This window comes from Salarias fasciatus, chromosome 20 (genome assembly GCF_902148845.1).
Source record: "Salarias fasciatus chromosome 20, fSalaFa1.1, whole genome shotgun sequence".
Lineage (NCBI taxonomy): Eukaryota > Metazoa > Chordata > Actinopteri > Blenniiformes > Blenniidae > Salarias > Salarias fasciatus.
This window is the reverse complement of record NC_043764.1, coordinates 18,355,058-18,408,210: the sequence shown is the minus strand read 5'-3', so window position 1 is coordinate 18,408,210 and position 53,153 is coordinate 18,355,058. Positions and strand designations below refer to the sequence as shown.

At 43.6% G+C, this 53,153-nt stretch overlaps 5 protein-coding genes across 5 annotated transcripts; all 5 read left to right on the top strand.

Moving 5' to 3' along the window:
• Nucleotides 1–14,173: 14,173 nt before the first annotated feature.
• Nucleotides 14,174–17,697, top strand: LOC115408536 (cytosolic sulfotransferase 3-like). The gene is made up of 7 exons (XM_030119355.1): nt 14,174–14,557; nt 15,187–15,303; nt 15,496–15,602; nt 16,591–16,717; nt 16,823–16,920; nt 17,020–17,194; nt 17,268–17,697. Exons 1-7 carry the CDS (start codon nt 14,419–14,421, stop codon nt 17,378–17,380), a joined length of 876 nt encoding a protein of 291 aa, XP_029975215.1. The 5' UTR covers nt 14,174–14,418; the 3' UTR covers nt 17,381–17,697.
• Nucleotides 17,698–22,340: 4,643 nt separating this feature from the next.
• Nucleotides 22,341–28,369, top strand: LOC115408533 (cytosolic sulfotransferase 1-like). Its single transcript, XM_030119352.1, has 7 exons — nt 22,341–22,497; nt 26,097–26,213; nt 26,641–26,741; nt 27,584–27,710; nt 27,808–27,905; nt 28,009–28,183; nt 28,257–28,369. The coding sequence occupies exons 1-7, from the start codon at nt 22,350–22,352 to the stop codon at nt 28,367–28,369; spliced, it is 879 nt and encodes a 292-aa protein (XP_029975212.1). The 5' UTR covers nt 22,341–22,349.
• Nucleotides 28,370–30,868: 2,499 nt separating this feature from the next.
• On the top strand, nt 30,869–34,557 carry LOC115408535 (cytosolic sulfotransferase 1-like). Its single transcript, XM_030119354.1, has 7 exons — nt 30,869–31,010; nt 32,359–32,475; nt 32,753–32,853; nt 33,739–33,865; nt 33,966–34,063; nt 34,167–34,341; nt 34,416–34,557. The coding sequence occupies exons 1-7, from the start codon at nt 30,872–30,874 to the stop codon at nt 34,526–34,528; spliced, it is 870 nt and encodes a 289-aa protein (XP_029975214.1). The 5' UTR covers nt 30,869–30,871; the 3' UTR covers nt 34,529–34,557.
• A 2,949-nt stretch (nt 34,558–37,506) lies between these two features.
• Nucleotides 37,507–41,893, top strand: LOC115408523 (cytosolic sulfotransferase 3-like). The gene is made up of 8 exons (XM_030119335.1): nt 37,507–37,626; nt 38,954–39,092; nt 40,204–40,332; nt 40,500–40,600; nt 40,752–40,878; nt 40,971–41,068; nt 41,154–41,328; nt 41,403–41,893. The coding sequence occupies exons 2-8, from the start codon at nt 38,954–38,956 to the stop codon at nt 41,513–41,515; spliced, it is 882 nt and encodes a 293-aa protein (XP_029975195.1). The 5' UTR covers nt 37,507–37,626; the 3' UTR covers nt 41,516–41,893.
• A 2,954-nt stretch (nt 41,894–44,847) lies between these two features.
• LOC115408524 (cytosolic sulfotransferase 3-like) lies at nt 44,848–48,863 on the top strand. The gene is made up of 8 exons (XM_030119336.1): nt 44,848–44,953; nt 45,408–45,546; nt 46,308–46,436; nt 47,560–47,660; nt 47,760–47,886; nt 47,979–48,076; nt 48,162–48,336; nt 48,411–48,863. Exons 2-8 carry the CDS (start codon nt 45,408–45,410, stop codon nt 48,521–48,523), a joined length of 882 nt encoding a protein of 293 aa, XP_029975196.1. The 5' UTR covers nt 44,848–44,953; the 3' UTR covers nt 48,524–48,863.
• The last annotated feature ends 4,290 nt before the right edge of the window (nt 48,864–53,153 follow it).

Below are 53,153 nucleotides of genomic sequence, written 5' to 3'. Positions count from 1 at the left end.
ATTTCCACGGACTCTCAATGACCCATTACTTCACAGACAACTGGGAGAATGTTCAAAACGTTCAGGCCAGATCAGGTGATATTCTGATTGCCACATATCCTAAAGCAGGTCAGTCATGAAACCAGTTACTGCATGATGGTTTGTAAAAATATGTTGACATGGGTGAGTGGTTGAGATAAGCTCTTAGAGGTGTGGTTAGTGTGTGTGGATCTGTACTGTTATGCTGCACGTATGAGATTATTTATGTTTAGGTGGTCTGACCTAATAGTTAAGTACGCTCCGGAGTTCTTTAAAATAAATAATTTTTGTATATCCTATGGCTAATTAATGCTCTCTCAGGTCTACTTTAATTTCCCTAAATTATGAAGGTAACAACAACACCTTCTCATACACAATAACCACACAATAGTTGAACGTTCAACTATTTGCTAAAATAATGAAAAGTATTAGAAAAATAAAAGTAAAATAAATACAATCAGCCACAAATAAAATGCTGTCAGGCACTTAAATGTCTCTGCTGAGTTTTTACCATGAATGATACACTCCAACCAAAATAATTGAGTTCAATGACCACACAAAAACACTTTCAGTTTCCACATCCACCAAAATAAATCTACTGTCCTTAAACCGACACCAAGGAAATTTTCAACTGTAATAAAACATTTTAATATCTTTTGTGATGATACATCGATTTACAACTAGTTGAATGACCCCTCTGTCACGGCCTGAGGGCGTCAGTATTGCTTTCACTTGGACTAAGCAACTGTGAGGAGGGTGGTAGGAAACCTGCGCACTAAAAAACTCCAAATGTGCGGACTGCTTTACGGCATGCGTCACATCATGATATAACATCGTTTAGCCACCATTAGATTCACTACCTCATTGCTATCCGTCCTTCACACAGCCACTGGAAACAAATGTAGGCGAGTTCAGTCCGACAGCATGCCACCGGGAGCAGCATTTTACGACGTCACGCGCTAGTCCTCATGGGAACTGTAGTATTCGGTCAGGCAAAACACTACCACTTTTGTCCACCGGCGCCGCGGACAAAATCCTGCACAGCCAATCCTGTCCTGTTTTCTCTGACATCACGCCCTTGTGCAAGTTAAGCCCCTCCCACAAGAACGCGCGACGAACGCCCCTTTACCAATCACGGTTAGAGCCTCATGGGCTCTTCTGATTGGTCAAAGATACCTGTAGCTGTTCAGATTCCTTTTCAGCTCAGAACAGAGACAAATGGAAACGCTGCGCCCTCACGGTAGTGCAGTTATGCTACACTCCTAAAGGATCATCAATGGATACTCTAACATTTAATCCAAAGAAAACACAGAAAAATTAGCATTGACTAGCAAAATCCTGCCTACAGCACCTTCAAATGTCTCTGCTTAGTTTTTACCATGAATCAGGGCCGGCCCGGGCTTCAGAGGCGCCCTAGGCGAGCCCAAGACGAGCGGGGGGGGGGGGGGCGGGCGCTGAGGAGCGCTGCCAAACAATACCGATCAGTGCCAGACAGTGCCGAGGACGAGGAGCGCGGTGCGTTGGACCGCTGCACAGCGGGGCACACAGAACACAGAGCGTCGTGGCGCCCCTTGTACGACCGCGGCGCCCCCCTCGGGGCGTGGCGCCCTAGGCGGCCGCCTAGTTCGCCTATGCCTAGAGCCGGCCCTGCCATGAATGATACACTCCAACCAAAATAATTGAGTTCAATGACCACACAAAAACACTTTCAGTTTCCACCGCACACTAAAAAACTCCAAATGTGCGGACTGCTTTACGGCATGCGTCAAATCATGATATAACATTGTTTAGCCACCATTAGATTCACTACCTCATTGCTATCCGTCCTTCACACAGCCACTGGAAACAAATGAAGGCGAGTTCAGCCAGCGTCGCTTTCACTGGTCCCCGCTCCCTGACCTACGTCACCATAAAGACGCTCTCTGATAGGTTTGCTGCAAAAAAGCAACGTGTTAAAAGTTGGAATTTCCCAACTTCAGCCTCAGCCGCAAAATCGGGTCGCGCCGCGAAAACGTATCCAACGCGTCGTGTTTCGTCGCCGGTTGAACGCGCGTTCCCCATTGTTTTCAATTATATTTGGACGCAAAAACGCGGAAATCATTTGGCGTTGTGAACGCAGGTTAAGAGTCTTCACAGACTTAGGAACAAACACTCTTATTAACTATAAAAATCCAGGTCAGAGTAACTTGTTGTTTCTCTGCAGACATCTACATAAATCTTAAAAGTTCGTGTTTTACCAACTTTTATTCCTTTGCAACGCACACGCATCACCACGCCGTCCACTCCTCATTTCCTTCTCTCCCTTCTCTTCCTGTTTCACCTCCTGACTCCACCCATCTCACCTCTCAACTCCTTATACCGACACTAAGGGACTTTTCAACCTTAATAAAACATTTTAATATATTTTGTGATGATACATCGATACAACTAGTTGAATAATCCCATTCTTTGCCACATTAGATTCATTACCTCGTCGCTATCCGTCCTTCACACAGCCACTGGAAACAAATGTAGGCGAGTTCAGTCCGACAGCATGCCACCGGGAGCAGCATTTTACGACGTCACGCGCTAGTCCTCATGGGAACTGTAGTATTCGTTCAGGCAAAACACTACCGCTTTTGTCCACTGGCCCCGCCAAAATCAACAAAAACTGAAAGTTCCTTAGTGTTGCTTTAAATTATTCAAGAAAATAATAAAAACAAAACATAATCATGGACATTCAGTGGTCACTTTTATGAACATTTTAAATGACATTTTACACAAAACATGAACATTTTCATTGAAATACTAACCAAAATCATCTCTCTCTCTCTCTCTCTCTCTCTCTCTCTCTCTCTCTCTCTCTCTCTCTCTCTCTCTCTCTTTTTAAATAACCTAACTTCATCACTGATCAATACATTTGAACTCTTTCAACCAATAGGCTATTCAAGACATTTTTAACTTATTTAATGCACATTTTGGATCAAATGAACTAAAAATCCAAAGCGTTCATTGTTCATTGTTGTCCATACAGCACAGAATGTTCTTAAAACACCAGACCTCCTTAAAAGCATTTAAATCTTTGTTTTGTTTAAAAAACCGGTATTCGAGCCAGAGTCTGGATTTGACATTGACCTGCCACACTTCTTTGACGTCCTGTCCTTCTCTGCCCTCAACCTTGTTCCTCCTGCTGATGTAAATCGCCATCTTGGCTTCCCCTGAGATAAAATTGAGGAGCTGCCACTTGTTTTTTTTTTTTTTTTGTCTGTAGCCAGCTCCCATGATAAAAGTTCTCTCAGTAAAAGCAACACTAAAAAGACTAAAAACCGCCGTTAAAAGAGTGAAGAAGCCTGTGAGCCTCTTGTACTCGGTAAAAACGTGATAAATAGTCTCTCTCTGATGGCAGAAGGGGCATGTGTTTAACACAGCAGGGTTGAGGACAGAGATAAAAGCATTGGAGGTGATGGCACCGTGTAAAATCCTCCACTGGAGGTCTCCAGTCCGTTTTCTCAAGGGGGGCTTGTATAAAATCCTCCACTGCGGGCCGGGTCCAGGACCAGCCTGTCCCAGTCTCTGTGACCACACAGTGGGGGGCCTGTTGCTCAGTCCACCCTTGTGGATGCTCTTCACACAGTTCCTGTAGAATGTTTTTTTGTCTGCTTTGTGCAAAGAAAGTCTCTCAGGCTGTGTGGTCTTCAGGAGGGGGCCGGCCAGATCCCCCAGCTCCAGGCTCAGTAGGACCTCGGGGAAGGGGTCGTCAGCATCCGGGGAGAGTTCTCCTTGACTGTATCTCCTCAGCAGGCTCCTGTCTCTGGGCGTCAGCGCACTCCTCCACTTCTCCAGGAGCCCCTGGGACACCCGGATAGACTGCATCCCCAGCAGCGAGCCCAGAGCCTGGGCGTCGTTCAGGTCCGGCCCCACAGCATCCACAAGCTGACCCACGGTGAGGGTCCCAGACTGGATCAGCCTTCCGGTCAGGCCGGGGGTCGAAGTTCCGCTGATGTCCAGTCTGGCTCCGTGGATCAGGGGTTCTTTCAACAGCCAGTGCAGAGAGTCAGCTTTCAGGCACCTTCTGCATGAAAACAAGGCCCAGCATTTAAATAAACTCTGGTAAAATGGAGGCAGCCCCTTGAGATTTAGAAATTTGGGATCAGTCAAAAACAGAACATTATCCAACCCCAACTTATTGGCCCGCCTCAGGATGCAGCTGGCCACGCCTCTCCACACCAGATCCGCCGGTCCTGCGAGGTACCTCTGCAGGAACTGGAGTCTAAAAGTGGCGGTCCGGCTGGCCAAGTGGACCAGGCCCTGGCCCCCCTCCTCTCTGTCTAAAAACAGCACCCCCTGTGGCACCCAGTGCAGACCATCCCAGAAGAAATCGATCATTTTCTTTTGAATTTGAGCCAGGAGACCTGGAGGAGGGTCTGCACTGGTGAGCCGATGCCACAGCTGGGATGCAACCAAGTTACTTAAAACCAAGACTCTGCCCCGAAGTGACATTTTTGGGAGGAGCCACCTCCACCTGGAGAGCTTACTCTCCACCTTTTCCATGATGGTCTCCCAGTTCTTCTGAACAAAATGTTCTTTCCCAACATAGATTCCCAGGTACTTGAGGTCCTCCCTCCTCCATGTTAAATTTTGGGGAAGAACTGGGAGACCGCCATGCCACCTGCCGACAGCAAGGGCCTCGCTCTTCCCCCAGTTGACCCTTTCTGCGGATGCCACATTAAAATCATTAATAACATTAACTAAAATATCTACGTCCCCTTGATTCCTTATGAAAACAATAAGATCGTCTGCATACGCCGATAAAATCGTGCTTTCACTAAAACCCAGTAAAAGCAGACCCTGCAGACTGGAACATAGCTTAGAGAGGAGGGGCTCCAGGGAGAGCGCATAGAGCATCCCAGACAGAGCACAGCCCTGCCTGACACCTCTACACACCCTAAAAGGAGCACACAGACTGCCGTTGATCTTCAGCACACTCTCAATGTCCCTGTACAGCACCTGGATCTTAGCTATGAAACCAGCGCTGAACCCAAAACTTTCCATGACCCTCCAAAGGAAGCTGTGTTCAACTCAGTCAAAAGCCTTTTCCTGGTCTACTGAAACCAGACCAGCATGTATGTCCAAAGAACTAGAGACTTCCAAAACGTCCCGAATCAGGTGGACGTTGTCCACCATGGACCTGCCGGGGACACAGTAGGTCTGATCCCGGTGGATGACCTGCTCCATAGCCCTCCCCAGCCTGGAGGCCAAGACCTTGGACAGGAGTTTGTAATCCACACAGAGCAAGGATATGGGGCGCCAGTTCTTGATGTCCTGCAGGTTTCCCTTCTTGGGGAGCAGAGTGAGCACTGCTCTCCTGCAGGACACTGGCAAGGAACCAGAGGCCAGACACTCGTTGTGGACGTCCAGGACATCCCTACCCAGGATGTCCCAGAACGCCTTATAGAGCTCGGCGGTGAGCCCGTCGATCCCAGGAGACCTGCCCGTTGGCATTGCCTGCAGCGCTGCCCGCAGCTCCTGCATGTCCAGGCAGGCCTCCAGTTCTGTGTTGGTCTCCTCAGAGACACGAGGCAATCCCCTCAGGAACCCCTCCAGGAGCTCCTGCTCCTCCTTGAACTCACTCCTGTACAGGGAGGAGTAGAAGCCCACCGCCGTCCTCCGTATCTGGCATGGTTCGGTGATCTCCTCCCCCGTGTCTGAGAGCAGTGCGTGGATCACTCTCCCCTGTCCGGCCTTTTTCTCCAGGCTAAAGAAGAAGCCAGAGGGAGCATCCATCCCTGTGATGGTCTGGTACCGGGACCGAACCAGTGCGCCCTGCACTTTAACGTTCAGCAGGTCGGCTAAAGCCATTTTTTTTCCTTTTGAGGTTTTCAAAGTCACCTCGATTTCCTGTGGACTCACTTAAATGCTCCAGCTCCACTATCTCGGTCTCTAGATCCTTCATAGATCTGGTGATATCACTTGTGACATTGAGGGTGTGCTGCTGACACAGGAGTTTGATCTGCGTCTTACCGTGGTCCCACCACTGCCGAAGACTGCTAAAATCCCCCTTCCTCTGTCTAAAACCCTGCCAAAAAAACATTAAAGCCTCCCTAAAACTTCTATCAAAGGTTAAAACTGAGTTAAAATGCCAGTAAGCGCTCCCTGGCCTGACATCCCTGATAAAAAATACTGCTTAAAAGTAGACAATGATCAGTAAAACCAACAGGTAAAATATCACACCTCCTAAAATCATTAAAATGATGCTTAAAACAATAAATACGATCCAGCCTGGCTGAGGAGACCCTGCTCTCTCTACAGTGGGACCAGGTGTACTGCTGACAGTCAGGATGCATCCTTCTCCAAACGTCCACAACGCCCTGAGAGTGGACCAGCTGCTTTAAGACGTGCTGAGAGGCTGGATGAGGCTCTGCATGGTTGCGATCCAAAGTCGCGTCTTCCGTGCAGTTAAAATCCCCACCCACAAACAAAGAGTCCTCCGACCCACACCCACTTACCACCTCAGACAGTTTGAGGAAAAACTGCTTCCTTTCTGCACCGGCTGTTGGAGCATAAATGTTAATAAATACAAGTTTAAAATGGTGGAAATGAGCTTTAACTAAAAGTAGCCTCTCCTGTACACAATGCTGGACCTCCAGTGAGTCGGGGTTAAAAGCTCTGGAGAAGAGGATGCCCACTCCTCCACTGAGAGGAGTAAGGTGGCTTAAGATAGCCCCCCCCCACCCCCCACCCCCGCCACCCCATTCCCTCCTCCATTCAGCTTCAATGCTAAAATCACTATGAGTTCCCTGAAGGAACAGGACGTCGATCTTCTTAAGTGTGGCTGTCTCATAAACCAACTGTCTTTTCCTCAGATCTCTGGCTCCATTTATGTTTAAAACACCCAGCTTAAAAACATCCATGATAAATGAGATGTCTAAAACCAGGATAAGAACAAATAAATTAATTAAAAACCACTTGGCTGCCACCCTCATTTAATTGTTTTCTTGCTTTTGTTACCAGTTTCTTCAATCTATAACTCTCCTGATCAGTGATACCAGACTCCTGTCTGTTGCTCATATGGAGCCTGGCTGATAAAATAAAACCATTCAAATCAGGGAAATAATCCCCCACCTTCACCCTGTGCTGGTTCTTGGTCTGGTGTAAGAAAATTCTAATTTTGTCTGCGCTGTATGGTGACCTGTTTCTCTGTGAGCTGCTAAAAGAAATATCGCTGCCGTCTGACACACACTCACTGTCACTGTCTGACACTCGCCCCTCCACACAGCTTTTCTTTGCGTCTGCATTGTTGCCTTTTTTCTTTCTTTTACCTGGTTTTACCCTGTCCACTCTATCCTCCTCCATCTCTGCCTCCTCCACCTGTTCAGCCCAGGAGGCGCTCTTGCCTGCTTATCCTCCCTTCTCCTTTTCCACCTGTTCCTCCTCCACCTGTCCCTCCTCCAACTGCTCCTCCACCACTGTCTCACCCTGATCCCGCTCCACCTGTCCCTCCACCTCATCTTGCTTCTCCTCCCCTCCCTCACCCACTATTTTTTCCTGTTTTTTCTCTTTTTTTTCCCTCCACCTCCGTGGTTTTATTTAAAGTAGTGCCGGTGTCCCTCCACCCGGTAGACTCGCTCTCCTCTCCCCTGCTGTCGCCCGCTGCTTCACCCAGTGTATTTACACTACTCACCCCGTGCTCGGTGCTCTCCTGTGGGGCCACGACAGATCGCCTCCTCGGGAAGGTCCGAGGAGCCGCAGTCGGCCGCTCGGACTGAGCCGGGGCCGCCGCGTCCCCCGGGAGCCTGGAGCGCGGAGCCGCCGCCGGTGGGGGGACCCCCCAGGCGTTGGCCCGCGGCGCTGGGGCTGGAGCGGCCGCGGCGGCAGCGCTGGGTCCCGCGGAACCCGGCCCCGTCAGGCCCGCCTCCGCCGAGCCAGACCCAGCAGAGCCGGACTCCGCTGAACCAGATGGAGCAGATGCAGCCGGGCAGGCCCTGATGGTGTGTCCCTCCTGGCCACAGCCGAAAAACTTCATGCCAGCTGAGCTCGCGAAATCCACCTAATCATAATCATTTACTCTCACGTGGAATCGGAGGTTCAGCTCCTCACTCCGGTTATTGAGTATCATAAATACGTGTCTTCTGTGGCACACGGCGTTCTTCAGCAGCTGAGACTTACATCCAGACAGGATGACACCACCTTTCCAGATCTGGACAGCTCGCGGATCAGAAGCTCATCTGGCACGAATGGAGGGACGTTGGACAGGACGACCCGGACAGCAGGCTGAGACAGCGGCTGGACCGGGACGAACCTGTCCGCGACTCCACCACAGCGTTAGCCTGCTCCGCCTGGTCCAGGAAGATGACCTGTTCATCCTCGCGACCGACTTAACATTATCGTAGCCCACTTTCTCCCCCACAGCCAGGGCCACGTCCTCCACGCTGCAGGGGAACTGGGCCACAACCCGGACCCCGTGTTTGCGGGTGAGCTGTCTGAGGTTGGTCATGGCAGCAGCCAGACCCCCAAACAGACCGCAAAACCCACCAAGAAACCCAGAAACAATATAAACTAATAAATGTGCTTTGTGATTAATAAACTACAGTGAAAGTGAACATTAACAACTTAAACAAACAGAAAAAACAAGCAAAAACGTCACACGACGCACACCATGCTCTCACACACTCCAGCCGCCGCCCACTCCCAGCATGCACCGAGAGACAGAGAGAGAGAGAGAGAGAGGGGGGGGGGGGAGGGAAGGGAAAGAAAGGGAGGAGCTACAGCTTGAAATAAAATCTCATGAGGTAACTATATATGGTTTGTTACAACAGAGTAGATTGAAAAAAAGAACTGAACTGAACTGAACTGAAGGACTGTCAAAGAGAAATATTTTTTGGTCAGTATCTGCAGCTCAAAAAGCCAGAGAGAAATCAGCAGGAGTCTGAAGGTGACTGAACTCTGAAAAGGTATGTTTGATATTGCTCCACTCTAGAGCACTTTGCTTTTCTAGGAAAGACTTAACAGATTTTAATTTATGTCAATTGTTTCTAATTGTTGATGCCACAACAACTGTTGAGAATGTTTTATCAAAGGTTTGTGTAATGCACAGCAAAGTACTTTTAATTGTAACCATATGAGCCTTTAATTTCCATTTTGACCACACTTTGAGCTGTTTGTTTTTTTTTGCCACAGAAACTTACAGAAACTGTCCAGCAGGACATTTTATTTCATTCGCTGATTTCAGTATTTACTCTTCTTTTTAAATGTATTGTCACATGTGTTGTGGACCCTTGTAAAGTAGATCTCAATCCAGGTTTTTTCCTGGTTGAATTAGAAGTAAAAAAAAAACAAACAATAATACATGATTAACATTCTGCAGTTAATCCTTGTATATTTCAGATGTTTTCATCTAGTAAAGGCCATGTTGAGAATGTTTTATCAAAGGTTTGTGTAATGCACAGGAAAGTACTTTTATTGTAACCACATGAGCCTTTAATTTCCATTTTGACCACACTTTGAGCTGTTTTTTTTTTTTTTGTTTTTTTTTTTGTTTTTTTTTGCCATGGAAACTTATAGAAGCTGTCCAGCAGGACATTTTATGTCACTGGCTGATTTCAGTATTTACTCTTCTTTTTAAATGCATTGTGACATGTGTTGTGGACCCTTGTAAAATAGATCTCAATCCAGGTTTTTTCAAACAATACATGATTAACATTCTGCAGTTAATCCTTGTATATTTCAGATGTTTTCATCTAGTGAAGGCCATTCTTCCACGTCAGACCTTGGAAACAGTAATCTATGCTTGTATAACATGGTTCAATAATTGCTTGTGCACTTTGTCTTGGAGACATTCAGTCGTCCCACATTTCCAGCTGGTTGAGAAGGCTGCAGCTCAACTACTAACTGGAGCACATGAAAGGGAACGTAACTCCTGTTCTGACTTCCCTCCACTCCATAGAATTCATTTTGAGATTGGTTTATTTGTTGTTAAGTCTTCCAATGGTCTCACCCCGTCTCACCTTTCTGAGCCGCTTCACTCCTACACTCCTGCTCAGTCCCTGAGGTCAGCTGATCAGCTGCTGCTGGAGGTACCGAGGTCCAAACAGAAGCTCAGTTGCTGAAGTTATGGAATGAGCTACCACAGCGTGTCAGACAAGAGCCTCCATTGTCCATTTTGAAACTAACCTCAAGACCTGTTTTTATTCCTTGGTTTTTAACTCAGCTTGACACTCTGCTCCTGATTACCCTTCATGTTTTTAGATTTTTGTGTCTATTTTACTGTTTATTTTATTGAACTAATCTTTGACTTGGTTATACAAGCACCATGTTACTCACTCGAAAATAAAAAAAAAATGGCCACCATTTTTCATGAGGATGCCATTGCCAGAGTCGCCCGTGGCATAGGCAGTATAGGCAGGTGCTAAGGGCGTCCATTAGGGGGCGCCAGCACCGCCGCTCCGGCAGCACAAATGTGAAAAAAAGAAGGGTGAACTAGGCAGCCGCCTACGGCACAGCGTACAGTAGGGGGCGCATGCGAGGTGGGTGCTTGTCTTGGGCTCATCTGGGGCGCATAACAAGCCCGGGGCGGGGCTGACCATTGTAACTGGTTTTTGCCATGTTAGAGCTATATTTTCTTGAATAATCCCATTTCGATGGTCTCTACATCAAAATACAGATTTTTAAGTGTGTGAAATCCAACTGTGCATTTAAAAAATCAAAATGAATATTTTGATGATACAGTGGGGATTACACTTTGCTGATATAGCTACAGAGTAGGGCTGTAACGGTACACAAAAGCCACGGTACGGTACGTACCTCGGTGTAAGGGTCACGGTTCGGTACGTTTTTCGGTACAGTGGGGAAAAAGTAAAAAAAGCTCACAAATGTACCAGAACATTTTTCCCAAGCTTTCCCATGCTACACATTATTGGCCCAGTTTACATGGTGTTTTTTTCAATGTGATTGTAAACAATAGTATTAAACGCGAGTGTATTCATGTACAGCATACAAAGCATCCACGTTTACAAGGACCCTGTGACATGTGCACAAAGTCTCACGAGGAACTTGCAGGTCTTCCTCTCTGCAGCCACAGTCCTCAGCGCCAAGCAGAGAGTTTTTATCTGCTGATATCTGCTCAAATAATGTCCCAAAATCTCCATGATATGCTGCTGAAGGAGCGGCTGCTCCCCTGACCGCAGCACCGCCGTGCGGAGCAGCACGTCTCGGTGTGAGCTCTGCGCCGCATGCCGATGCCAATAATGACTGAAACATCTAGTCGTTCTGGCGAACGTCGGTTATCGACAGTTACAGTGAGTGTATACGTTTAAAGTCTTTTGTGAGTCTTACTTTAACAACTGCTGTAATCAGCATGTGTTTACACAGACCTCCGCTGTCATTCGTTAATACGGGAACCAGTTAATCCATAACACCAGCCGGCGAGCGCTCGTATTCTGCTATAGAGCTCTTTATACAACTCGCTGTTGCGCGATTTGGTTCCATCTCGCCTCTCCAATGTTTTTTATGTCGGGGTTTTGTATTAAAAAAGTGTTTTTCCACCACCGTGGCGTTCTCTGCTGGTTTTTTGACTGTGCTGCTTCCCGTTTACTGGCACTTCACACGTCACTCCGTATGAGGGAGCGCACACGGAACAAATTCTCTCCCGTTTAATCCGCTCCGCCACACGCTGCAGCTCTCATTCCGCTTGTACTTTCTTCTTTGTTTGTTCATGTTTGGACCTGCTTGTTCTACTTCTTCTTCTTCTGTGATAATGGTGGTTGCCGGCAGCTTTTAGGCTCATTACCGCCATCTAAGGTTGGATTTTTTTTTTTTTTTTACTCACTGGTGTTTTCGTCGTGTGATTGTGTGTGCCGAACCGTGACCCCCGTACCGTGACGGTACAGGACGAATACAAATACCGTTACACTCCTACTACAGAGTAATGTTAACTTTGATTCTGTGGTTTACAATGTTTAAAAAAAACTGACTTGTGCATTGAGTCAGCAAATGACTTGCTGTTGAACTACAGCTTCCATTGGTTCTTTTAACTGCATTGAACTAACAACTACTGAACCAATAGCATTTGCATCATCCTTGATGTATACTAAAGTATACAACAGACTAGTGAGTGCACCACTACAGAAGTCAGTGAACTGTATGTGACAGGCTACTGCCTGTTTGTGAGTTCAGCCACAGTGACGACAACAGCCTTGCCAGAGTTTTCATTCTTTATTTGAATCCCAAGTAAAAGCACACCACCTGGGAAGTCTCCCTCAGGCAGCAACCAAACGTACAAAAATCGTGCAGAGCATCATCCTTGATGTCTTCGTTAGTTCTTTCGTGAAATTCTCTCTGGGTTCTCTTCTCGATCTCTCTGGAGTGCTCATTGAAGCCCTGGGAGAGGGAGGAGGGGGAGATGACTGACTACTCACACCTGAGAGCAATTAGCCCTCCAACTCATCCCTTCTCCCTCTGCCATGTAACCAAGCTTGGCCACGCCCCAACACCACAATACAGTAACTACAGCTGCACCCCATGTTCAATCTCACAGCATACTGTCATCAGTGTGCTCTGGTTGTGCTTTCACATTGCTCTTATGAAATAATGCAAACAAATAGTCTGACCACAACATTTTGATGAATGGTCATGGATTTTGCCCTTTCACGTCAAACATCGTGATCAGACAGCTTCAGAAAATGCTCGTTTTGAGTCTCCCAATAACCGCCATCTTGAAAATGAGCAGCCATATTGGAATTCAGCTGACAACATTTAGTCTGTCCAGTCAGAATGCATTCTGTCAAGGTTCAGACTCAGATGTGGACAGAGACAGTAGATCAGCAGTGTCCAAAGAATGTTTTATTTACGGACAGGAAGCCCAACACAAAAAACCAGACCAATTCAGAACAGCAGGAAAATGCGTCAAAACTTCAAGGTGACAAAACAGGTCTCAAACGTTCTTCAAATGTAACTCAAGGCTCAGGCAGGTATTCCCTCTGACTCAAATACCCCTTTCCCACTGCAACTAGCGGGTCGACACGTGTCTGCGACCCGCTAACTATCATCTTTTTAGATGCCTTTCCCACTGCCTGCAGACCCGCGTCTCACCTCCTGCTGGCGAGCCGCCTCGTTGCGTTTTCCCGCACTGACGGTGTCCCACGTTGATGACATCATCAGCGCGACGGAGCAAAACGAAAGTAAACAATGCAGCAGAAAACGGTCCCTGTTACCTGTAGACGAATCTCCTCTTCCCAACGGATCAGGGGAAGCTCTCTGGTCTCGCTATCTTGCCATTGCTGGGTCATGTTGACGAAGGAAATCTCACGCTGTGTCCAGAAACAACAACTAGCGCGCTAACTTAGCCGCGCTGCGTCGACGTCATCATGTAAGTTCCCAGATGTGTCCCTCCCACTAAAAGCCGGTAGAAAGCTGACCTGGGAATTTACCGGGTCGATTGCAGGGTGAACGACCCGGGTCGAAATCCCGGGTCAAACCTTTTCCCACTGCCATGATTTAGCGGGTTTAAACGGGTTTTTTGGCCAGTGGGAAAGGGGTATAATAGAACACAAACTGACAAGCCGCGAGCTGAACTAACCAAGGACTGAGCAGAACTAACCAGCCCTAACCTAACAAAGACAGAAGGAACCAAGAATACTTATAACTGCACTGCTGCCCACCACTACAACCCGGCGAGGGACAGAGCTTGGTCCAAGACACTTTCACTTTCACTGTTCCAGAGTTAACGTGGAGCAGAAGAGGCCCAGGGCGTGGTCCAGGGCTTGGCACAGCAGGGTGATCTCTGAAGTTTGCAGAGGATAAGTGTGGAACAGAGCGCAGTAAGCAGCAACGCAGAATCAACTAACTGTGGGTTGTTTACGGTCCGACGCTGCACTGTGGTCTGAGCCAGGTTTTTGGAGAGAGAGATGAGTTGTTTGATGTTGACCACACCCCACTGTGGGTGAAAGCACTCAGGTGATCAGCTGCTCCCCTGCATCAGCCAACACCTCACACACCAGAAGCACACACCCATCTACAGAGAGAGAAAGGAGGAGGGACCAGAGACAAATGGGCCAGCCACTAGCTGGAGCCAGAGGTAGAGGGCGGGACACATTCATTTTGCTGTTTGGGTCATTAATACATTTCTGTTGGTTCAAGTTCTACTTTGAAAGTCAATTTTGTGCATTTAATGAGGCGGCCATATTGAAAACTGGAAGCCATCTTGGATTTTTAGCTTGATAATGTATTTTTCCAACAAAATACATCCTGAGCATCATTTATGCCAAATTTGGTGCTTGTATCAAAACGTGAAAGATTCTTAAGGAAAATTGTCTTAATCTGCATCAATAATTTATGTCCAGTAATTTAGTTCAGCTTGAGAAATAAAGTTTATTCATGGTGAGCTGAGTTTCATTCCACTTTGCTTGATATTTCTCTTTGAAAAAGATGGCTGAAGTTCATCGACCCGAGCTGTTTGATTTCCACGGAGTGTCACTGACTCAGTACTTCACAGAGAACTGGGAGAACGTTCAAAACTTTCAGGCCAGACCGGATGATATCCTCATCGCCACATATCCTAAAGCAGGTCAGTCCTGAAACCTGAGTCACTGCATGACATCTCATAGAAATGTGTTTGTACAGGTGAGAGGATGAGAAAATATACGTATGTAACTTTAACTTACAGTATGTAACTTCGTGTAACCAATTAAAATTCTGATTGACAGTATTGGGACATCTTTTGAGAGCCATTGCTTTTTTCTTTCTTTTTTAAAATTCTCTGAAGAGTTCAGACTTAGCTGAGTCATCAATTAAGTCAAAAGTTGGCGTTGAGGTGTGATTACACTATGTCACCGAGATTAAACAAAACACACCACTGCAGGTGTGTCTTGGATGATTAATGGGCTGTGAGATATGCTAGTTCATTTTAATGAAGAGTCAACTGAATGATTATTCCAACCGGTGTAAAATATTGATGGCTCAAAAAATGTGTGTCGAGCTGAAGAGATGATCTTCTCTCCTCGTCTTGCTTTCTGCAGGTGTGAATCTGTTGGATGTCAAACTTACGACTTGGTGCTGTTAAGTGAGAGTGTTAGGCTGAGTGCGTGACAGCAAATGTTTTCATTTTGGTAAAATCTCTCTCTCTCCTCTCTCTCTCTCCTCTCTCTCCTCTCTCCCTCTCTCTCTCTCTCTCTCTCTGTCTCTCTCTCTCTGTAGGCACTACATGGGTTTCCAACATCCTTGATTTGCTTTACTTTGGTCAGAGAGAGAAACCCATCCCGATTTATGAGAGAGTACCTTTCATGGATGTTTTTCACCCAGAAATCGGTGCAGGTTGGCGAACATAATAAACAGGTTTTATTCAAATAGTGAAGCCAAACTAACCTGACACAAGGCTTGTGTTCATTAAAAAAAAAAAAAAAACTCTATCTTTGCCATATCACGTTTCTTTTAGTTATCACAGTAAATCAAAATGTATTTCACCACAAAATGGGTTTTGTTGATGCTTTTTGTTTGTTCACTCAGGAACAGATTGGGCGGACAAGCTGCCCACCTCCCCTCGACTCATTAAAACTCATCTTCCTGTCCAGCTCGTGCCAAAGTCATTTTGGAACAAAAATGCAGGGTATGATGTTGTGTTGTGTGTGATGTTTGTTATATCTTGGTACAATCACAACATGCTGAGTTCACAGAAGACGCAGACTTTTTAAAGATAAAGTAAAATTGCAAGGTGATTTTGTTCTCCTTTTTCTTTCCAATGTCTCAGTGTCTCTTTCTTTGTGTTGTCACTTGCAAATACAACAACCACACTGAAACCATAGGTTCTCAGAGTGTGTTAGGATGTGCCTCTTTCACACAGCTTCATTGGAACTGAGTCCTTCACTCCCCCACTCTCATGCTGCATGTAGTAATTTATGGTTTGGTGCTGGATTTCTGGATCATATTCATTTTATAAAATATAATTACCAGAATATTTCAGACTCAGAGGCAATGTGAAAAACTCTTCCTGGCCTGGTCAAATGCATTTCATCTGAAATCTGGTAGAACTTCTGATATAATCTACAACTGCATGAAAGATATAGTCTCCTTTACAGCTATAAGAAATGCAGAGAAATGAATGAGTGTCTCAATATAATATATAATAGATGAAACTCTCCATTACCTTGACCCACATTTTCTTTTTTGTTTTTGCTGCTGCTTCACCCCCATGTAACTCTTTGCACCCATCAGACGAGACCTGAGCAGTGTATAATCACACATGCACAACTTAAAAAAAAACTTGTTAGACTCAAACATACGTCTTTGAACAGCAGAAGAAAAATGAAGAAAACTTACACACAAGAAAACATGCAAACTCCTCATAGAAAGGCTCCTGCTAGTCCTTAAACTGGGGAACTCTTGATGAGGTGAGACTGCTAACCAGACTGAACGGGTCAAGTCATTCTCAAATCCCTTTTATGCTGATTTCTGTGAACATCCTGTGTTGTGTCAGACAAACTATGTCCGGTCGAAGTTTTGTTCTGCTATAGACCTTCTTTTCTACTATTTCGATTAACTTTGATTGTTCATTGTGTTTTTCTTTCTTTTTTTTTTTTTTTTTTTTTGAAAAAAAAAATCTAGATAGTCTACGTTGCCCGCAATGCAAAAGACAATGTTGTGTCTTTCTTCCACTTTGATCGCATGAACATGGATCAACCAGAACCTGGAGATTGGAGCAGCTACCTTGAGAGATTCAAGCAAGGAAAGGGTATGTATTAAATATGAACATTAGGTTAATGTCACAAAGCATCACACTGATACTACATACTGCTAATACAGTAAAATACTTCAATGTATTATTCTGTGGTCTCAGTATTGTATGGATCCTGGTACGATCATGTGAGCAACTGGTGGAAGAAGAAACAGACTTATTCAAATTTGCACTACATGTTCTTTGAAGACATGGTTGAGGTAACTGAGCTGTTTGTTTTTCTATCCTTGTTTTGACTGGTTCCCTACATCCAACATGTTGTCATGAATCAATGACAACATTGAACCATGTGCTTTCAGGACACCGGACAAGAAATAGACAAACTCTGCTCCTTTCTTGGTTTGACTCCTTCAGTAGAGGAAAAGACGAGAATCGTAGGAGAAGTTCATTTTGACAAAATGAAGAACGACAAGATGGCTAACTACTCAACAATCTCTGTCTTTGATTTCAAAATTTCTCCCTTCATGAGAAAAGGTATGATTAATTACAATCAGGTACATGAAATTCAGCAGCACAAAGACCTGACTGAGTCTCTGTCGTTCTGCAGGAAAAGTGGGTGACTGGAAGAATCACTTCACTGTGGCTCAGAATGAAGAGTTTGATGAAGATTACAAGACAAAGATGAAGGATCCCACTCTCCAATTTCGTACTGAAATTTGAAAAGAACCAGAAGTTTAGATGTTCAATGACTGACAGCATGAGGCACTACATGAAACACAAATGAACACATGAAATCAAAAGACTTTTCATGTGTTATAAATAAAGTTTCTGATTTGACAGGATAGATTTACGTCACATCTTGATTGTGGGTGTGGATGATCTGTGATCCAATCCAGTCCCAGAAAGGAGGGCATCTGACACAAACACCAGGCAAATCCATGATGCAAGCTGCTGTGACGACTCCTGTATCTTGTTTGTATTGCTCTATGAGCACTTCTGTTTTATGGACTTCCTTTTGTCAAACAACACTTGGTCACCCCTGGACAAGAATAAACTGCCAAAGAAAGGCTGTGTCTGAGTCATGCAATTGAGTTTTCTGTATGATTCCTGACACTCTTGGTAATTTTCTCAGTGACAAAATGAGCGTGACAAGTGTGTCAGCATGTTGAAGCTGGTACACCATCAGCCCTGCAGCTTTGGGTGAAGAGCACAATAACTTCTATTACATTTTTAGGGACACTGCTATTGATTTCAGACAGCTCAAAAATTGTTTAAAGAGTCGTTAAATATGTGGGCAACGTTGACTTAATCCGTCATCCATCTTTAAGTGTCTGCACCACCTTATCCAATTACAGGGGCGCTGAAGCCAATCTTAGGTGATGATAGCCAACGATACATCCTGGAAAGACTGCTGGTCCATCAAACTCACACAGCTGCTCACAGTCACATGTATGGATATTTTATCTTTGGAGTGTGGAATGAATCACCAACTCAGACACAGAAAGAACATGGAAACTCCACACTGAACAGCCTGGTTGGATCCACAACTGAGAGAGCTAAACCACACCAGTTATCAACTATTCTGTTCATGCAGTATTTCCAGTAAGTGAACAGTTGCAGTGTCATCAATCTGACTGGTCAGGGAATGTGAAGAGGAAGAGAGGAGTGGCAGACTTTTTAGATTTCATCTGGAAGTGATACTCTTATGAAACAAAAGGGGAACAGATTAAAGTACTTGTTGCACGGAAGACTCTTGAATAATAGAAGAAAGAAATCTGATGCCAACAATGATGCTTTCAACCTTGCTATCACTGTGTGATATGATAACAGTTAATATTATTCATTTTGGTTGGCAATGTGTCTTCTGTTTCGTCACAACTCGACAAGAATATGCCAAATTCTTCGAGACTGAGCTTAATTCTTGCAATTACAGCGTCACGACTTCCTGGCTGGCAGGTGATGTGACAGATCGACATGTTCTCAACAGCTTTAACCACACACAAAAAAATTGTTGGGTTATTTTTGCAACCCAACGGCGGCGTTGAGACTGTTGGTTAGTGTAATTAGGTTGTTTTCATTAAATTGGGTCATCTAATAACCCAGATTGCTGGGTTATTGTAGTTGGCAGTTGAGTTATTTGCTGTTGGGTTGTAGTTTCCGTTATAATGTATTGGGTTATTTTGGACTACCCAACATGTTGGGTTGATGCTCGTGCATGCGCGACCACCAGTAGGTTACCCCCACTCATTCGACCCCCCACAACTGCCCCACAGAAGAAGAAGCCCTCAAATATCTTTGCAGTCAGAACCAACATGGTGGAATTCCTTGACCAGGCAAAAACACTGAAATCGTGCCCCTACGTCCTCCTGCTGGACAGCGGGATGCAGTGTTCTCTGGCGTTTTCTGTCATCTCGGGAGGACGGTTGAGGCCGAAACAGTTCTTTCAGTGGTGGGCACCTGTTTCAAAAGTTTTTTGGCAATTCCTCCAGACTGTGGTTTTTGAAATGGAGGAAACCATTTGGCCAGCAGTCGGCTTTCTCAGGAGCCAGCTCCAATCACTGGCCTGCAGTCAGGCCAGGACACCCAGTTTCTCCCGTAGATATAGTTCCTGCACATGTGTTTAGATAGTTTTAATGTTTTTGTTCTGAAAAGATTAAGTCATTGTTTCCCGTTGTAAAATACAATTACAAAAGTGTGTTCATTCAAATATTTTGTATTCTGTACCTTTTATATGTTGGTAATTATTCTTACAAAATGTTTTGAAATAGTTTATATTGTAGCAGCCGTGGGTTGGGCGCCGCAAGGCATCATGGGAGGGGATTGTTCGGGCCGTTTCAGGCCGTGTTTTGTGTTTAATCGTGTTTGTTTGTTTGTGCTCCCTTTAGTTATGGTTGTGTTTGGTGTTTGTTTTTTTGTGTTTTCTGTTGCCACTTTTCCGTTTTTTTTTGTGTTAAGTTTTGTTTACGTCCTGTCAGACCAGGAGTGAGAGGGGTCACCCGGGAGTGGCCTGGGGTTTCGTCAGTACCAGATAGCATAGTCGTTGTAACCGTTAAAGCTGTGGCATGATGAAGTCTAAAGGCTTGGTGTTGCTCTGCCTCAAATTGCCACTCCATTGTTCCAATATGCTTAGTTTCTAAAAACAATTCTGTAAATCACTGTCCAGTATTCATGACACATAGCTTGTTACTCAAAATATTTTTTAATTTGTGAATGTTGAATAAATAATTTTCTCAATTTTTTGTGTCAAAATATATTTAATCAATAAATAATGACCATAACAATATAATATAATTAATAATTAGAAATTAACAACCCAACTGATTGAGTAAAAACAACCCAACAACAGTGTAGTCAACTTGAGCCTGTGGTTGGGTTATTTGAACCCAAATAACCCAACTGTTGGTTTAAGGAAACAAATCTAACTTATTGGGTCAAAATAACGCAGCATGTGTTCTGTCCAACATTTAACCAGTGTTGGATTAAAAAATAACCCATATTGGGTTGTTTTCAACCCAACTTTTTTAGTGTGCAGTGCCCAAAGATCTCTTTCCTTCTTTTCTGTATTTACAACAAGTGTTTTGACAGTTTTAGACTCTTCAAAAAAGTATCTTTAGGTTTTTAACTGCATAGTTTCTTTTTCTATATCAAGGTGCAGAAACTGTCCAGTAAAACAATCTACACCCTAAAAAATAAATGGTAAAAAACAACCCAAATTGGTTTATTTTTTGACCCAACTTGGTCCAATATTGGACCAGCCCAACAGTAGTTATTTTTACCCAACAAAATGGTCTTTTTAACCCAACAGACGGGTTCACAAATTTAATCCAATCGCTGGGTCAGATCAATTTCAGCCCTGAGTTGATTCTACCGTATGACTGGGTTGAACACTGTGCTCATATTTAACCCAAATGGTGCATCAAATTAATGTCAGCCCTGGGTCAATTTTACCATATATACTGGCTGAATGTGCCCACATTCTGTCACGCCCTGTGACCCTGCGACTTCGTGGAGGTGCTGGGGTCCTGTTCTGTGTTTGTCTGCCCTCTTGTTCTCCTGCCTGGTCTGTCTCGTTACTCCCTAATGTGCCTCACCTGCCCTGCCATGTATTTAAGTCCCGTGCTCCTGGTGTGTCTTGTCGGCTCCTTGTGGGTCTGTCTGTGTGCCTCCATGTCCCTGCCTGCACCTCCGCTCCGTTTGCCTTTTTGTTCCTGAGTTCCCGATTTGCCTTGAGTTCTGGATTCCTTTATTTTGGACAATAAACACTTTTGTACCCCGCCTGGCTGCCTGTGCCTGGGTCCTTCCCCCCCCCGCACCTGTGACAAATTCTGGGTCAAATTAATTACAATTCTGGGTTAATTCAACTACACACATTGGTTTAATCTTCCAAAAAAAAAATGTTGATTCATCCATCCATTTTCTATGCCGTTTCTCCTTTGCAGGGTCCCAGCTGCTGCGGGCGAGGGGGTCGGGGTCACCCTGGACAGGTCGCCAGTCTGTCACAGGGCTAGCACATATAGACAAACAACCATGCACACTCACACCTAGGGGCAGTTTAAGGTGACCAATTAACCCGACATGCATGTTTTTGGTCCGTGGGAGGAAGCAGAGGGAACCCGTGCACACACTGGGAGAACATGCAAACTCCACACAGAAAGGCCCCGAGTCCCAGCCAGTACTTGAACCGAAGACCTTCTTGTTGTAAGGCGTTACCCACTGCGTCACCGTGCGGCCATGTTGATTCAAAGATAAATTCAATTAATACTAAATGCATCTCTGTAAACAGCTAATTTTCAAACCCTTTTAAAATCCAATCGATACTTTGTCATGCAAATGATACAATGCGCAATGACACACTTGTAAACAATGTTTAAAGTATTTATTTTGAATTTCTTCGGACACGTTGACAACCCAACAGTGGTCAAAACAACCCATGTGCTGAGTTTAAAAATCTATGTTGGGTCTGATGGACTGTCACCCAACACATGAGTTGCAATAAATGACTCCAAATGCATTATAATGGGCCCAAATTGGGTTACTGATTTCTTAATCCAGCGATTGGTTTAATAAAATAACCCAACATTTTTTAGTGTGTAAAGTCTGTTATGAGCTGATAATAATGTTTAGTTCAGTCCAGTCTGTTTAGTTGTTCATATATTCTGCATGTTTTCACTCTATTTTGCTGTTGTTTTCTTTTCATGGATTCATGCACTCGAGGAGTGCTGTTTGATTTCCATGGAGTCTCAATGACCCATTACTTCACAGACAACTGGTTCAAAACTTTCAGGCCAGACTGGGTGATATCCAGGTTGCCACATATCCTAAAGCAGGTCAGTCATGAAACCAGTTACTGCATGATGGTTTATGAAAATGTGTGTGCATGGGTGAGTGGTTGAGATAAGATATGTTGTATAAGTGTAAGATTATGCAACTTTGTGGGACCAAATAAAAAGTTGTTTTAAATGTTTTTGAAAAGCAAGAAGGTTTACAGTTTTATGTTGAATTTGACATGAGGTTAATGAATTCTCAGAGTTATCAGTTAAAAAAGCATAACATGCTCTACTGGACTAACAGAGAGAGAGGCGAGGAAAGAAAGGGAGGAGTCTGAGTTTGACATAAACTCTCGTAATGCATTTATGGTTCGTCACAACAACGTACATTGAACAACTGTCACTTTGTTTGATATTTCTCGATGAACAAGATGGATGCAATTCCTCGACCAGAGCTGTTTGACTTCCACGGAGTCTCAATGATCAACATTTTCACAGAGAACTGGGAGAACATTCAAAATTTTCAGGCCAGACCGGATGATATCCTCATCGCCACATATCCTAAAGCAGGTCAGTCCTGAAACCTGAGTCACTGCATGACATCTCATACAAAAAGTTTTTTTTTTTTTTTTTTTTTTAAATTCATTTATAGAGTAGTCCCTTGAGATGCGCCATCTCGTTTTCAAGGGGTTCCTCTGTAATAAATGACAATTAACATAAAAAGCATGGCATAACTAGAATTTGGCATTCAGAGAGCGCAGACCTCAGCCACAGGTGAAATCAGTGACCAACAACAATAAGAACACCATATATAAATATCAGTAAACAGATGTAAACAAACCCTGTCCAGTGTTTCCTGCAGGATAACAGTTTTGCCACGGAGGAATGTGTGGCGGTCCGGGGGGGGGACTGACGACGAGCGTTGCCAAGAGTTGCCGAACCGGGGGGGGGGGGGGGGGGGGGGCACAACTGCTAATTAGCTGCAAACGCGGCGCTACTTTTTTTTTTTTCCCTGTCCGTTGTCCAGGCGCTGCAGAATTTAGCGCGGGCAGGGCGCCCGGACTGAAAAGGTCTGGTGGAAACCCTGCCTGCCATCAATTTAATAGTACTGAGGCCCTCTGTTGGATAAATACAGTACTACACTGGTCAAATGAAAGTCGTCACGCTAACGTAACTCAGCAATAAAAAAACAACACAAGGACAGACATGCAGAGACGCATAACAAAGGAAACGAACAGTCCAACATATGGTGAAATCACTTACAGACGAAGCTCTGATCAAGTTTTGAAGAGAAGCCAACTTGTGGCGATTTTTTCGTGCTGCTGCGCGACTGTTCCGTCTGTGAAACAGGTCCGACTAGGAACTAAAACTAAAGTTCTGCTGGACGGTACACCCTATCGGTCAATGATAAAGAATCCTTTAAAAAATTCATGATGATCCGGATCATCACCAAAATTTAATCAATTCTAAGTTAGCCCAAGACCCACCTTTCCACAAAGTTTCATTGCAATCCGTCCATTACTTTTTCCGTGATCTTGCTAACAAACCAACCAACCAACCAACCAACCAACCAACAACCGACATGATAACATAGGTAGGTAATAGGAGGTAATAAAGGGCAAAACATAATACAATGCATTAGTAAGAAAAACTAAACAGAACTAAAAATACAAAACACAATAATGATCATAACACAACCACACACACACACACAAACACACACACACACACACACACACACACACACACACACACACACACACACACACACACACACACACACACACACACACACACACCTGTCGTGAATCAGCCAACTCCCCTGCCACTATCTGAAAAGGAAAACCGAAAAGCAACATAATTAATGGTTTTTTACTTCATTTTAATTTGAAAATTGACCGGATTCTCTCATATTTTCCGTTCCCGACTTCCTGTGTGGTGCGATCTGCTCTGTCCAGCTTTACAAGTGGTGGTCCATGGCGCGCGCGGCTCGCGGAGAAAATAGAGAGGAGCGGAGCGGCCGCGGTCCACGGCGCGAGTTGCTGCGCATGCGGCGCTGTCCCGCACCTCTTGTATGAACTGTCGAATAGGTTAACAGGGGCGCCGATCTGACAGTCGGTGCGCGGCGCTTCTCACTTCCGCGTCGAAAGCGGTGCGTCTTGTGTGAACCAGGCGTTTGTCACCCCCTGTCGGCGGGCCCGCCCAACCATGTGAAAGACTCCCTATCTCTCAATGACAAAGAATCCTTTAAAAAATTCCTGGATCCAGACAGTGATCCGGATCATCACCAAAATTTAATCAATTCTAAGTTCGCCCAAGACCCACCTTTCCACAAAGTTTCATTGCAATCCGTCAATTACTTTTTCCGTGATCTTGCTAACAATCCAACCAACCAACCAACCAACAAACCAACCAACAAACCAACCAACAAACCAACAAGCCGACATGATTACATAACCTCCTGGTGGAGGTAATAAACTGTAACCAATAGGGGTGTAACGATACACAAAAATCTCGGTTCGATACGTACCTCGGTTCTGAGGTCACAGTTCGGTTCGGTTTCGATACAGTAGGGAACAAAATGCAAAACCTAAATGTTCTTGTTGTTGTCCATGCTTCCCATGTCCGCTTGTCTGTGTCCGCTTTGCGGCACATCACCGATGCGAACGCTCTTCTCTCCTGCTACATTTGGGCTCAGCTGTGTACGTTCCATGCAGGCGCACTGATCCACGCATCCTCAAGAAGCTTTTCTGGCTCTCTAGACTGTTTATCTGCTCCTTTATTTCAGATTATTTATAGGAAATGAGGCACATACATTGTCAGTACGTTATCATTTAGTATCAGAGTTTATTTAGCCTTTTTTTTTTCTGTTTCTGAATCTCGGGGCGGCGCCCGAGCGATTAGATACTTACACTCAGGGTGCGAACTATGGGGGGGCCAGGGGGGTCTCAGCCCCCTTTGATGAGACATGAGCCCCCCTGAAAACATGATTTGTGAAATTTTGGGGGGGCCCTAAATATTGGAAAAATGCTGTTTCCCCCATGTAATTCCTTTAATTTATTATTATTGATTTTGTATGATCATAATCGTGGATTATATGCAGAATTAGGCCAATTTTAGTGGATGATTTGCGCATCACTATTTCACTTTAATAAAGATGCCGACCTTCATGCAGTACTTGTCCTCACCATTGAAGCGTGGGGGCGCTATGCCTTAAGCGTCACTTAAAGCAGACATATTCCCTCCGAGGCACGCGCATCCCCCCCAATAAGTGAGCCCCCCCGACCACCGCGGTGTAGTTCGCACACTGCTTTTTCTTCTGTGACAGACCTTCTCCTCCCTCCTGACAGAGTCTGCTCTCTCCGTCCACCAGCTTTTCTCTGAGTTTCTTCAGACAGAGTTGCAGCCTGTTCACTTCACAGACTCACTTTTCAAAGTTAGCGTCTGTCATGGTTTGTGACGTCCGTGGACAGAAATTCATGACATTACGTCCCAGGGACCAATGCACCACGCGGACATGTGAAGCATGGACGAAGCTGCTAGCAGTAGCAATCATGGCTGCAGGTGTAGCTGCACATGCTAGCGGCAGAACGTAAACACACACAACATCCGGCCTGTGAGCCGGGGGAAAAAAAAAACAAACTCTGGCCCGTGAACTCACCCGTGCACAGTCCTGTACCGAACCGAACGGCCCGTACCGAAACGGTTCAATACAAATACATGTATTGTTACACCCCTAGTAACCAATGACACTGTCTTCTCTGAGAAGGAGCAAGCCCTGACAGCTGCTCATACAGCTCACAGTGGTGGGTCAGATAACAACAACATCTAAAGTGTGTAAATAGGTTTGAGTCATGTTTAAATACACAATATCTGCATAGTCCAACATGGGAAGCAGGAATTGCGTAACTAATCTTTTCCTAAGTTGAAGAGATGACCTTCCCTCCTTGTCTTGCTCTCTGCAGATGTGAACCTGTTGGGTGTCACACATACGACTTTGCGACTTTGTGCTGTTAAGTGCTGCAATACAGTAGCTTCATGTATTGATTTTGTGAAAGTAAATATTTTTCATTTTGGTTAATGTTGAATTCTTGAAAATGTTGCATTTAAGCCTAACCTGAAATGATCTCTCTCTCTCTCCCTCTCTCTCTCTCTCTCTCTCTCTCTAGGCACTACATGGGTTTCCAACATCCTTGATTTACTTTACTTTGGTCAGAGAGAGAAACCCATCCCGATTTATGAGAGAGTCCCTTTCCTGGAGATTTTTCATCCAGCAATCGGTTCAGGTTGACGAACATAATAAACAGGTTTTATACAAAGTTGTATTGGTATAATAATAACAACAATAATTATGATATTGATGATGATGATAATAATAATAATAATAATAAAACTTTGCTGAAAGCGCAATGGGCTATATGCACAGCTCCATTACTTCCTGAAGTTCAGACAGCACCTTTATTTCCTGTGTTTCATGATAGGATGAACTGATTAATCCAGGTGTGTCTGGCCATTTAATGAGGTCAGACACACCTGGATTAATCAGTTCATCCTATCATGAAACACAGGAAATAAAGGTGCTGTCTGAACTTCAGGAAGTAATGGAGCTGTGCATATAGCCCATTCACTTTTTTTTAATCACAGTAAAACCTTTGTTTTACATCAAAGAAAAGTAAGTGTGTTTTGTTGATGCTTCTTTATTTCTTCACACAGGAGTAGATTTGGCGGACAAGCTGCCCACCTCCCCTCGACTCATTAAAACTCATCTTCCTGTCCAGTTTGTGCCAAAGTCCTTTTGGGAGCAAAAATCCAGGGTATGATGTTTTGTGTGTTGTTTGTATCTCAGTAAGATCACAACATGCTAAGTTCACAGATCACTGATTTTTTAAGATAAAGTCGAATCCCAACAGGATGTTCTCCTTCACCTGGTGCCCTATCTCCTGGTGGGGGCCTCCTGGTTGGTGCCTTCCCTCTGGTGGCCTCTGTGCTGGGGGTGTGGCCCTGCCTGGGACCCCCTTGGGTCCATACATGCCCAGTGGACAAACCACAAACACACTCATACTCTCTGTCTTTGCTGTGTTTCATCTCCTCTCTGACACTGCTCATCAGAGCGGTCCTCGTCATCACCTGAAATGACGATAGCAAGCAAGCAAGGTTAATGTGTTCTCTGGCAAATGCCAACCGCCCTGCATGGTGTTGGACTCTAAGTACAAGCCTCATGTGGATGTTGGGCCCTCATACCAACCTCAGGCAGTCTGTTTCTGATAGTTTGAGCAGAAACATGTATATTGGTGGCCTACTGGAAGTCAATTTTCAGAGCTCTAACAGTGTTCCTCCTGTAATTCCTTGCCCAAAGGAGGAGGTGGCAGTCCTGCTGCTGGGTTGCTGCTGTCCTTCAGCCCCCTCCACGTCTCCTGGTGTACTGGTATCGCCCCCTTGCTCTGAATGCTGTGCTGACAGATCGAGCAAACTTTCCTGTCACAGCCTGCATTGATGTGCCATGCTGGTGGAGCTACACAACCTGAGCAACTGGCGTGGGTTGAAGACGCCACCTCATTTGCAGGCCCTCTGTGCTTTTCACACTGTGAATGTTTGTTGATGGTTAATGTGGGGGTTTTTGTGTGTGTGTGTGTGTGTGTGTTTTCTGTTTATCTAGATAATCTATGTTGCCCGGAATGCAAAAGACAATGTTGTGTCTTATTTCCATTTTGATCGCATGAACAACATTCAGCCAGAGCCTGGAGATTGGAGCAGCTACCTTCAGAGATTCAAGCAAGGAAAGAGTATGTATATATGAACATGAGGTTAATGTCACAAAGCATCATATTGTTATTACACACTGCTTACTCACAACTTCAATGTATTATTCTGTGGTGTCAGTGGTGTTTGGATCCTGGTACGATCATGTGAGCAACTGGTGGAAGAAGAAACAGACTTATTCAAATCTGCACTACATGTTCTTTGAAGACATGGTTGAGGTAACTCAGTTGTTTGTTTTTCAATCCTTGATTTGACTGGTTCCCTACATCCAACATGTACCTTGTTGTGAAGTTATGGCAACATTGAACCATGTGCTTTCAGGACACCGGACGAGAAATAGACAAACTCTGCTCCTTTCTTGGTTTGACTCCTTCAGTTGAGGAAAAGAAAAAAATTGTAGGGGAGGTTCATTTTGACAAAATGAAGAAGGATGAGATGGCTAACTACTCAACAGTCCCTGTGTTGAATTTTAAAATTTCTCCCTTCATGAGAAAAGGTATGATTAATTACAATCAGGTACATGAAATTCACCAGCACAAAGCTCTGACTGAGTCTCTGTGGTTCTGCAGGAAAAGTCGGTGACTGGAAGAATCACTTCACTGTGGCTCAGAATGAAGAGTTTGATGAAGACTACAAGACAAAGATGAAGGATCCCACTCTCCAACTTCGCTCTAAAATTTGAAAGGAACCAGATGTGTAGATGTTGAATGATTGACAGCATGAGGCACTCCTGAGTGCAGACATGCAGAATCAAGATCTTGCTTATTTGTCAGAATCAGAGCTGCGCAGCATGAAACACAAATGAACTTGAAATCAAAGGACTTTTCATGTATTATAGTGAATGTTTTTGATTTGAAAGTATAGATTTATGTCACATCTTGATTTTGAGTGTGGTGGATCTGGATTCCAGTCCAGTCCCAGAAAGGAGGGCATCTGACACAAACATCAGCCAAATCCATGATGCAAGTTGCTGTGACGACTCCTTGTATTCATGTTGTCTTTTCTGAAAAAAAAAGAAACAAAAGAACTACTACAGTGTTTGTTGACACTTGCTTTGATTGATGACACTTTTGACCATTTCTTCGGCATTGAAAATGTTGATGTAGAAGTTAAATTTGAGCTTTTCCAGCTCTCTTGTCTTCCAGTCGCATGTTTTCTTTTTGTCTATGGCTGCTGATCTACTTTTATTCCTGTAGCTGGTTTTATGTTTTCAGCAATCTTGCCTTTTTCTCCCCCTCATGTCTTGCTGTTCCTCTGTGCTCTCTCACCTTGATTCGTCTGAAATGCTGCGAGCTGTGCCTTATTAAATCCCCACTCCCAGCATGCACCATCCTCAGTCTTGTTAATTTGCCTCTTCATGTGTCATGTTTACTGCTCCCAAGTGTTTGTCACTTGTCATGCAGTTATTTCACCTTCCTGTCATTATTTACCTCAATCTTACAAAAACTCTTACCTGTTTAGGTGGATCTTGTTTGTCTTATTGTTTTCGTCCTTCAGTTTGATGGGCTCCCTTTTGTGTCCTGAAACCTGATGATTTTCTTGCTTGTAGCCCCCAAGGACCCTTGCCCCAGCACTGCGTGAGGGTAATCGCTGACCCTAAGTTGGGTCCCAGTTAGGTGGGATTGTCTCCAGTGTGCTGCTGCTCAGTACAGGATAAAGTTCTGTACATGATGGATAGATATATTTTATGATAATTTTGAGCCACAGTTATTGAAATACACATCCAATAAGTCATTTCTTTCATGCTCGGGTAGTTAAACTCACTGATAGTCAATTTTACCACATATACTGGCTGAATGTGTCCAAATTCTGGGTCAAATTAACTACAATTCTGTGTTAATTCAACTACACACATTGGTTTAATCTTCCAAAAAAAAATGTTGATTCATCCATCCATTTTCTATACCGTTTCTCCTTCGCAGGGTCCCAGCTGCTGCGGGCGAGGGGGGCGGGGTCACCCTGGAGAGGTCACCAGTCTGTCACAGGGCTAACGCATATAGACAAACAACCATGCACACTCACACCTAGGGGCAGTTTAAGGTGACCAATTAACCCGACATGCATGTTTTTGGTCCGTGGGAGGAAGCAGAGGGAACCCGTGCACACACTGGGAGAACATGCAAACTCCACACAGAAAGGTCCCGAGCCCCAGCCAGTACTTGAACCCAAGACCTTCTTGCTGTGAGGCAAGAGCACTACCCACTGCGTCACCGTGCGGCCATGTTGATTCAAAGATAAATTCAATTAATACTAAATGCATATCTTGTAAACAGCTAATTTTCAAACCCTTTTAAAATTCAATCGGTACTTTGTCATGCAAATGATACAATGCGCAATGACACACTTGTAAACAATGTTTAAAGTATTTATTTTGAATTTCTTCGGACGCGTTGACAACCCAATAGTGGTCAAAACCCATGTGCTGAGTTTAAAAATCTATGTTGGGTCTGATGGACTGTCACCCAACACATAAGTTGCAATAAATGACTCCAAATGCATTATAATGGGCCCAAATTGGGTTACCGATTTCTTAACCCAGCGATTGGTTTAATAAAATAACCCAACATTTTTTAGTGTGTAAAGTCTGTTATGTGCTGATAATAATGTTTAGTTCAGTCCAGTCTGTTTAGTTGTTCATATATTCTGCATGTTTTTACTCTATTTTGCTGTTGTTTTCTTTTCATGGATTCGTGCACTCGAGGAGTGCTGTTTGATTTCCATGGAGTCTCAATGACCCATTACTTCACAGACAACTGGTTCAAAACTTTCAGGCCAGACTGGATGATATCCAGGTTGCCACATATCCTAAAGCAGGTCAGTCATGAAACCAGTTACTGCATGATGGTTTATGAAAATGTGTGTGCATGGGTGAGTGGTTGAGATAAGATATGTTGTATAAGTGTAAGATTATGCAACTTTGTGGGACCAAATAAAAAGTTGTTTAAAAATGTTTTTGAAAAGCTAGAAGGTTTACAGTTTTATGTTGAATTTGACATGAGGTTAATGAATTCTCAGAGTTATCAGTTAAAAAAGCATAACATGCTCTACTGGACTAACAGAGAGAGAGGCGAGGAAAGAAAGGGAGGAGTTAGTTTGATATAAACTCTCGTAATGCATTTATGGTTCGTCCCAACAACGTAGACTGGACGACTGTCACTTTGTTTGATATTTCTCGGTGAAGAAGATGGATGCAATTCTTCGACCGAAGCTGTTTGACTTCCATGGAGTCTCAATGACCAAGTTTTTCACAGAGAACTGGGAGAACATTCAAAACTTTCAGGCCAGACCGGATGATATCCTCATCGCCACATATCCTAAAGCAGGTCAGTCCTGAAACCCGAGTCACTGCATGACATCTCATACAACAAGTGTGGGATTATGTAACTTTGTGGAATCAATAAAAAATCTGTTGTACTGTGTTGGGACACTTTTTGGGAAAGCTGGTTATGTTTTCTTTTTTAAAGTCAGAATAGTTCAGACTTGGTTTTAAATGATCAAGTATGGTGAAAGGTGAGAATAAGGTGTGGTTCCTCTATGATTAAGCAAAACGCACCACTGCAGTGGTGTGCCTTGGATGATTAATGGGCTGTAAGATATGCTGGATCCGTTTAATGAAGAGTCAACCGAATGATTATTTCAACCGGTGTAAAAAATTAATGGCTCACAAAATGCTTGTTGAGTTGAAGAGATGATCTTCTCCCCTTGTCTTGCTTTCTGCATATGTTACGGGTACCGGGCTGCGGCTCCCTCGGACAGTTATATGTTGGTGAAACAATAAAGTAGAAACGATGACACGGGAGCCGTGGCTTCTCCTTCGCCGGATCAAGCAGCTATATTTATTAAACATGTCATGCTATTTACTGATCAATCACATCGTCCATTTTCATAGGTAACCAGCAAATCACTGTTTCTTTTTATCTCTGAAGACATATTCACAATTTCACAAAACATGTGTTTCTCTTACCCCATGTCTTTTGCAAAATATAAACAAATCTGTCACATCTTTACAAGTCATTCTTCCAAAATCTACACCAAATAATATCATGGCAACACATGCACTTGATATACATCTCACTAAATACTGTAAAGTATACTCATGGACTTGTGCAAAACAGAATCATGTAAATAGAGACAACTTTCAAACTTTTTAACCAAATCATCTTTAAAACAACATGAATTTACTTCTTTTTAATGAGCATTTTATTATTTAACCTCTTTTTAACAGTTTCTTCAAAATGCACACCAACCAAACTTAATGAAATCATGTCATGGAGCCAATTAAATCACAAAAGCATTCTTTCACCAACAGAAATGAGTCGTGCTGCCCATACAAAGAAATATAAAGATATCTTTTAACAACAGGCAAACTCAAATAAACACAAAAATACATTCTCAAAAGTGGGCACACAGTGGTGGGCATTACAAATATGTGAATCTGTTGACTGTCAAACATGGGGCTTTGTGCTGTTAAGTGAGAGTGTTAATTGCAATACAGTAGCTTTGTGTACTGATTTTGTAAGAGCAAGTATTTTTCATTTCGGTTAATGTTGAATTCTAGAAAATGTTGGATTTAACAGCCTGACCTGAAATGATCTCTCTCTCTCTCTCTCTCTCTCTCTCTCTCTCTCTCTCTCTCTCTCTCTCTCTCTCTCTCTCTCTCTCTCTCACTAGGCACTACATGGGTTTCCAACATCTTGGATTTACTTTACTTTGGTCAGAGAGAGAAACCCATCCCGATTTATGAGAGAGTCCCTTTCCTGGAGATTTTTCATTCGGCAATGGGTTCAGGTTGACGAACATAACAAACAGGTTTTATACAAAGTTGTATTGGTATAACAACAACAACAACAACAACAACAATAATAATAATAATAATAATAATAATAATAATAATAATAATAATTATTATTATTATTATTATTATTATTATTATTATTATTATTATTATTATTATAAAACTTTGCAGAAATCACAATCCACGTTTTATAAATCACAGTAAAACCTTTGTTTTACATCAAAGAAAAGTAAGTGTGTTTTGTTGATGCTTCTTTATTTCTTCACACAGGAGTAGATTTGGCGGACAAGCTGCCCACCTCCCCTCGACTCATTAAAACTCATCTTCCTGTCCAGTTTGTGCCAAAGTCATTTTGGGAGCAAAAATCCAGGGTATGATGTTTTGTGTGTTGTTTGTATCTCAGTAAGATCACAACATGCTAAGTTCACAGATCACTGATTTTTTTTTAAGATAAAGCCGAATCCCAACAGGATGTTCTCCTTCACCTGATGCCCCTTCTCCTAAGTACAAGCCTCATGTGGATGTTGGGCCCTCATACCAACCTCAGGCAGTCTGTTTCTGATAGTTTGAGCAGAAACATGTATATTGGTGGCCTGCTGGACATCATTTTGCAGAGCTCTAACAGTGTTCCACCTGTAATTCCTTGCCCAAAGGAGGAGGTAGCAGTCCTGCTGCTGGGTTGCTGCTGTCCTTCAGTCCCCTCCACGTCTCCTGGTGTACTGGTATCTCCCCCTGGCTCTGGATGCTGTGCTGACAGACCTAGCAAACTTTCCTGTCACAGCCTGCATTGATGTGCCATGCTGGTGGAGCTACACAACCTGAGCAATCGGCGTGGGTTGAAGATGCCACCTCATGTAAAAGTGATCAAAACATCAACCAGAAAGGATGAGGGCCTGCAGAACCACTCCTTTATAGGGGTCGTCTTGCTAATTCCTTGTCTGTTCCATTCGCACGACAGCAGATGAAATGATTCACATTGCTTCCTAACTTCACAGGCTGACTTTACAGAAGTGTGACTGACTTGGAGTTACATTGTGTAGTTCAAGTGTTGTCCTTATTTTTTGAGCAGTGTATAATCACACACATGCACTTTTATTTACTAATGAGGATTTCTGTCTAAATCCTCTGGTGTTTTTGACAAACCACGTCCAGTTTAGGTTTTGTTCTATTTGCAGGCCCTCTGTGCTTTTCACACTGTGAAAGTTTGTTGATGGTTAATGTGGGGGATCTTTTTTGTGTGTTTTCTTTTTATCTAGATAGTCTACGTTGCCCGCAATGCAAAAGACAATGTTGTGTCTTATTTCCACTTTGATCGCATGAACAAGATTGAGCCAGAGCCTGGAGATTGGAGCAGCTACCTTCAGAGATTCAAGCAAGGAGAGAGTATGTATTACATATGAACATGAGGTTAATGTCACAAAGCGTCACGTTGATATTACACACTGCTTACTCGCGACTTTGATGTATCATTCTGTGGTGTCAGTGGTGTTTGGATCCTGGTACGATCATGTGAGCAACTGGTGGAAGAAGAAACAGACTTATTCAAATCTGCACTACATGTTCTTTGAAGACATGGTTGAGGTAACTGAGCTGTTTGTTTTTCTATCCTTGATTTGACTGGTTCCCTACATCCAACATGTTCCTTGTTCTGAAGTAGTGACAACATTGAACCATGTGCTTTCAGGACACCGGACGAGAAATAGACAAACTCTGCTCCTTTCTTGGTTTGACTCCTTCAGTCGAGGAAAAGACGAGAATCGTAGGAGAAGTTCATTTTGACAAAATGAAGAAGGATGACATGGCTAACTACTCAACAGTCCCTGTCTTGAATTTTAAAATTTCTCCCTTCATGAGAAAAGGTATGATTGGCTAAAACTGGATACAATGAAAATTACCAGCACAACAACCTGACTGAGTCTCTGTGGTTCTGCAGGAAAAGTGGGCGACTGGAAGAATCACTTCACTGTGGCTCAGAATGAAGAGTTTGATGAAGACTACAAGACAAAGATGAAGGATCCCACTCTCCAATTTCGCTCTAAAATTTGAAAGGAACCAGATGTGTAGATGTTGAATGATTGACAGCATGAGGCACTGCTGAGTGGAGAGATGCAGAATCAAGATCTTGCTTATTTGTCAGAATCAGAGCTGCGCAGCATGAAACACAAATGAACACATGAAATCAAAGGACTTTTCATGTATTATAGTGAATGTTTTTGATTTGAAAGTATAGATTTATGTCACATCTTGATTTTTGAGTGTGGCTGATTTGAGTTCCAGTCCAGTCCCAGAAAGGAGGGCATCTGACACAAACATCAGCCAAATCCATGATGCAAGTTGCTGTGACGACTCCTTGTATTCATGTTGTTGTCTTTTCTGGAAAAAAAAAGAAAGAAACAAAAGAACTACTACAGTGTTTGTTGACACTTGCTTTGATTGATGACACTATTGACAATTTCTTCGGCATTGAAAATGTTGATGTAGAAGTTAATTTGAGCTTTTCCAGCTCTCTTGTCTTCCAGTCGCATGTTTTCTTTTTGTCTATGGCTGCTGATCTACTTTTATTCCTGTAGCTGGTTTTATGTTTTCAGCAATCTAGCCTTTTTCTCCCCCTCGTGTCTTGCTGTTCCTCTGTGCTCTCTCATCTTGATTCGTCTGAATCAGAAGAATCAGAATCAGAATCAGAATAGCCTTTATTGTCATTGCAACAAGTTACCGAAGTTACAAGTTACAACGAAATTACTTGGGTTTTAAAGACGCCCAGGCAGCCAATTACGGCGCTCCGTCTTGAAAAAGAAACTGAGTTAAAGAAACTCAGACAGAAATTGGGGGAGGGCGGGAGGGTGATGGTAAAAAAAAAAGATACATCAGTTCAGATCACGGTTCCAAAAGGGAGTCGTGATTAGAAGTGAGAGACCAAAAAAAAGCCAACCTGCGCACAAACATTGCAAAAACACGTGAGACAAGTTGCTATCAGACCAACGGATCAGCGGTCGCAGCTATAACATCAGCGCAACACGTCATCACCACTAGTCGTCAGCAGAAATGTGTGGTGGAGACGTTGAGAGTGGGGGAGGGAGTGTGTGTGGCATGTATGTGGCATTTCAGTTCATCAGTCCGTGTATGTGTGTGTGTGGTTTGGCCCGCCTCCCCTTTGCGCTCCAACTCAGATGGTAGTTGCTGGGATGGCCTTGAACGAAGCAGTCCAAAGGTGATCTTGGGTTGCAGCTGAGAGTGAGAGAGGGAAGATAGAGAGAGCAATCAATGTGTCCTCCCTTGGACGTCTTTTGTGGTGGCGATCTTCTTAATCCTCCAGAGGATCAGGTCGCAGCACAAGCCAATCAGCAGCAGGGCGATCATCATATATCCGAAAAGGTAAACATCCACAATGTCCTTGACGGACAGGGGTGCCAGGCATGTGACACCCCTCCACTTCTCTCGGGCGTCCATCACATGCCCAGCATGCCGAGTCCCGTCCAGACAGGCAGGATCCCCCGCTCCTGTGCTCTTTGTTGGAAAACTCGTATCAATTGCGTAGAGAGACCAGCTGATCAATTCCATGGTTGATATTTGGTTTGTTCGAAACACCAAGTCAAGTGATTCCTCCAGTAAAACAGACGAGACAGAGAGCAGCAAGCGGAGACAATAGGGGGGGGAGAAGCAAGTAGGGAGCGACAGAAAAAGCGTCCGCCTCCTCCGAGAGCCAGCAAAGACATGTTTACTGCTCCCAAGTGTTTGTCACTTATCATGCAGGTATTTCACCCTCCTGTCATTATTTACCTCAATCTTACAAAAACTCTTACCTGTTTTGTTGGATCTTGTTTGTCTTATTGTTTTCGTCCTTCAGTTTGATGGGCTCCCTTTTGTGTCCTGAAACCTGATCACCTCTGAACCAATGGCGTGTGACCAAAATCACAAAACATACATTGTGAATCTCAGTACTCACAATAAAACTTGCAAATGAGAAATAAAAAAGAAATCATCAACTAAGTTAAACTCTTCAAATCAATTTTCAGGGGCGACAGTAGCTCAGTTGGTCTTATAACCGGAATGTTGGCGGTTCGATCCCCGCTTCCTCAGGCGTAAAACTGGCGTCCTTGGGCAAGACACTTCACCCACCTTGCCTAGTATGAAAGTTGTGAGAGTGAATGGTTGGTGGTGGTCGGAGGGGCCGATGGCGCAGATTGGCAGCCTTGCTTCCGTCAGTCTGCCCCAGGGCAGCTGTGGCTACAGTAGTAGCTTACCACCACCAAGTATGGTGTGAAAGGGTTGATGTGATATTGCAGTGTGAAGTGCTTTGGGCTCTGTCAAGCAGGGTAAAAAGCACTATACAAGTGTAGTCCATTTACCAATTTTCAGTTTCTTTGCTATTAATGCAGATCATGTGACTCAAACCTTCATCGCCGTTATTTCATGAGACAGAACATGGGTTCACATACTGGGTGGGCTTAATTGTTTGGAGTTTGCATGTTCTCCCCATGTAAGAAGTTACTCCATATTCGTTCCGCAGTCCAAAAACATGCATGTGAGGGTAATCGCTGACCCTAAGTTGGGTCCCAGTTAGGTGGGATTGGCTCCAGTGTGCTGCTGCTCAGTACAGGATAAAGTTCTATAGATGATGGATAGATATATTTTATGATAATTTTGAGCCACAGTTATTGAAATACACATCCAATAAGTCATTCCCTTCATGTTCTGGTAGTTAAATTCACTGATAGACATCAACTAATCACAGCACATCCTTTATTTTCTAGTATTTATGATTGGTTGCATGATAAACTTTGAAGGCAATGTTGGTTGTATAATGACATCAAATTCAATAACTCAATAACAGAAAAGTGGGTTCCCAGGGGTTATCAGGCCAGAGGGGATCTCAGTTCAGTTCACCCTGGGAAAGGTGCCAATTCTGGCTGAGCAAATATACAGAAAGAAAGTACACACACACACACACACACACACACACACACACACACACGCACAAACGGTCCGGAAATGTGAAAAGGGAGGGAGGAGCAGCAGAGCTTTGAGATTTCATCGGGAAGTGAGCCTCTGTTATGTAACAGGAGGGGAAACAGAGGAGAACAGAAGAAAGTATTTGCTGGACGGGAGAAGCTTGAACGGGAAAGGACAGAAATCTGCAGCCAACAGTGAGTGTTTGAACCTTGATATCACACTGCTGATGAGTTATTTTTTTTCAGCAATCTTTGCATACTTTGTTTAGTTTATCCTGGCATGCAGAGTGAATGTGTTTAGTGAGCAAATAACACAAAAGATCAACATGTTTTCAACAGCCTCAACCAGTGCCTGAAGATCTCTGTCCTTCTTTTCTGTATCAGAACAAGTCAGTGTTTTGACAGTTTGACTCTTCTAAAAAGTATCTTTGTGTTTTTAACCCCTTAGTTTTTTTCTCCCTATCAAAGTGCAGAAACTGTCCAGTAAAACAAGTTGATGTCTCTGTTGAGAGATGATAATGTTTAGTTCAGTCTGTTTCCCACTGATAACGCTCTGTGACAGGCTGCTGCCTGTCGGTGGGTTCGCTCGAAGGGAGGACACCAGCCTGGTCAAGGAATACATAACTGTTCATTCAAACCCAAAATCCAAAAATCCAAAACACAAAATCCACACAGCCTGGGGAGCCTCCCCAGCCTCCCTCCAGTTGGTCAGCAAAAGTCCGTCCGCCCGCCCGGCAGCCCGCAGACCATCCGTCTGCTGTCCGTGCTCCTTGTCTGTTCAGGCTCAGCCTGGGCTATAAAACTTTGTCTGTCGTGGATTCTTATAAGAGTTCTCCTGGAGCAGCTTTAAAAGCCCTGGGAGAGGGAGGAGAGGAGATGACTAACTCACACCTGAGAACAATTACATGCTCTCCTCTTTCCAGCTTGCTCCAACTCCTCCCCTCTCCCTCCGCCATGCCTCCCATCCTGGCCACGCCTCGCTACCACGTAGTTGTTAATCTGAATCTTGAATCTATTTTGTTGTTGTTCTCTTTTCATTCGATGGAATCACGTACTTGAGGAGTGCTGTTTGATTTCCACCCACTACTTCACAGATATGATCTCACACAGTTGATATGTACAGTATATTATTATAAGCAATCTTTGTGTACTTTAATTCGCTCTTTTGTTTATCCTTGAATGAGTGAATGTGTGCAGTCAGCAAATGGCACAGAAGATGAACTTGTTCTCACCATTTTAAACCAGTTTCTGAAGAGCTCTGTTCCTTTCTCTATTCAGGACAAGTCAATGATTTAACTATTGTAGACTCTTCAAAAAAGCATCTTTGTGTTTTTAACCCCATAGTTTCTTTCTCCTTATCAAGGTGCAGAAACCATCCAGTAAAACAATTCCCGGTAGATGTCTCTGTTTAGAGCTGACAATAATGTTTAATTCAGTCCAGTCTGCTTCCTACTTGTAATAGTTGTTCATATATTCTGTATGTTTTAATCTATTATTTTTGCTGTTGTTTTCTTTTCATAAGATGGATTCGTGCACTCGAGGAGTGCTGTTTGATTTCCATGGAGTTTCAATGACCCATTACTTCACAGACAACTGGGAGAACGTTCAAAACTTTCAGGCCAGACCGGATGATATCCTGATTGCTACATATCCTAAAGCAGGTCAGTCATGAAGCCAGTTACTGCATGACGGTTTATAAAGGTAATGGTGCAAGGGTGAGCGGTTGAGATAAGCTCTTTATAACGTGGTTTTAGTGTGTGTAGATCTGTATTGCTATGCTGATTATGTAACTTTGTAGGAACACATGAAAAATGGGTTTATACAGTTTTAGAGTTTAGGGTAGTGTTCAAATCTTTTACACTTGAGCCGTCTGAAAGGTTTGCCTGGAAGTAAATGGTGTATGACTCATGTTAGTCTTTTGTTTGTTTTTTAATTAATTGACCACAGGTCATAAACCTGAAACACAATAATATAAATAAACCATCAAAATATATTCTTTGAATGTCACCATTATTCACAAAAAGAGGGCTTGCCATGCCAACTTAATCAACACAGTGGCTTAAATCACTCAAATGCTACATTTTCCAGAATGCTTTGTGCCTACTGGGCATTAGCAGTTCGAGCCCCGCAGCCACGAGTCGACGTGTAAACTCAGTCTCACATGCTGCTCACTAAAGTGGATAAACACCAAGTACTGCAGCACGACACTGCAATGGACTAATGCAGTTCACCTTGTCTCTGAGCTTTCATAACAATTACGTTTTGACAGCTGTCAGCATTGCTAGCAGAATGCTAAACACCGTTCACGTTGCTGAACGCCCACAACTCCCAGGTTTTAATCTATTTCCAGTTGCGAAGCTCAAACGGCGACCAACACTGACACAGTGAGGCGCACGTTGAAGCACACAAAAAACCACAAACAGTGTTCTTAGGTCATATTAGCATCTGCTAGCTACCAACGGGTTGTGTGCTCCTGATGGTGCAGATGAAATAATCCCTTTCTCAATAAAAATAACCCATACACACGCACATAACATTACAAATGCCTCCAGGCAGGTAGAAAGCATGTGAACATCCAAAGAACTTAAAATCACTTGTCTCTATTTTAATTCAATACATATAAAATTATTTGGACTCATTATTTTCTTAGTGACCCAAAGTCTCAGCAGGAAGAATGAGATTACTGATATATCAGAGTTATGAGATCACAGAATGAATTCCAGAGCTGATGGAAGCAACTCTGTTTAACCACGTCTTTCTGTCACTCTTCAGGAACCACCTGGGTCTCTTATATCCTTGACCTGCTCTACTTTGGTCAAACATGGCAAGACCGCCAGTCAACCGTCCCGATCTTTGACAGAGTGCCTTTCTTGGAGATCACTTTCCCAGCTCTGGGTTCAGGTTGACAGACATCATTAGCACATATCACACTTGTATAAAGGTCTTCAATTAAATATTTGCTGAAATGCTACAATCATTGAATTTATAGATAATGCCAAGTATAAGGCAATGCCTTTTTTTCATATAATGAAGAACTTTGCTAACTGCATCTTTACTTGTTCACACAGGAAAAGACCTGGCGGACAACCTGCCCACCTCTCCTCGACTCATTAAAACTCATTTTCCTGTGCAGTTTGTGCCAAAGTCCTTTTTCGAGCAGAACTGCAGGGTAGTATTCATTTCTGTACATACCTCCTGTTTTTCTCTGCTCAATATTATATAATATAACCTGCTTCTGAACCTGTCAGGGTTTACATGGACCTTCGGAGCCCCTGGACCTCTCTTTCTGACACCCATTGTGTCCTTCTTCTCCTCTGCAGATTGTCTATGTTGCCCGTAATGCAAAAGACAATGTGGTGTCTTTCTTCCATTTTGACCGCATGAACAGGATCGAACCAGAGCCTGGAGACTGGAACAGCTACCTCAAGAGATTCATGCAGGGAAAAAGTGGGTTTGGAAAACTATCATGGTGCCATTGTAACAAGAGAGCAGCTGTTTCTGCCACACTTCTCAAGTCCATCTGTCTTCTGTGGTCTCAGTGGTGTTTGGATCCTGGTACGATCATGTGAGCAACTGGTGGAAGAAGAAACAGACTTACTCAAATCTGCACTACATGTTCTTTGAAGACATGGTTGAGGTAACTGAGCTGTTTGTAGGGATTTCACCAGTAAGGTAGCCTTTCTGGTTGTATTGCTGTGACGATCATCTGTCTTTGTTTTCAGGACACTGGACGAGAAATAGACAAACTTTGCTCCTTTCTTGGTTTGACTCCTTCAGCTGAAGAGAAGGAAAGAGTGACAGGAGGAGTTCAGTTTGATAACATGAAGAAGGACGGGATGGCCAACTATTCTACAAACATAGTGATGGATTTCAAAGTGTCTCCCTTCATGAGAAAAGGTATGATTGGCTAAAAGTGGATGCAATGTAACTCACCAGCATGAAGCTCTGACTGAGTCTCTGTGGTTCTGCAGGAAAAGTGGGCGACTGGAAGAATCACTTCACTGTGGATCAGAATGAAGAGTTTGATGAAGACTACAAGACAAAGATGAAGGATCCCACTCTCCAGTTTCGCACAGAAATTTGAACAACCTTGTGTTTGTATCTGTAAAGATGATCTCCATGAGGTTTACCAAGCTAATGAATCAAAAATGAAACACTTATAATGTGGACTTGGTTCGAGGGTCACATTTTTTACAAACAACAATTGAAGGTGTAAGTTGTCTAACGATCTTGCGAGTTGCCAGTATAGGTGAGTTTAGACAGTTTAGGAACCTCAGCAGCAGTGCACAGCGCAGACTTAAAATATGGAATTCAGTACTGCAGATTTGGCAACCTCGGGAACTCACCGATGATTGGCTCTGGAACCAGGAAGTAGTGACGGTCTAGCGCCGCCCACCAAAGCTGTTCCAGCTCTCAGTTTGAAAGAAAAAAAAAAACCTAACCAAGACATTGTTGATGGAGATAGCAGATTGTTTAATGGGAATGTTTTGTTTTTTTGTTTTGTTTTTTTTTAACAGCTGACAAATGAAAACACTTTTAATATTTTTATCGTAAATATCTTACTCATTTCACCCTTAATTGTTGGTTTGACAAAAAAGCTCAGTCATTTTAGACACATTCAAACCTGACATACGTATGTCGTGGTTGTGTGATTAGTTACAGTATTAGAAAATTGATTTTAAAGTGAAAAATATCAAATGTTGATTGATTTAGAAACAATCATTAAACGGATGAGTCTTCTCAAGAAAAAGTAACTATAAGTTTGATATATCTTATTCAGTGAAACCCTTGGGAAATATTCGCCCCCTTCATAGTGAAGACTTTTTGCTGCTGCAATTTTATCCTGGTGATGAGCTGCACCTGGTTTCCTCCAAACATGAAGCATTCAGGTCAAACACTTCAACCTTTCTTATCAGTACAGAGAACTTTGCTTCTCAGCGTCCAAGAGTCCCTCACGTGCATTTTGGTGAACTCCAGTCTCGCCGCCATGGGCCTTTTTCTGAAGTCGACTAACTTCACCACAGCAGGACTCCAGTTAAGCTGTAGAAATATCTCAAAGATAATCAGTGAAATAGGATTTAATTTCTTAAGTTTTTATCTTGAATAAATTTTCAAACATCTAAAAAAACTTTTTTTCAAGTTGCCTTTGTGGGTTTTGTGTGTGCAGAATATTGAAGGGGGAAAAAAAAATAATTTAACACAGTTTAGAATCAGCCTGTAACTGAAACTATGGAAAAAGTGGAGTGTTGTCAATACTTTCCAAATATAATTTATCGTTCTTCACAGGTGATCATTTACCAGCATGTTCAAACAAACTGCTGAACTAACATGACCTCTCATCACACATGGCGGCAGGATGGTAAGAACAGCAGTAGCTGGAAGCAACAGTCAAAGATGTTACATGGAATAGTCTAGATCAGAGTAACAAGTGAGGATCAGGTGGTACAGGTCAGCTTTGCACTCAGGTGATTCAGCAGCGAGAGCAGCAGCAGCAGTGCCAGCAGGTCCCGTCATGGTGGCAGCACCCCTTGCGGTAACCTTCACCATCAAGCCACCTGAGCCTTTCGACTTTGCAAGACCACTAGAACGGGAAACGTGGATCAGACGTTTTGAGCGTTTTTGACTATCAAGTAACCTGAACAGCTCCTCGGATGCAAATGAAGTAAACACACTGATTTATTGCATGGGAGATGAGGCTGATGATGTGCTAAGAGGACTCAAACTGACAATTGTGGTGCGTCAGAAATACAGTGCCGTTAAAACAGCTTTTGATGGATGTTTTGTTCCAAGAAAAAATGTGATTTATGAACGGGCAAAGTTCAACAAGAGAGTGCAACAGCCATCTGAACCAGTGGATGCATTAATAACAGCTTTCTATGCATTGGCAGAAGAAAACAGTGAGTATGGTGCACTTCATGAGGACCTTCTGAGAGATAGGCTTGTAGTGGGTCGTAAAGATTTGTCACAGTCAGAAAGAATGCAGCTTGACAAAGATCTCGTCCTCGCTGAAGCTACCACAATGGCAAGACAATCTGAAGAAATAAAATGAAAGTAAACTGACTTAAGATGTAGAGCGAAACAGCAGTGGATACAGTTCATGCCAGAAAATCCAAACCAAATAAGCTCAGACACAAAGAAGGAAAAAAAAAATTCAACTACCCAAAGCTTCAGCAGACAAGACAGGATGGTAAAACATGTTCCAGATGTGGCAAATCGCCAGCACATGTGGCAGTACGGTGCTCAGCTAAAAATCCAGAATGCCGTAACTGTGGAGAACGTGGACACGATGGGAGGGTCTGGAGGTCCAACCCTATTGTGAATGAGGTCGCTGACAACGCAGATGGACTTATTCTGGGGTAAATGGATTCAGGAGAAGAACCATGGCTGTCAGACAAACATCTGAGAGGAAATAAAGTGACTTTCAAGCAAGATTCTGGGGCAGACGTCACAGTGATTTCTGAAGAAACCTTTGAGAAATTCAAAAACAAAAATGAACAGTTGGACAGGGCTGAGAAACCACTGTATCTATCTGTGTTAGATTCTACCACAGAGACAAGAACATACAGTGACAGAAGCACGACTGAATCTGTCAGAAACCTTGAGTGGCTTTACTGAGAACAACAACTTCTGTAAGACTGAATCTGATCGCCAGAGTTTGTGCTATTGACCAAGAGACGGTGAGTAAAGTGCACCCCAAGTTATGTGGGCCATTGTCTGTGAGTTAAGACAAAAACATTTTTCATAAACTAAGTTAATCAATTTTCAGTTTCTTTAGTATTAACGCAGATCATGTGAGTCAAAACTTCATCACCGTTATTTCACTTATTGTGGTATCATAAGACAGGACATGGGTTCAAATACTGGGTGGGCTTTATTGTTTGAATTTGCATGTTCTCCCCATGTAAGAAGGTACTCCATATATCCTTCCACAGTCCAAAAACATGCATGTGAGGTTAATCGGTGACCCTAAGTTCGGTCCCAGTGAGGTGGTATTGGCTTCAGGATAAACTGCTGTAGATGATATTGAAATACACATCTAATAAGTCATTTCTTTCAGGGTCTGGTAGATCAATTCACTCACAGACATCAACTAATCAAAATATAACCTTCATTTTTTACAAACTTCAACCTTCATGATTGGTCACATGACAAACTATGAAGGCGATGCTGGTGGTACAATGACATCAAATGCAATAACTCAATAACAGAAAAGTGGGTTCCCAGGGGTTATCAGGCCAGAGGGGATCTCAGCTGAGTTCACTCTGGGAAAGATGCCAATTCTGGCTGAGCAAATACACAGAAAGTACACACACACGTGCACACACACACACGCACACACACACACACGCACACACAAATGGTCAGAAATGTGAAAAGGGAGGGAGGAGCAGCAGATCTTTTACATTTCAACAGAAAGTGAGCCTCTGTTGTGTAACAGGAGGGGACACAGAGGAGAACAGAAGAAAGTATTTGCTGGACGGGAGAAGCTTGAACGGGAAAAGACAGAAATCTGCAGCCAACAGTGAGTGTTTGAACCTTGATATCACACTGTGTGATATGATCTCATACTGTTGATATGATTATTTTTGTTGGCAATCTTTGTGTACTTTCATTCACTCTTTTGTTCATCCTGGCATGCAGAGTGCATGTGTGTAGTTATAGCAAATGGCACAGAAGATCAACATGTTCTCAACAGCTTTAACCAGTACCTGAAGATCTCTGTTCCTTTCTCTGAAAATCTGTGAAAATCAGTGATTTAACTATTGAAGATTTTTCAAAAAGTATGTTTCTGTTTTTAATCCTGTAGTTTCTTTCTCCTTATCAAGGTACAGAAACCATCCAGTAAAGCGATTTGATGTCTCTGTTATGAGCTGATAATGTTTAGTTCAGTCTAGTCTACTTCCTACTTATAATAGTTGTTCATATATTCTGCATGTTTTCAATCTATTTTGCTGTTGTTGTTTTCTTTTCATTAGATGGATTCGTGCATTCGAGGAGTGCTGTTTGATTTCCATGGAGTCTCAATGACCCATTACTTCACAGACAACTGGGAGAACGTTCAAAACTTTCAAGCCAGACCGGATGACATCCTGATTGCTACATATCCTAAAGCAGGTCAGTCGTGAAGCCAGTTACTGCATGATGGTTGATAAAGGTGCATGGGTGAGAGGTTGAGAGATGCTCTTTATAACATGGTCTTAGTGTGTGTAGATCTGTACTGCTATAAATGAGATTATGTAACTTTGTAGGAACAGATGAAAACTTGGTTTTTACAGTTTTACAGTTTTGGGAAGAATTTGTGGATGACATGACGTTATTAAAGGTGTAATATAGGATGTTCTATTTTCTTTGAGTTCCAGGTGGATCATCAAAATAACTGTTTGTCAATCATTCTGACGAGCTGCTTTCGTAAGTCCGTTCTACGTGCTCGCTCCCAATAAGGTTCTCCCTTTTGCGCATGCGCATTCAGAGTGTTTATGTAGCCGGTGAGCTTCGGTTTCAGCTCGTAAAGCTAGTACTCAGCTAGTACCAATGGCGAGTCTGACATAATGAAACTGTAACTGTTTCAGACAATAAGCTTTATGAGCGAGGCCGATCGCAGAAACTGTAAACAGAGTCGTGCACACCTGGAGAAGATGAGGTTGCGCTCGCACACTTCCACCATTAATAGGCGTTTCCTGGTAGAAGCAGGAGAGCAGGGCGGATGGTCTGGCGCATGTGCATTTTTCAAAAAGTGAGTAACAGACGTTTGGCTTTGTCTTTTCGAGAAAATCCTATATTACACCTTTAATATATCAGAGTTATGAGATGACAGAATGCATTCCAGAACTAATGGAAGCAACTCTGTCTCATCATGTCCTTCTATCACTCTTCAGGAACCACCTGGACCTCTTATATCCTTGACCTGCTCTACTTTGGTCAAACATGGCAAGAGCGTCAGGCAACAGTCCCGATCTTCGACAGAGTGCCTTTCTTGGAGATCACTTGGCCATCAATGGGTTCAGGTTGACAGACATCATTAGCACATACGAGGGGGTTCCCAAAAGAAACCGGAATTTGGTCAGAAAACAATAATAATAATGAGTTCCGACTTCTGGCCATCAGATGTGCTGCAGGTAAGCCTCATGCACATCTGTGAGAAATCTGAGCTCCGAGAGCTACACTGACGCCTGTCAGGCGCTATTTATAGGAACAGAGTGCAGCTGCGGTCTGCGATTTTTTCCAAAATGGCGACACTGACTGGGAAGCCAGAGCAGCGCGTAAACATTAAATTCTGCTTTTTGCTGGGAAAAAAACAGCAGCAGAAACACTCACCTTGTTGCAGCAAGCCTACAAGGATGATGCTCTGGGGAAGAATCAGGTCCATGAGTGGTTCGGGCGGTTTAAAAAGGGCCAGATGTCCGCGCATCAGGTCCGCTCAGCCGTGAAAACAATGCTGAGCTGCTTTTCAGCTGTCCAGGGTATCGTCCACAGCGAGTTTGTCCCTCCAGGTCAGACTGTAAATCAGGACTACTACATCGAAGTCCTCAGACTGCTCCGTGAGGATGTGAGGAGGAAGCGGCCCACGTAGTGGCGGACTGGAGCCCGGTTGATCCACCACGACAGTGCGCCAGCGGACACGGTGCTGCGCATCACGCAGTTTCTGGCGGAGAATGAGATGAATCTCTTCTCCCATCCGCCTTATTCACCAGATGTAGCCTCGAGTGACTTTTTCTTGTTCCCCAAGTTTAAGAAAGAGCTGAAGGGACAGCGGCTTGCAGATGTGGAGGAGGTGACAGAAAAATCGCAGCCGGCAAAAAATGGCACTATTACGCGCGGGTCTGACGACGCATTCGTGAAGTGGGAGACACGGCTGGAGCGCTGTATTAATGTGGATGGAGATTATTTTGAAGGCGACAGTGATGTTTTATTTTGAAATGTCAGAAATAAAAAGTTACCGTCAAATTCCGGATTCTTTTGGGTACACCCTCGTATCATACTTGTATAAAAGTCTTTAACTAAATGCTTGCTGAAATGCTAATGCTCCCAGTGCTCATTGATTTTATAGATAATGCAAGGCATAAGGCAATCCATTTCTTTTTATATGATGAAGAACTTTGCTAACTTCATATTTACTGTTTCACACAGGAAAAGACGTGGCGGACAACCTGCCCACCTCTCCTCGACTTATTAAAACTCATTTTCCTGTGCAGTTTGTGCCAAAGTCCTTTTTTGAGCAGAACTGCAGGGTAGTATTCACCTCTGTACATACCTCCTGTTTTTCTTGACCCTCGGAGCCCCTGGAGCTCTCTTTCTGACACCCATTGTGTCCTTCTTCTCCTCTGCAGATTGTCTATGTTGCCCGTAATGCAAAAGACAATGTGGTGTCTTTCTTCCATTTTGACCGCATGAACAGGATCGAACCAGAGCCTGGAGACTGGAACAGCTACCTCAAGAGATTCATGCAGGGAAAAAGTGGGTTTGAAAAACTATCATGGTGCCATTGTAACAAGAGAGCAGATGTTTCTGCCACACTTCTCAAGTCCATCTGTCTTCTGTGGTCTCAGTGGTGTTTGGATCCTGGTACGATCATGTGAGCAACTGGTGGAAGAAGAAACAGACTTACTCAAATCTGCACTACATGTTCTTTGAAGACATGGTTGAGGTAACTGAGCTGTTTGTAGGGATTTCACCAGTAAGGTAGCCTTTCTGGTTGTATTGCTGTGACGATCATCTGTCTTTGTTTTCAGGACACTGGACGAGAAATAGACAAACTTTGCTCCTTTCTTGGTTTGACTCCTTCAGCTGAAGAGAAGGAAAGAGTGACAGGAGGAGTTCAGTTTGATAACATGAAGAAGGACGGGATGGCCAACTATTCTACAAACATAGTGATGGATTTCAAAGTGTCTCCCTTCATGAGAAAAGGTATGATTGGCTAAAAGTGGATGCAATGTAACTCACCAGCATGAAGCTCTGACTGAGTCTCTGTGGTTCTGCAGGAAAAGTGGGCGACTGGAAGAATCACTTCACTGTGGCTCAGAATGAAGAGTTTGATGAAGACTACAAGACAAAGATGAAGGATCCCACTCTCCAGTTTCGCACAGAAATTTGAACAACCTTGTGTTTGTATCTGTAAAGATGATCTCCATGAGGTTTACCAAGCTAATGAATCAAAAATGAAGCACTTATAATGTGGACTTGGTTCGAGGGTCACATTTTTTGCAAACAACAATTGAAGGTGTAAGTTGTCTAACGATCTTGCGAGTTGCCAGTTTAGGTGAGTTTAGACAGTTTAGGAACCTCAGCAGCAGTGCACAGCGCAGACTTAAAATATGGAATTCAGCACTGCAGATTTGGCAACCTCGGGAACTCACCGATGATTGGCTCTGGAACCAGGAAGTAGTGACGGTCTAGCGCCGCCCACCAAAGCTGTTCCAGCTCTCAGTTTGAAAGAAAAAAAACCCTAACCAAAACAATGTTGATGGAGATAGCAGATTGTTTAATGGGAATGTTTTGGTTTTTTTTTTTTTTAACAGCTGACAAATGAAAACACTTTTAATATTTTTATCGTAAATATCTTACTCATTTCACCCTTAATTGTTGGTTTGACAGAAAAGCTCAGTCATTTTAGACACATTCAAACCTGACATACGTATGTCGTGGTTGTGTGATTAGTTACAGTATTAGAAAATTGATTTTAAAGTGAAAAATATCAAATGTTGATTGATTTAGAAACAATCATTAAACGGATGAGTCTTCTCAAGAAAAAGTAACCATAAGTTTGATACATCTTATTCAGTGAAATCCTTGGGAAATATTCGCCCCCTTCATAGTGAAGACTTTTTGCTGCTGCAATTTTATCCTGGTGATGAGCTGCACCTGGTTTCCTCCAAACATGAAGCATTCAGGTCAAACACTTCAACCTTTCTTATCAGTACAGAGAATTTTGCTTCTCAGCGTCCAAGAGTCCCTCACGTGCATTTTGGTGAACTCCAGTCTCGCCGCCATGGGCCTTTTTCTGAAGTCGACTAACTTCACCACAGCAGGACTCCAGTTAAGCTGTAGAAATATCTCAAAGATAATCAGTGAAATAGGATTTAATTTCTTCAGTTTTTATCTTGAATAAATTTTAAAACATAAAAAAACTGTTTTTCAAGTTGCCTTTGTAGGTTTTGTGTGTGCAGAATATTGAAGGGGAAAAAAAATAATTTAAAGGGCAACTCCGGTTTTTTTGACACCTGGACCTTATTTATCGGTGTGTGCATGCTCATATACTCACTCAGACAAACATCGTGCAGCTCGGAGTCCTTCAGAAGTTATTTAGATCCAACCGATTTAGCGGGGGCCACAGCAAGGGAGCTTCAGCGCGGGACATAATCTCTGCAAAATCGCTCATTTCGACTATATTTCGTCATCCATCACCAGTGTTATCATAAAGTCAGCTCGTCTACCGTCTTCAGGTGGGTCAGCTGATAGTTTTCGCTAACTTAGCCACAATTAGCTCGGATGAGAACGTTGGAGCTCCTCTCCCCAGCAGAGAGGCACTCTGAGTCATCTCTGCTCTGCTCTGCTGGGATCTGCTGCGCTTAGCTCTTCTCTGACACCGTGCTAACTTATCCACAATTAGCTCGGATGCTGGAGCCTCTCCCGTCAGCCGCGCCGCAGCCGCGCGCGTGCCCCGCGGCCTCGCGCGTGCCCCACAACCCGCGCACAGCGCTCCTCGCCCGGCTTGGAGACCTCCAGAGACTCTCGGTGAGGAGAGACTTCCAGGAGCGCCCCACAGCCCGCGTGCAGTGTGCCTCCGCTGGGCACGCGCGTAGCCGCGGCGAGGCTGACGGGAGAGGCTCCAGCATCCGAGCTACTTGTGGCTAAGTTAGCATGGTTAGCACAGTGTGACTCCGCTGGGAACCGGAGCTACGCAGCCTCCCAGACGCCCGGGCACCCTGATAGCCAAGGCCGACTCAGAGTGCCTTTCTGCTGGGGAGAGGAGCTCCGCGACGTTCCTATCCGAGCTAATTGTGGATAAGTTAGCACGGTGTTAGAGAAGAGCTAAGCGCAGCAGATCCCATCAGAGCAGAGCAGAGACGACTCAGAGTGCCTCTCTGCTGGGGAGAGGAGCTCCAACGTTCCCATCTGAGCTAATTGTGGCTAAGTTAGCGAAAACCGTCAGCTGACCCACCTGAAGACGGTAGACGAACTGACTTTATGATAACTCTGGCGATGGATGAAGAAATATAGCCGAAATGAGTGATTTTGCAGAGATTATGTCCCACGCTGAAGCTCCCTTGCTGTGGCACCCGCTAAATCGGTTGGATCTAAGTAAATTCTGGGGGACTCCGAGCTGCACGATGTTTGTCTGAGTGAGTATATGAGCATGCACCACACCTATAAATAAGGTCCAGGTGTCAAAAAACCGGAGCTGCCCTTTAACAGTTTAGAATCAGCCTGTAACTTAAACTATGGAAAAAGTGGAGTGTTAGGAATACTTTCCAAATACAGTTTATCATTCTTCACAGGTGATCATTTACCAGCATGTTCAAACAAACTGCTGAACTGACATGACCGCTCATCACACAAGGCGGCAGGATAGTAAGAACAGCAGTAGCTGGAAGCAACAGTCAAAGATGTTACATCAGGGGTGTCCAAAGTCGGTCCTGGAGGGCCGCAGCCCTGCATGTTTTCCATGTCTCCCTGCTTCAACACAGCTGATTGCAATGAGGCTCGTTATCTGGCTTTCTGCTGGACTTGGCCATGAATCATCATGAGATTGGAATCTGTGGAATCTCTCCATGTCTCATATACGCCTCTACTTAAGTCCAAACGATAGAGCTAAGCCAGGCTGGAATGATTATGTGGGAGAGGTCCATGCTGAGGCTAGAAGGGCTTTTAAGGTATGGGTTGAGTCAGGTAGACCGAGGAAATTTCTCAGCTCTGGAGGAAACATTACTATGAGCTTTTTAACTGTGTTAAGAGTACCATCTCCACAGTGGGCACCATTGATACTAATGAAGATGTGACCATCTCCTCACAAGAGGTCCATGATGCAATAATGATGCTAAAAAACAATAAAGCATGTGGTATGGACAAGATATATGCAGAGCACTTGAAATTTGCGAGCAGAAAACTCTGTGCGCTAATTGCCATCTGCTTTACGGGTTTTTTAGTTCATGGTGTTTTACCTGATTCTATTTTATCTGTTCTACTAATGCCAATCATTAAAGATAAAACTGGGAAAATCAATAGTTCAGATAACTACCAGCCTATAGCCCTGGCCAGTATCCTATCTGAGGTCCTGGAGAGGACTATATTGAATAGGCTGGAACAGTTTATCCTGACCTCTGATAACCAGTTTGGTTTTAAACCTAAACATGGCACAGACGCATGTATCTTTGCTCTTAAAGAGATTCTGGATTTGTACAACAGACATAATTCCACGATTTTTATGTGTTTCATTGATGCCTCTAAGGCCTTTGATCGTGTGAATCATGAAAAATTGTTCTATAAATTGCACAATAGAGGGGTTCCCATGTCACTTATAAGAATTCTGACTTTCTGGTACTCACACCAGACAATGTATGTGAAATGGGGTGATTCTACATCTGCCCCCTTTAATGTATGCAATGGAGTTAGGCAGGGGAGTATTTTATCTCCATTTCTCTTTAATATCTACATTGATGAGTTATCAAACCAACTTGACAGTTGTAGAACAGGCTGTATGATTGGAGATGCTGTTGTGAACCACCTGATGTACGCAGATGATCTGGTTGTCCTGTGTCCATGCAGTGCTGGCCTTCAGCAGCTACTCAGAATATGCTCTCAATATGGCTCTGATTTTGATATTAAATATAATGGAAAAAAGAGTAACATCATGATCGTCAGAAGCAAGGAATCAAATTGTCTTTCCCTGTCTTCTCTCTTTCTGGTACTGTCCTTAAAACATGTGAAGAAGTTAAATATCTAGGACACTATTTGAGTGACGACCTGTCTGATGATAGGGACATTCAAAGACAATGCCGTATGATGTATGCACAGGCTAACATGCTGAAGAGAAAATTTAGTATGTGCTAGTTGCCTGTTAAGATAACTCTTTTTAAAACCTTCTGTACCTCAATGTATACTGCCCACTTGTGGCGGCACTACAAAAGGAGCTCCATGCAGAGACTCAAGGTGGCATATAATGATGGCCTGAGGATGCTGCTCAGTGTGCCCAGAGGGAGCAGTGCAAATCAAATGTTTGTGAGTGCTGATGTTCCTACATGTCCTGCTGTACTCAGGAACCTTATGTTTAGCTGTATGTGTAGAATGTCTAAATTATCAAACGGCATTATTTCTGCACTGGTAAATCCTGCTCTGAGTACGGTTAGGTTCACTTCAAGGCTCTGGAGGCATTGGCGTTTTAGCTTGTATGTAAACACTTGATGTTGGAATGTCTGCCTTGTTGTGCATGTGTTGCTCTCTTCTGTATTTTATTATTTCTTTTCTATGGATCGCCGCTGTGTCCGAAATAAAAATCAATCAATCAATCAATCAATCAATAAGACAGGACACGGGTTCAAATACTGGGTGGGCTTTATTGTTTGGAGTTTGTATGTTCTCCCCATGTAAAAAGGTACTCCATATATCCTTCCACAGTCCAAAAACATGCATGTGAGGTTAATCGGTGACCCTAAGTTCAGTCCCAGTGAGGCGGGATTGGCTACAGGACAAAGTAGATGATAATGAAATACACATCCAATAAGTCA

Coding starts and splice junctions, on each gene's coding strand:
- LOC115408536 (XM_030119355.1), top strand. CDS start 14,419: ATGGCTGAAGTTCATCGACCCGAGCTGTTTGATTTCCACGGAGTGTCA. Junction 14,558..15,186: donor CGCCACATATCCTAAAGCAG/GTCAGTCCTGAA, acceptor CTCTCTCTGTAG/GCACTACATGGGTTTCCAAC. Junction 15,603..16,590: donor ACAAAAATGCAGGGTATGAT/GTTGTGTTGTGT, acceptor AAAAAAATCTAG/ATAGTCTACGTTGCCCGCAA.
- LOC115408535 (XM_030119354.1), top strand. CDS start 30,872: ATGGATGCAATTCTTCGACCGAAGCTGTTTGACTTCCATGGAGTCTCA. Junction 33,866..33,965: donor GAGATTCAAGCAAGGAGAGA/GTATGTATTACA, acceptor CTGTGGTGTCAG/TGGTGTTTGGATCCTGGTAC. Junction 34,064..34,166: donor TCTTTGAAGACATGGTTGAG/GTAACTGAGCTG, acceptor ATGTGCTTTCAG/GACACCGGACGAGAAATAGA.
- LOC115408523 (XM_030119335.1), top strand. CDS start 38,954: ATGGATTCGTGCACTCGAGGAGTGCTGTTTGATTTCCATGGAGTTTCA. Junction 39,093..40,203: donor TGCTACATATCCTAAAGCAG/GTCAGTCATGAA, acceptor GTCACTCTTCAG/GAACCACCTGGGTCTCTTAT. Junction 40,879..40,970: donor GAGATTCATGCAGGGAAAAA/GTGGGTTTGGAA, acceptor CTGTGGTCTCAG/TGGTGTTTGGATCCTGGTAC.
- LOC115408533 (XM_030119352.1), top strand. CDS start 22,350: ATGAACAAGATGGATGCAATTCCTCGACCAGAGCTGTTTGACTTCCAC. Junction 27,906..28,008: donor TCTTTGAAGACATGGTTGAG/GTAACTCAGTTG, acceptor ATGTGCTTTCAG/GACACCGGACGAGAAATAGA. Junction 28,184..28,256: donor TTCTCCCTTCATGAGAAAAG/GTATGATTAATT, acceptor GTGGTTCTGCAG/GAAAAGTCGGTGACTGGAAG.
- LOC115408524 (XM_030119336.1), top strand. CDS start 45,408: ATGGATTCGTGCATTCGAGGAGTGCTGTTTGATTTCCATGGAGTCTCA. Junction 47,887..47,978: donor GAGATTCATGCAGGGAAAAA/GTGGGTTTGAAA, acceptor CTGTGGTCTCAG/TGGTGTTTGGATCCTGGTAC. Junction 48,077..48,161: donor TCTTTGAAGACATGGTTGAG/GTAACTGAGCTG, acceptor CTTTGTTTTCAG/GACACTGGACGAGAAATAGA.